Source organism: Cygnus atratus, chromosome 1 (assembly GCF_013377495.2).
Source record: "Cygnus atratus isolate AKBS03 ecotype Queensland, Australia chromosome 1, CAtr_DNAZoo_HiC_assembly, whole genome shotgun sequence".
NCBI classification, from domain to species: Eukaryota; Metazoa; Chordata; class Aves; order Anseriformes; family Anatidae; genus Cygnus; species Cygnus atratus.
The window spans coordinates 100,948,823-101,020,911 of NC_066362.1; the positions used below are offsets into that span (position 1 = coordinate 100,948,823).

At 42.3% G+C, this 72,089-nt stretch overlaps 1 protein-coding gene across 1 annotated transcript; it reads right to left on the bottom strand.

Annotated features, from left to right (window-relative positions):
• Window positions 1-3,042: 3,042 nt before the first annotated feature.
• On the bottom strand, window positions 3,043-44,458 carry CLCN1 (chloride voltage-gated channel 1). Its single transcript, XM_035546114.1, has 23 exons — window positions 44,252-44,458; window positions 35,244-35,397; window positions 34,610-34,741; window positions 32,986-33,114; window positions 32,748-32,881; window positions 32,335-32,412; window positions 27,832-27,910; window positions 25,638-25,763; window positions 22,118-22,202; window positions 17,907-18,008; window positions 16,686-16,770; window positions 16,123-16,272; window positions 13,692-13,761; window positions 11,975-12,085; window positions 11,628-11,841; window positions 10,800-10,933; window positions 10,065-10,291; window positions 9,843-9,948; window positions 8,061-8,143; window positions 7,295-7,333; window positions 6,545-6,649; window positions 4,276-4,362; window positions 3,043-3,441 (listed from the first exon to the last, which is right to left on the bottom strand). The coding sequence occupies exons 1-23, from the start codon at window positions 44,456-44,458 to the stop codon at window positions 3,043-3,045; spliced, it is 3,036 nt and encodes a 1,011-aa protein (XP_035402007.1).
• Between the last annotated feature and the right edge of the window lie 27,631 nt (window positions 44,459-72,089).

Consider the following 72,089-nt stretch of genomic DNA (forward strand, 5'->3'; position numbering starts at 1 on the left):
CAAAAGTCAGCTAACTGCACATTTCACACTTACTAAAGTACTTGGCATCAATTCAGTGAAGATTTTATTAGTAAAAATGGAGGTGGAAACATCTCCAGACATCACAAGCTATTTTTGCAGTACTTTTTAAATTTTTTTTATTTTTGTTTCCTTCTGGTTCCCTGTACACATCCATGTATGCATACTTTTTCTCTGGTGAGAAAGTGGCACAGATGAATACTGCTTCTGCTCGAAGGGTGGGGATGGGGCATACCTGTAATGGATCTTGAATGATGTCTTTAAAGAGCAGCACTAACAACATCCGTCTTTCTGCTTCCCCACAAAAGAAGTCCAATTCATCATATTTCCTCTGGGACAGCTAAGGGCAGTAGGAGTGGAGGAGATATGTGTGTGTGCATGTGCAGGCATGCATGTTTGTGTCCTTATACCCTCAGGTGACAAAATATGAAATTTTCCAGGTTAGCTTGTGGCTTCCTGTGAGCTTCCCAAGCCCTTCCATGTGAATCATTTTTGTTTGAGCTTCATTTCTCCCAGCCCACAATCTGTCTGTCGTGAGTCACACACTCTCTGGCTTTGATTTAGACTCCATCTGCTTTCTCATCCAGTCAAATCTCTGTTCTTCTGTAACACACCATAAGAGAAGTGAGGAACTTGAGCAGAACATATATCTTTATTCAGGCTAGAGTTGGGGGAGGTGTATTGACTCTAGACTCTAAATTTCTTCCCATCTTATCTGTTTCATTGCAATTGTTTGGCTAAGCTGCAAAATGTGGCAGAACCAAGTCTGTACTTGCTGGTAATAAGGTAGGGGCAGACTTGGAGAAACTTGTCCTTCCTGAGGCTGTGTGGACCCTCAGGTCAGATTTGGTCTTGGAGTGTTGTCACTCACTGTGCATTTATGGATATATAAAAGAAATGTTGTTTCTCCTCTGCTTATACATAGGAATATCACAGTTACCTGGGAAAAATAGCAGTTGTGTTGTCTCTTCTTTGCAGGCAGGGGAAGGTGACACAAAGGTAGCAGGAAGGCTGTGTTCTAATGCCTGGCAATCAGATATGTGCCCCAAACCTCTGGTGGAGGCAGGCAGCTGCTGTGAATGAGAGACTTGCCCTCATATTGCCACTGTCTTCTCACAAGGACAGGGTGACCTTCAGAGAAGTGAAGATCACTTCGGCATGGAAAGGCTGTCCCTAGATAGCTTAAACACAAGAACCATGTGTAAAAGAATACACAGTAGGCTGGTGGGCTCTGAATTTCAGAGAACAAAAGTAAATCTCTCCCTCTCCAAGAGACCAGCTATGTAGATTTCCCTCTACCATCACTTGGTTACAGATTTCCCCATCCATGACTACCATAAAAGTGAATTTGGTAAAAGGTCAGTCCTTGGAATTAAAGCCAAAAGAGAATTTTCCTAGGGAGGCTGGGCTAGATGTAACTATTTTTGACTTTCTTCTGAGACAGCCTTGGGAAAACCATCTGTCAGGTGAAACCGGTCACTCTGAATAAGATAAACTATTTTAAATATCAGGGAAGAGGATGTGGCTCACTATCCAAGGCAATACTCCCAAGAACATAGTCTCAGAGCCTAAATTTCTCCCCTGTTCCTGATAAATGAAAAAATATCCAAGGGACTGCTTGGGACTGCATCTAAGTGTCTAGACCAAAAAACATAATTGAAAGAAAAGTAGAATGTTAGAGGAAAGCTGCAGAATAGACAAAATCAAATTCTGTATACTTACTGAGGAAACCCCACAAGGACATTGAGTTAAAGCAGCATCTTATCTTTGAATGCAAAGGTTTTTGCATCTATGAAATGAAGTGACGAGACATCTCTTTGCAGGAAACAGATCAAAATCTCCTCCAAATCTAAATATGGAATAGAGAGAGATGCTGCAGACAAGGGTTGAAGTCTCTGCTTTTAGTCCTGGTGGAGACACTGACAAAAGCGAGAGCTGGAATTCTCAGATCTGAGCTATGCAGAAATATGTGGAAAGTAGGTAGGGTTGAATTACCAGGAAAAAGAGCATACTTGAGAGATAACTTGTTTTCAAAGTGTAGAAAATGTGGCTCGCCTCTGCTGTATTTCTTGTCAGCCTGCTAACACTCCATAGTTCTTTAGTTTTAAATTTATTTTAAGTTCTTGTATTTTAAGACTATAACTCTGTAAAAATTTTGAACAGTGCTTTAGAGAGACAAACACAGATATTGAAATACAGGCACATACATGCTGTTTTACTCCTCTTCTTCCAACACAGAGGATGCTCCCACGTACAATTTAAAAATTACAGAGATAGGAAAGCAAAGAGTCTTTCCTCCCTTTCAGTGCTTTTCTTAAAGCTGTGGCTGAATTCAAGACATGAGATGTAGACCAAATATATTTCCTCCCACCTGTTTTTAGGGCTTGGTTCAGCTAAAGGACAGAGGAGAAGCTCCTAACTGCACTTCCACCCAGAAGAATCCCAGAGTAAAAATTAAGAAAGAGGAAGAATGTTCTTGATGGGAATGTTTTGGGAGTGCAAGGTAAGAGCTAGCCAAAAGGATCTGTGGCAACATGGACAGGATTGCAGACAGAAGCAGCAATATGCTTTTTGGCTGGAGGTCTGGTTGGCACTGGTGTATGCAGGTCAGGTGTGACTGGAAGGATAACACCAATGGAGAATGAGAAGAGCTGCTACTCCTCCACTTTTTACATAGCAGATTGACCCAGAGCATGCTGATTGTGTCCAGCAATATTCATGTCCTCTTATGATCCTTTGTGATGTAGTGTAGACACCTCACCTCAACTGAAAGCAGAGGCCTTAAACATTATGAGCCTGCCCCTTAGCCACCTTGCAGTTCACATCTGACTCGTGTACACACCCATACAGTCCAATAACCCAACTGGTATTTGCACATAAAACAGCAAAAAATGGGCCAGTCCTGTGTTTCTTCCCCCAGCTGAATCAATCCTCTGTGGTTACCAAGAGCATCCAAAAGCTTCTGTTTGAGGAGCACGCACGAGAAGACTGGCTCAACGGAAGATCATGATGGGCTCACAGCAGTTATAAATGGACATCTTCATCCTCATCTTCATCCTCATACAGATCAGTGGAGCGTAGGCTTATGTCCTTGAGGATGTCTGAGATGTCTTCAGCAACTGGTCCTGTCAGCTCCATCTCTTCCAAATCAGTATCAGTGGCATAATTGGAGTACAGGCCTTCCCCTTCATCATGCAAGTGAGAGGGTTGTGGGGAGTGTGAGTAGGGAGGTAGTGGGCTTTCTGTCCCCAAGTCTGCTGCATTCTGTGCAGCCACCATGCAGCTGTCTTGCTGGTTCCACGCCTGAGTGGCCTGGCTGATCTTCTCACTGCTGATTGAAGTCCGGTTTGTGTCACGGAAACTGGCAAGGGGAGGGCGGAGGCGAACTCCAGAGCGTGTAGAGCCCTCTATTGCCTTCTGAAGCTATTAGAAGAGAAAAAGTTCAGAGAAAAATGGATGAGAGGGAGACTGACTCAGCCCTACACTGCACAAGTTCATCAGCTCTCAGGAATAAAGGGCTTTAAAAATAGAGTCACATCTCCACCTGTGAGGCCTGAGGAGATCATCTTTTACACAGGTATTGTAATTTTTGTTCTGTGGTAAATAACAAATTCTGCACCACTGAGAGAGTAATAGCCACTCAGTTAAAAGCTCTAGTTTCAGGAAAAGGACAAACCATCTAACATGCCTGTAAACCCCTACTCCCTTCTCTGAAAGTCATCCATTCCACTACATGGCTTCCAAAGTGTTGGGGTTGTTTAGCTTGGAGAAAACGAGGCTCAGGGGAGACCTTACCATGCTCTACAATTACCTTGAAGGAGGTCGTAGCAAGGTAGGGATTGGGCTCTTCTCCCAAGCACTAAGTGATAAGACAAGAGGAAAAGCCCTTAAGTTGCTCCAGAGGAGGTTTAAGTTGGATATTAGGAAAAATTTCTTCACTGAAAGGGTTGTAAAGTATTAGAACAGGCTGCCCAGGGAAGTGATTGAGTCACCATCCCTGGAGGTCTTCAAAAAACATGTAGAGCTTAGTGACATGGTTTAACAGCAGACTTGGCAGTGCTGGGTTAACGGTTGGACTAGTGATCTCTGAAGTTTTTTCCAACCTAAATGATTCTATGACTCAGAACTCAACTCTCAATTGAAAACATAGCGATCACAGTTATATATATTCCTAGCTGGATCCCCAACCTGTAAGTGTTTCACAGTGATTCACAGGATGACTGCAGTTGATTAGGAGATGAGAGAATCTGTACTTACCTCTTCCAAAGCCAACACTCCCCTCAGCTTCCCCATACTGGTTATGTAGGCATGGCTGAGTCCCAGTAATGAAAACAATGTATGTGTCTAAGGAAAAACACACACACAAAAACATTTTAGAGACCTTGGAAACTGGTAATGTGATATCTGGTGCTAGACCTGTGATTTAGAAATGGGAATCCCAAAGGTATACAATGCTGAAGTTACCCCAGTGAGAACTACTACTTCTATTCCCCTTTTGTAGCTAGCAAATACTACCCTTTGGTCCTTCTGCTGAGCTGTGAGTTGGGAGTGTGTTCATGATGTAGAACACATTCTCTTCCTATCCTCCATCTCCCTGTACATTTAAGGACTTGTGAAGATCCTTTTTCATTTTGGTGCTGGAAGGTGACTATCACATAGTAATATGCATTATCAGAACCTACTTAGGTTATTTATTCCAGTACTTTCCTTACCACCAGAAGCATTTTTTTAAATTTTTTTTCTTTTTTTTTCCGGAATACTTCCCGTCAAAACTTCAGCTTGTTGCTTTTACCCAGTGCAGTGGGAACACTGGAAATAAGTTACTCCCTTTCTCTTACAAAGACTTCTGAAAAAGACAGGTATCACACTACTATCAGTCTTCTGTTCTTCAGCCTAAATATACTCCATGCTTTCTGAAACTTTCAGCATTCTCAGTGCTCATCTGTGGAATATTTTTAACCTCCAATTTCTTTAAACTGAGCTGGACTCTACCTGTGGCCTTACATGAAGTGATTCTTTCAGAGCTGTTATTTGCCTTTTTCTTTAGCATCACATGAGATGCTGAATGTCATGTTCAAGTGTAAATTAAGGAAAATGTCAGTCTTCAGGCAGAAGACATTTTACCCTAGCATGAAAGAAAATCAGGCTGGTTAAATACAATTTGATCACGATAAGCTGTGCTATTCTTTCAATTTTCAGTATCGTTACACTTAGCTCTAACTATGCATACCTCAAGTAGCTTATTTATTTATTTATTATTTATTTATTCCTGCTTTTTTTGTGCATCCAGGTCAACTTATGTCTGTTATTTCAGAGTTTCTCTGAAAAAGAGCAAATTGCTCTTTTTAAAAACAGGTATGGAACCTTCTTCATTTGCACTCTTCAGGCATCCTTTCCTGTAATCCCTAAACTCTCAAATGCGAGTATTTTTCAGATTGCTTCAGTCAGTCCTTTAGAAAACACCAAACTCATCTTAAGTATATGCTAGCCTGTTCTTATTTTGCTAAAGACTGGGATAATAGTAATTAATTTAATGCAAGGCACCTGGTGACAGTTCACATTAAATAAATATTGATTAAAAACTTGTAGTGTGCGCTTTTGCTTCAGTAGACCAGTTTCCCTTTCCATTTAGTGAAACCCCAATCCTCTCTTACTCCTGATATACCAATGTAATGATTGTTTTTCCTCCAGTCATTCTGCACTGACTCTAGAAGTCTTATCACAGAATACCTCAAGTTGGAAGCGGCCAGCAAGGATCAGAGTCCAACTGCTGGCTCCACACAGGAATACTTAGGAGTTAAGTCATTTGTCTGAGAGTGTTGTCCAAATACTTCTTGAACTCCAGCAAGCTTGGTGCCATGATCACTTCCCTGGGGAGCCTGTTCCAGTGCTCAGCCACCCTCTTGGTGAAAACCCTTTTCCTAATATCCAGGTTGAACCTCCCCTGTTGCAGCTTCATGTTGTTCCCTTGGGTCCTATCATTGGACATCAGTATGACCTAGCTTCCTCTTTTCTTGTGCTTCAGGTCGATGAAGAGCCTATAATATAGGCTGGTTTGAAGAAACTTTTCTCACATGCTGAGGCAGACTCTACACCCTGAGAGAAACACTGAGAAATGCAGGAGTGTTCATTCCAGTCTTGTGCACCAACAAACCAGGGTGTATTTCTCCAGCTAATGTTCCTAGCATTATAGTAGCATATACTGCTTCTGTTAGTGTAATGTCTGGAAAATCCTAAGTTGTGTCCAAAAGCTATTTTAATAAATGTACTCAAACGTCGTAACCTCTAACCTTTCATTTTCCAGGAGACTAGTATCACACAGATACTGTATCACACAGAAAGGTACGGGAACAAAATTACGCCTGTATCTGGATGTGGAAGTAGCTGGTGATAATTATAATTGGATGAGGAGAAAGTGAGTCAATTGGAGGTGAAGAAAAGGAGAAGAAATGTCATAGACTAGTCTTGTAATGATAGATGGGGTGGAGAAAAACAGACTATGCCTCAGAGAGAGTTCTGCACCCACCTTGTGCAGGGAAGTTCTCTCCACCAGTTGGAAAGGGGAAGGGTCTATGCAGCAGCAGTCAAAGCATACATCCTTGTTCAGCTCCTCCTGTTCCCAAGCATCTATCTGACACAGGAAAGAAGGAGAATCACTCTTACAGTAATTAGCAGTGTTGCTGGTTATGTACCCAAATCAGGTCCATTTGCCTGTTAATCATTCTTCCACTCCATGTAGATTGTTCACCTGCTTTGCCCATTATATTACCCCTTTCATGTTTCCCACCCCTTCCTTGGCAGGTATCAAGTCCCTTTGTGAACAGACCAATTCCAGTACCTCTGAGGTTTTCTTGGAAGGTGAAGTATTGCTCTTTCCTGCTTAGAGAGAATGAACATCTTAGCTTTCCTTTCTGAGTTGACATTTCCATTGTCATTACAACATAATACTTCCTTTGCGCAAAGAATAAAGGAACAACATAGACCCATAGATTTAGGTGAGAAGGGAAATGCGGAGGTCTCTAGTCTAACACCCTGCTCACAACAGAGTTGACTTCAAAGCTAGATCAGATTACTCAGAGCCTTACTCAGTACATCTAGCAGAACAATCTCTTATTGTGTGAGACTTGCCCATTGTACAAGTCTCAGAAGAAGAAAATGGCTTTATCTTTGGCTTTATGTGGTAATTGCTGATGTTGTAAGAAAGAATTGCAAATGATAGGGAATGGGCAAAAGAAGCACTCACTTGACATTAATCCCATTCAGCATCCAGTCTTACCTCTTCTGGTGTCATTGTATCAATGAGTTCCACTGGCTCCTGTAGGAGAAAACACTGGTCAGGATAGATGAAGTACACAGTTTCACAGAGTACAGAAAGAAAAGATGTACACAGCCTCCTTACCCATTGTGGTCCCCTTTTTATTCCAAATAATGATTTACTAAGTTATTAGGTTTTCTTCATACTAGTATATTAAAAGGTGCACTCTATACTTCTTCCCTTGCCAAAGAACATTGGTGGAGCAATTCAGGTGCCTAAACACGGTCATGTAATACTGCTTTAGATGCTCTCAGACATCCCACATGGGGTCCAACTACTGCCCTAGAGAGGATGGGTCTCCCATAGGCTCTATATGATATCCACCAACCCTGTACAGACATTTCAAATACATAAGGGCATCTAACAAGGCACAAGACAAAAGCATCTTTTCATTTTTAACTACCTAAAACTGTTTGCCAAATGGACTACAATTGCACTTTGTTCCAGGTTAGACAGAATTATGTTTACTTGGAAAAAGATGCCCAGTCTCAGTCATGATGGTAGCCTTGACACCTGAGCACAAATAGCTCATTAGCAAGATGCACACTCTTTTACAGTAATCACACGCTTTCTTCTTGGAGGGAGCTCCCCACTGACACTGTCAGAATTCAGGACCGTAAGTATGTACACACTTTGGCCAGACTCTGAATGGCTCTGTGTAGAAGGTTCTATTTCTATCACATCCCTTCTCTCTTCAGGGTATTGCTAGGCTTTCTGTATCCCTAACCTGGACATCACTCTCTCTTTCAAGTGGATGGTTGAAAGGGCACAAGAGCTGCTGGATCAGTTGCCTCAAATTCCGGAAATTGCCTGAAGGATAAAAACAAACGTGCATAAGAGACAAGAATGAATGAGAGACAAAAATACAAAGCACCATGCCCATCTCCTTGCCCAAGGCAGGCTGGGAAATAGCACGAGGGACGTGTTAACTGTGAATGACAGGGTTCAGCCAGCCACAGTCTAGCATTCAGTTTGTAAAATAGTGGCTAGGACTTGCCAGAATAAACATTTCCATGCAATATCTTTTCCTCAAGGAGAGGACAGAAACCATTTACAAAATAGCCCTTGTGGATGATAGTCATAGATCAGTGACCCTGAGGAAAAAACAGAAGCAAGACTACCAGGACAGTAAACAATCTGATACAAGGGAGAAACTGCTGTGAGTAGAGGTTTCTGCAATCTATAAGGAAAATGTGATTTAGAGGATGAGTATGAAAAGGAAATTTGAAAATTACTTCAAAGACTAAACATGTCAAAAGGACAGAATGTGACAGGTACAAAAGGGTGAGAAGTGTACGCTGGGCTAACAGTGTAATGGTTGAAATGAAAATGACTGCAGAGCTATTCTCCTAGGAAGGGCAGTCAGGAATTAGAAAAGGGGAGAAGATAGGGTTTGGTGCTATTGTGAAGTGAACAAGGCTGTGGAGGAAAATCAGTTGGAAAAAACAACAGTTCTGAGCCAAACTAAAAATGATGGTAGGGAAAGCCTTTTGAAGTCACCCCTGCTATGTTTCCTCTCGTCACTCCTTGATCACTCAGCACTAGCTTCACTTAAAGGGTCTCACACAATGTCCTTGTTTTGATATGATTATTTTTATGATTTGGTAAGGAAGGTGAATGGCTGTTCCACCACTCTACTGCCATGGTAGCATAATACAGATTTTCCTATGCCTTAAAGGTTTGGTCATACATGAGTGGTGTTAAGAATCCAGAATGTGCTATATGCTATATTATATGTTAACCTTTGGGTGTCTAAAAGCATGAGCCAGAGCCCTATTCTCTGTATTTGTTCTCAAGATTTGGCTACACCACTGTGCTTACTCACTGTCTGCATATTTCAAGACACATAAAGGAAAACAAACAAACAGCAAACAAACAAACACAAATAAAAAAGCCACCATCCTGTATCAAATGTACGTGATATAGGAATCATAAATGAGATATGAACACAGTCTTGGAAACATAGGTCATAAAGGTAGAGCAGCACAAAAAGAACACAATGCATCGGTATTTGTCCATCAAATTAATGTAGCTGAAACAAAGAGATGTGCATCCAAGGGAGGAGTTGTTCAGTTTTGGAGATGGTTGAGCAACTCCAAAAATAAATACAGCTGTTTAGCTCTCAGGCTTCTTTTCCCAGGAAGATTAATTCACAGGGTGAAGAGATCGGACCCTTCCATGCAGAACCTTCAGAAAAAGTCAAAGGAGATGTTATTGCAAATGATGGAGTTGGGAATACTGACAGAGAGAGAGCAGCCTGAGTGGACCTACTTTTGCCATGCTCTCTGGGGGATCACAAACAGAAGATAATTTCAGGTATGTTACACCGACGGTGAGGTGCATTTACAAAGTGCCTTTAATATAGGAAAAACAGAGAAAGCTGACAGACCAATTCCTTCTCTCAGTGTCTGGGAAGCCAGCACGTTGCACAGACACATACACACAGCAAGCTTTAAGGTTTCCATAATGTAGCTAAGATATGGCTGGGGCATGCCAGAAGTTACCATACCTGGGCGTTGCTGTGGCTCCAAAATTTCGTGTGTTTGTTTAACAGGACTTGTTGGGCCGTTGGGCTCCTCTGGGTAACTAGAAGTGGGAGTTGGTGGCAGGGGCAGCTGTTATTGAAAGGAGAGAAAATTAGATCCACCCTGTGTCATTTCTTTCTCAGCCTCTCCAAATGTCTTGCTGCTGCTTAAGCAGTCTTTATGAAGTCTCTTCTCTTCCCCCTCACCTCTGCCTTCTCATCTGTATCCTCATCCTCATCAACATAAGCAAAAGACTCATGCTTCAGCTTTGGCGGGGTTGCCCCTGATCCCTTACTGTGTCCATTGTAAGGTGCCTCAGCTAGCTTCTGCTGCATTTCTCTGTTGAGGCACCGTCGCCGTTCTGGGCTGATATGTCTCTGGAGGAGTGCCTGCAGTTCAGAGCGCTCCACAGACCCCAGTAGGATCATGGTCTCTGCATAACAGAATAGAGAAACAGTTAAACCCCCTCAAGGTTTTGAATGTCTCATGCTACATGCTGCCCCTTCCTCCTTCCAGTCTCTTCAAAATGCTCTGACTAGCCCTATCATGAGCTATAAAGGAGGCACTGACCAGCCCTGTTAATTGCTGCTAATATGCTGTGAGGCTCTGGGAAGCTAACCATCAAGCTGTGCCACCTCTCAGCACCACATCAGGCTCTTTACTTATACATGATCCCTCCCCGTTGTCAAAGTCCCCCCACACCTCTTTTACCTGCTATATCTTCTTCTCTCCCCACACTCCAGCCTCCCTTGCTGACAAAGCTGAAACAACCTTCTGTCATACATGATACATAGTGGAAGATATTTAGGATTATTATTATTTTTTTTTTTTTATGTAGTAGGTCACACTATCTTCTTCAAAGTGTATAATTTGAGAGCTAGTTTCTTTGATTCTGAGTTGAGACAGTGTTCAGGAAGGACTAGTTTCTCCACTTTGCTGACCTGGTGAGTCCACCAAAGGCAAAGTCTTAACAGTGGTGCTTTGGAGCAGAGTTTGCAAGTCTCGATATTTACAGTTGGAGGAGACGAACTTCACATCTTGAACCATAATATCTTCAACAAAGACATTGTATTTGCTGTGAATTTATGGACAACAAAGTTTAGAGTTAGCATATTAAAAATGTCTAGCAGATAAATTCCTCAAAGAAACACATAAAATGATCACTTCTTTAAAAAGTGTTCTCTATACAGTTGCTAAATAATCTTCTGTAAGAGTAACCAAGGAGGTCTTTGCAACAGGATCAACACAGATTAACTAGATTTTCATTACAGTTGTATTTCACTCCATTACTCCCCATGAAAAAATTACATGCCTTTCTATGCACATACATATATATGTTTTATATATACATACCTATGTATATTATATATGCTATATAGAGAAACATGTATATGAATAACTGAACTTTGTTTTAAGCAAACTATCTAAATAAAATACTTCAAAAATTTTCGGAGAAAAAAATCCCAAACACCAAAACTTCCAAACTGAAGCAATTTGGTAATATTTACAGAAATTCAGTAATATTGCAGATGATTCAAACCTGTGCTTTCTGTGAAAAAAGAACTTTTTCTCCATTTTTGTGTATGAACCTTACTTTTACTACACCTCTTTTTTTTTTTTTCCTCACCCCAGGCCTATTCTGCTTTTTTATTTTCTTTGTAGCTCAGTCTCTCTGCCTCCTTTTCATGACCTTTTCTTCTGCCATGATCTCACTGTTATGTTTTACTTCTTCACCACTCCCTACACCCACTTCAGTTTTTCTACTATACCTTATATGATTCCAGCCCAGGTCTGGCAGGTAAGGCAACTTCTTCACCTGGATGATGCTGTCATAGAGGCTGGGTTGCAGACTCTGGGCCACCATGTTGGCAAGAATGACAGCTACCATCATGGGCAGGATGTGAGAAATTTGACCTGTCAGCTCAAAGCAGATCACAGCAGTGGAGACAGTGTGGCTGACTGCTCCTGTCAGAGCTGCTGCACCTTTCCCAGGTAGGGTAGACAAGGAATTGGGAGAGAAGAGGAAAGACTGTCATATAGAAACAGAATATCAAGTCAGCCAGAAAAGATATGGAGATGGGACCAGGTGAAGAAAGAGAAAGACATAAAGACTCACCAATGACAGCATACCCTCCAGGTAAGATTTTGTAAACAATGCCATCAAAGAGGATCCCATCAGGAAAGAGTGATGCCATGATTTCCCCAATAAGACGTCCAAATGCAGCACCTGGAAAATATCACCAGCAATTATGGAATTAACATATAAGGAGCACCCAGTCTGTGCTGTGCAGATATGCTGGGCAAGCACTGGAGTACTTTCTAACAGAAACAAAATCAAAACTTACATTAAAATAACACTAGGGATTAAAGAGTAGCTCTCCGTTACAAAATATGGAAGTTAAACTCCAAGGGGAAAAAAAAGTGCTAAGATAAGTAAATACAGTTGAACCCTCATTCTTCCTTAGACACACCAAGTGTGAAGGTATTTGTGATTCCCAGCCAGGAGGAAAATTTTTTTAAAAGGCAGAGTACTTTGTGTCATGTCAGTTAAGATCACAGTTGGGGACCTTCATGTACTCATTCTATAAATGTCTAAACACTAAAATAATAGGCTTACAGAAAGGTTTAGGTGGGAAGGGACCTCTGGAGGTCTTTGATCTGACCCCTGCTCAAAACAGGGCTAATTTAAAAGTGAGAACAGGTCACCCAGGACCTTGGCCAGACCAGCTTTAAAAGTCTCTAGGGATGGTGATTCCCCAACCTCTTTCTGGAAACCTTAACCAGGGAAACATTTTTTTTCCCCTAAGTCTCTTAGAATTTCCCTTGTTACTTGTGCCTTTTACCTCCTGTTTACTATGTGCCTCTGAGAAGAGTCTTTCTATCCTCTGTATACGTTGCTGCATTAGATGGTGAATTAGATGGTGAAGCCTAGAGTCAGATTTCATCTTGGCCTTCTCTTCTACAAGTTGAATAATCACAATTTCTTCACGCTGGCCTTCATTTTGTGCTCCAGCTCCTCAGCAATCTCAGTGGCCCTACACTAGACTCACTGCACTTTGTCAAAATTTCCTGCATAAGTGGACACAAAATAACGTAGTATTCCAGAATTGTCCCAAAAATACTGATTGCTGGGAAATAACCATTTTCTTTGTCTTGCTCTCTGGACTTTTCCTACTAAAGTCTTGCTTGTTGTTAGCCTTCATTACTGCAAGGGCATGCTACTGACAGGTTCAGTTGTTGCCTTCAAGAACCCAGAGGCTGTTAACATAGTTCATTTCATTTAATAGCTGTGAATATTAATGCTGAATGTCATGAGTTTGTGTTTCTTAGTCTTTTTTTTTTTTTGTCTTGGAATTAAAAACAGTTAAAAAACAATAAACCCCCATACGTCACCATGTCACCATACTCCAGTCAGAAGAAAGAGAAAAAGGATTAAGTGGTATTGCAGGTACTAATTTTGAGATTGTTTCTTCTCACTGGGCTTCAGGAGCAAAAGGAACAGCTATTACTAATTGTAGTATGAAAGTTTCTTTGTAGGTAGAAAGGCAGAGAAATGAGAAGGCCATGACATAGCATGCCTTCCCACAGCTTGGTTTCCCTTATGTAAAAGGACAAGAAAGTCCTCCTCAGCATTTGCATTTGAGGGCATGGGAAAGGACCCCCCTCAGCAGAGGCTCGGAGACTGGTATATGAACTACTAACTGAGCTTGTCATAGGCAGTGATAAGCAGACTCCTCATCCTCTAGAAGAAGCCTGCCAGGTACCTATGCACTATCTCTCTCATCCTTTCCACCTGTCAGACCTATACACTACAACACAAAATTCAAACTCACCCAGAACAAAAACAGGCATGAAGCCTCCACAGGGGATTGGCATTGTAGTAGCAATGACAGACATCCAGAACTAGAACAGAGGTAGAGGATGCAGTTGTTAGTGAGCAGCGATAGCATTTCCAGCAACCCCACTCTACTGCCAAGCTGGTGAATCCATAGTGAGATGAATTCTGGGGGATGTGGCAGTTCAGCCAGGAAGTGAGGGGTAAAGGGTCTGTGGGGTGTGAAGGGGAGCTGGAAGAACTCTGGCAACACACCAAAACTGATGTAAAAGACCTCTGGGTGACTGCTATGGTGACAGGGAAGCCAAATCACCAAGAGAATGAACATGAGAATTCCTTTGCCATGGACCTCTGAAGGTGAGATTTCCTACTGCTTGTTTTTGTTTGTTTTTTTTTGTTTGTTTTGACGTTTTATAATAAATAAATACATTTTATTTTTATTTTATAGAACAAGGTTTTCAAAATTTCATAGACTCAGAAAATTTTCACCGTGAGGGAACTCTAGAGGTCTCTCATTCAACTCCCTGCTTCCAGAAGGGCTAATTCCTAAGTTAGATCAGTTTTCTCAGGACCTTGTCCAATTGAATTCTGAACATTTTGAAGGATGGAGATTCCCCAGCTTTTCTGAGCAGTTGTGTCACTCCTGACTCACACTAAAGGGAGATTTTTTTCCTGAAGTCCACCTGCCATGTTTCACTTTTTATAGCTTGTGCTGTTGCCTCTTGTCCTCTCACTATGTTGGGCAAAACAATGAAAATCTGTCTTGATAGAATAGAATAATTTATTTGGAAGGGCCCTATAAAATCAAGTCCAACTGCCTGAATAGTCTCAGGACTAACCAAAATTTAAAACACGTTAAAAGCATTATCCAGATGCCTCTTAAACTCTGACAGGCATGGGGTATCAAATACCTCACTAGGAAGCCTGTTCCAGTGTTTGAACACCCTAATGGTAAGGTAATTTTTCCTAATATCCAGTCCAAACCTCCCCGGCGCAGCTTTGTGTGGTTTCCTTACATTCTATCATCTGTTGAGAAGAGACCAACACCTTCCCCCTCTATTTCCCCTCCTCAGGAAGTTGCACAGAGCAATGAGGTCACCTCTTATCCTCCTTTTCTCCAAACTAGACAAACAAAGTGTCCTCAGCATAGGACATGACATCCAGCCCTTTTACCAGTTGGTTGCCCTCCTCTGCATGTATTCAAGTATCTTAATATCATTTTTACATTGTGGAGCCCAGTACTGTACACAATATTCAAGGTGAGGCCACACCAATGCTAAATATCGATCACTTCTTTTGACTGGCCAGCCATGCTGTGTCAAATGCACCCTAAAATGTGGTTTGCCTTCTTGGCTGACAGTTAGTGCTGAGGCTGATCCAAATGCTGACTTAGACCAGCACATATAGTCTTCTTCTGGATGCAACAGCCTGAATGGGACTCAGGATAGATATACCATGTAGTCCATCCTCCTTTTATTCAAGTAAATGAGACCTTATCTGTTTGGTACACCATAATCAGAATTACGACAGAAGCAGAACCCTCAGCTGCCTGTCAGAAATTTGATAAAGTGTTTTACTTTAGATGGAATCAGCTTTGTCAAACATTAATGCCCATTTCTGATCTATTGAAATATTCAACTGATATTTCAAGGTGGCCTCAGCTCTTTTTGTTCTTAAGAAAAATCAGCATTTCTATGATATTTTTTATACACACACACACACACTGGCCTGGAAAACCTCTTTCTTGGCACTTGGATTTTGGAATATAATGACTACTTCTTTCAAATCTCTTCTCTTGCTCTGTGATGTATCAGTTACACAGTTAATCCTTTCAGAGGCTGAACGGATGCAATTTCTATGGGCAATGTTAGGTCAGAACATTGAATCTGCTGCTGCTTTCCTGGAATTGAGCAAAGCTGGTCTCAGCTACATTCCTCCACTATGCTAGAGTACTACTAACAAATCCTTGAGCCTCATGCACATATAGATAATTTTTGTCTCCTGTCTGTAGTCAGGAGTATCAAATAGACAGTATCACACTTTATTTAGGCCAAATATAAATTATCTGAGAGTTTTTTTACTCCATTACTTGTTTTACCAGATCTTGTGAGACTTGTCTCGATGTAGTCTTTTATTGCCAGCCACTACACAGTGGCTCCTGAAACTCATTCAGCAGGATACTTGAGGACGATAAACTGGGGAGTAGTCCAGGAGGTAAGTGAATTAAGGCCAGGAAATTATTCCCTAATAACATTGTTAATTTTGCACTCATGGTGGGCAAACATCACATCAAAAATGTAAGACTCCATTTCAGTCATAGTGTTTCATTCAATGCCAAGCAGCTCCCCATTGTCAGATAACATCATTTTACAAAGTACCAGGAACATTCACTCTGACTGGAAAAGGCTTAATGAGCTAGATTTCCTTACCTTCATGAGAAAGAATAGCAGGATGATGATGAAGACACTGACTTTGGGGTGGATCCAGGCAGCAGATTTACCTAGGATCTGGGGGTCTCCTGTGTGTTTTGCCCAGGTATAGTTATCAAAGAGAGAGCTGATGGCTTCCCGTGGCATCAACTACAGAGCAAAAAAAACAGGGATAAACTGTGAGATTATACAGAATAAATATTCTACCTCTGTTCCAAGAAAATTGAGATGTTTACTTCAGTAATTCATGATTATGAGACTTAATTCACATTTTTAATCTTCAGGAAGAGAAGAGTGACTTTACTGGAACTGGTGAAAGGATAACTAATTCTGCACGTGGGGTAACATCTTTTTAACTGCTTGCTTAGAAGAGTGGACCTTTTCCAAGTTTTATATGAAGGGGACAGCAGAGATCACAAGTCTCAGAGTACAGTCCCTCTTCAGTCCAAAGTTCTCCTAAGTTTTTCTTCCCCTTTCCAGGATGTAAGGCTATTGGGGCATAGGGGAAGGGAAGGCTGCTCTACAGAAGTACACAGAATTGAAAATATACTTCCCACTCTCACCTCTCCTGCCATGAACTGTCCAAACCCTGGAGGAAAGGTCACGGTTGCTATAAGGAAGGATATAACCCCAGGGTATATGAGGCGGCTGGGAAGAAAGAAAAGTCTGTTAAAATATAACCTCACTTTTTTTTCTTGTAGCAGTATCACTTCAGGATTATAAATGCTATTCCCATGAAAACTCTCTGTCACATCTGTATCCATTACTTTGGAATTGTGTAACTGACAATTTAATGCCCTGCTCCACTGATCATCATCATTCATAGAGAGTTCAACTGACAGCAAAGCCATTTTTCCCATCAGGATTATTGTTAAGGGGAACAAGGGCGGGATGTACAAAATGCATAGTGTTGAATGTACAGTGGTGATGTGTTTTTACAACTGTGTGGTGACCCATTATCAAAAGCCAGCCTTTTCTCCAGTTGCGTCCTGATTCAGTTTTGCCTTTTCATCCCTCATGCAATATATCCTGTCCTAGTGTGTTTCCCCTTCCCCCCATACATTTTGGCATGCATCCTTTGTTGTATTAATTCTTATGGGAAAATACTGCTTTACTTTCCTTTGAATTCCTGACCAACACACTTTTTGGGAAGTCTCTGTAAGGCCTTTGCTGCTAAGTGCTTTATTTCATTTTGCATTTATCTTCCATACTGCAATTCACACCTTTCAGTTGCTATCAGTTTCTCCTTCCGTTTATTAAGTATGCAGTGATTGCAATACTGTAGTACATTCTTTACTTATTTGTCTACATTTTGATTTTAAAAGTATTTCAGATTTTAAAGATGCAGTTATATTTCAGTTGTTTTAAGTTTCTTAAAATATAAACGTTAATTCTTTCTTTTTAAAAAAAGAAAAAGATTAAAAAAAAAAACAACACAAAAACCAGTGCCTCTTAAGAAACACGACCATTGATTTTCTGATTGATTGGACATTTCCCGTCCAATCAGTAGTTTCCTTTGTCATCTTAATAAATATTACAGAATCCCTTTTCAATCAAGATGCTCTTTGAAATTATTGGGGCTGATCTAGAAGAAAATCCAGATCAGAATATCTTCTTTTGATATTTGCAGATATCTTACTGTGATATAAATTCAGTTTCTCTTAGTTTTACTATCTTACATTTGAAATAGTCCTACTAGCTTCCAGAAAGTATTTATTACTATCCTACATCAGTAGGGTATCCAAATCTGGTCTCTAAAAGAGAGCATCTTCAAAGGCACTCACTATTTGGTGAGAAACTGGCTTAGAGCTGTATGACGCCGGATGCATAGGACCACTTGACGATTAAGATAAACAAAAAATGCTCCAAGGAATCCAGAACATATCCTAAAGTGGAAGAAATGAAACAAAATCATACCAAACAACAGAAAACACGTAAACAACCAACCAAAAACTGAGTTTAAATATTTTTCATCTTCATCTATTATGACATCTTTTAACTTCATAACCTGCAGTAACTCACTTGAAGACTGACTCCCTGATGAAAGGGGAAAGGTGGTTTTGGATTTCTTTGTCACATGCTGAGATTTTTCTCTTCAATTTTCTCTTAGATGGAGAAATCTCATGTCAGGATATGATGTCCAATTCCAAGACATGGCAAGGTTGCTACTTATTTCTAGCTGTTCCCTTCCTTTTCTATGCCCTGGCCTAGAAAGGCTTCCAAAGATGCCTTGTACAGATGCACATGTACTTAGATGCACATGAATACATACACACAGCTGTATCAGTGAAGAACAATGAATGAACCATGACTCTGTAGGCAATATAGTGTGATAATGTTTTTACCTCAGCTACAATTTGTTGAATACAGGGTTTGTTAGTAGTTCAGGTGAGAATGAATGTACAAAGAACTAATTAGTACTTGTATTTTTGTGGCTGTCTCTAATTTTAACTGTTCAAATACTTGGATGACAGGAATGGTATTAGGATCTACAAAGAAAGACTGACAGATTTTAGTGGGGTCTGGAGAAGAGCAGCTCATCGAAGACATGTATTGTCAGAACTTAAACATCAGGTTGGAACAGGAAATAGTAAAAAAGAAAGGGAGTTTGACTGATTCAGCAAATTATACATCTACATCAAATATACGAAGTTGCACACTGGGGGTGGGGGTGGGGATGGGGGTGAGGTGGTGTCCAAAGCCATGACATGCATATTTAGAAGCAACAGGGCAGATGAGTGCCACTACGAATATTGAGCACACCAATTCTCTCCATAGGCAAGAAACTTAAGCTCAGCCACCTCAAGAGCACATATACCAATGCATGTATTTTGGGCAACAAACAGGAGGAACTGGAGTTCTATGTTGAGTCTGAGATTTATGATATAGGAATCACATAAACTTGGTGGGAAAACTCACTTGACTGGAAGACCACTATGCATGGCCACTGTCCTTTGGAAAGACAGGATGGGAAGAAGAGGCGAAGTTGCACTTTATGTAAAAGATGTTTGAGTGGATGGAGATAAGCTATGGAGACCATGAAAAGTTCTATTGAGTTCTTTGGATTAGGATTAGAGGGACTGTTACTAAGGCTGATCTTACTTTAGGTATATTGGCTGTAGATGTGCTCTACCTAGACTTCAGTAAGGCTTTTGACACCATTTCACACAGCATTCTCCTGAAGAAGCTGGCTGCTCAAGGCTTGGACATGTATTTGATTCATTGGATTAAAAACTGGCAGAGTGACTGGGCCCAGAGAGTCTTGGTGAATGGACATAAATACAGGTGGATGATGGTCACTAGTGGTGACCTCAGGGCTCAGTACTGGGGCCAGTTCTCTTCAATATCTTTATCAATGATCGGGATGAGTAATGCACTCTGCACTTTTCCTCATTGAACTTCATGAAATTATTACCAGTCCACCTCTCCACCCTGTTGAGATCCCTCTGGGTGGCTGCGTGGCCCTTGGGTGAATCATCCACTCCCCCCAGTTTTTGTGTCATCCATGAATTTACTGCGGGTCCACTCTACCCCATCATCGAGATCATTAATGAAGGCGATCAAAGGGCTAGAGAGCCTGCCTTATGAGAAAAGACTCAAGGAGTTAGGTCTTTACATCCTGGAGAAGAGAAGGCTGTGGTGGAATCTCATCACTGTATTTCAGTATTTAAGGTTTGGTTACAAAGAGGACAGAGGTTCTCTCTTCACCAGGAGACCCATGGAGAAGACAAGGGACAATGAGTACAAGCTGCAGTGAGATAGACTTCATCTTGATATATGAAAGATTTTTTTTACAGTGAGATCAGTCACTGGAACAGGCTCCCCAGGGACATGGTAGAATCTCTGTCAGTGAAGGTTTTCAAGGTGCAAGTGGACAGGGTGTTAAATAATCCCACCTAGGCTCCCTTTTCACACAGAAGGTTGGACCAGATGATCCCTTCGAGGGCTCCCTTCCAAGCTGGGCTGTTCTATGATTCAGTGATCATATGATTCTTGTGCCTATGATCCTAATTCCTTAGGCCTACGTTCCTGATCCTAATAGAGCCAAAAACATATAGCATTCTATGATTCCTATACTCTACCTTAATTAGGCCTGGGTAAATAGGGCATAATACTCAAAGGTGAAGTTAAAAAAAAAAAAAAAGAGTGCATTTAAATTTGGTAAGAGAAAGTGTTATTTTATGTGGCAAATAATTAAGCCACAGAATACTGTGGATAAACAAGTAACATATTCATTCTATTCATTTTTATAATGAATGGAATTTTTCATTGTTATATGTCCTACAGTTTTTTACTAAATCTCATTCAAAGATGATTTTAGCTTATATAAATTTTTTTTTGAAAAATTCCTGCTTGATTACTTGAAATTGCATAGGAACAAGCTAAAACTAAATATAAAACTGCTCACAGGAAAACATATGTTCAATGAGCTTCTCAAATATTTCAAGCCTGCACTTATCTAGCACTACTGTTAAAATATGCCTTCTGCAACTGCAGAGTGAATTGAGTTTCTTTGTAATACTTTATTTTAAAAAGTACATTACTCCATTCCTGGCTATCAATTTGTCAATAAAATAGAGGTGCTCCTTCTGCATGCATTTTGCAACTTATCAACATTTGCTGACACAGAAGAACAAGATCTACCTTTTTATAGTGCTTAGTCTGGCTCATTTTTTGTGCTACTTGAAAGTGAAGAAGTATGTTGAACAGAAAGAGAGCTCAACTTTGAGAATGGATGTTAAGAGAATTTGGAACATTCCAAGTTGGCATCAGGACTTCATCCAAGACTGTACAAGTCTCTCTCTCTCTCTTTTTGTTTTTTAATAGCACATTGGACAACCAGACATTTGAAAGCATTTCACAACCATCTCATACACCTTTCATAGCCTGTGTGCAGTACTGCAAAAAACAAACAAACAAACAAACCACCACCAAAAACAAACAAACAAATAAATAAACAAACACACCAAACCAAACCAAACCAAACCAAACCAAACCAAACCAAACCAAACCAAACCAAACCACCATCACCACCACCACCACCAAAAACTGAATGACTGATCTTAACAATTTATCTGTTATCACTGGATCCAATTACAGTTAAGCTATCTTTGTCAGCATATCAAGTGTACCAACTTCTCTTGGAAAGGATAACCTTTCTGATCTTGTAGATAGGAAACTCCCTGGTTAAATGTTTTGTCCCATTCCCCCCTAGATTCTCTGAGTTTTTTTTCTCTTTTTTCCCTGTATGCTTTTGGAGCATTCCATTGGCATGTACTCACTGAGCAGGTCTTAACAAACTAAATATAACTTTCTAGATATCAAAACTAAAGAAGTCTAGACCTTGGTTTCAAAACTAAGTAAGTCTTGACCTTGGCAGAGCTGTTCCCAAAAGGTAGAAAATAGAGATGCAAATTATTCTTGACATTTCAAGCAATTCCTCTTAATCTCCAACACAGGCTCTCATAGCATTTCTGCTTGGAGATTGCAGAAACCTAAGTTGCTGTTTCGTTTCTTCACAAATAGACTTCATCTCATCAAGATCTGGACCCGTAAGCTCAAGATGAAAAAGATAACAGCTGACAAGTGAAAAGGCGATACTTGGATCAGGTCATTTGGCCATGCCCTCAAAATGGCTAGAGGGCCATTCAGTAAATTTATACCCGTAATATATATACCCATCATTATACACATTTATACCTTAGACCAAATTAGACTTCCTCTTTTATTTTATTTTTATTTTTAATTTTATTTCCTGTGGAACTTAATTTTTGATAAAGATACATGGGGAAGAAATGACATGTGGGTAATACCCATTACCCACATGTTCTTTACCTATTGTGCTACATGGGCACCACTGCTGAAGGAAGAATCCCAGCAAGAAGAGGTCTTTTCAGTGAAAATCAAAATGTCGGAAAGGGCAGTTATTCTGTTATGCAAAAGAATTCCTATCAGAGCTTACTTGAAATCCTTTGTAGAGTTCCTGGGAACTTACCCTATTACAGCAAATGCTGGCAGCTCTTGCAGATCGAAGGGGAAATCCATGCGAAAGTTAGTTCTGAACAGGGCTGTGATGGTAACTGTGTGAGAAGAAAGAGGTAGAACAGGAAAGGGAATAATGAGGTGAGAAGTTAAATACCATGAAAGCTGGGAGTAGAGATGGGAACTAGTTGTATACATGCCCTTGTATGGTTTCATGACATTATATACAATATTACAGATATGCAGACTGCTCTGATTTTGTTAGTCTCTCTTTTTAAATACTTGCAACTGTAGCACTCTTGACAGTATAGATTTGTTTTCAGAGAACGTACATATATTTTTAGCTACAACCCCAGATTTGTAAAGGGCTTTCTATTTCTTCTTTTCTTCTACCAACCATTCTTTAGGCAGTAAAAGCTCTTCTCAGTGCACTCACTGATTTAAAAACTCTTTGCAGAGGCAGGCAGTGCTCACTTATCTGGAGAAGCTGTGTCACAGACAATTGTGATTGCCTTCTAGAAGCAAAACTCATACCATCTCCAAAGTCTTATATGCACAATTTTTGCCTGGTGCCAAAAGAATAAACGTCTTAGGAATCCCAGGGAAAAGATCAACTATGCTCCATTTTTTCCATCTCACTTCCACTGGTTGTGTTTCACTCCTAAAATGACTCAGATGTCGAAAGCTGTCCTGCTTTTACCTGGAGGTATGAGTGTGGAAGCAGTAAATAACTATATGCTAATAGGTGAAGTTCAAATGGCCATCCAGTGCAGAATGGAAATGAAGCTCAATGAGTATGGATATAAATAAAAACATGTCCAGAATCAAGGAATTATTTGCACAATGAGAAAAACAAACAAACAAACAAACAAACAGTGAAATTCTAGCATAATATGGTAATTAAGATATATATATATAATATATATATAGTGTAATATATATATATATATGTATTTTTTTCCCAAACAAGACCAGGCTTAGAGCAATGATTTAATCAGATCTCTGTAGGTTAGCAAGATTAACAGGAATGGTGTTTATTTACATTATTATTAAGATAAAGATTATTAATTTAGATTATTAAGAGGCTCTGGAGCCATATGATTGAATGGTGAAAGGGAAAATATTATCATGGATCAGAAACTAGCTCAGAGAGAGGAAAAAATAGGTTTATCTTGTTAGATGTGTAATGATACATGTCACAATAGACATGTAATGGGCTGCAAACTGTCCTGTTAGGGCTCTATGGTGTTGAATGGATTTCTTTAGAGATCAGTATTGGATGTGATTATGTTTAACATCTTCATGAGTCTCCTGGATGATAGGGTGGAACTCACTCACCAGTGAGTTTGCTGACCACGTCAAACTGGGGAGGGAGAGAAGGGAACGGTTGATAACCTGGAGGACTGGGCAGCTGTTCATTCAGAATGGCCTCAGCAAACTGGAGGAGCTTACCAGTTGGAAGATCACAAATGCAACAAAGACAAATATTTAGTCCTGCATCTGGAATGGCAGGTGCATCAGTACAGTCTGGGAACCTAGTCAACAAAAAGAGCTCTGCACAAAAAGACCAGTAGGTCCTGGTGGGAACTAGTGTTCAATGTGTGTCCTCGTGTCAATGAAGGCTAACAACATATTGCGTCACATCAGCAAAAGCACAACCAGAAAATTGAGGTATTCCCTTTTATATGGCACTGATGAGGCCACGTCTAGAAAACTTGGTACAAAAGAAATATTTCAAAACTGGAGACAGTCCAGTGGTGAGCCCCAAGATGGTCCAGAACATGGGGCACACAATGCACAGGAAGAGACTGCAGGAACTAGGTATATTCAGCTTGAAAACGAGAAGGCCAAAGGAGGCTCCAATAGCTATCTCTTGCTACCCCATGGGGAGGTTGTAAACACACAGTGAAAGGAAAAGAGGCATTGGTCACAGCTTATATTATATGTTATACATATATATATTATATGTGCCTACCTCACACAAAGGCATTCTGAGTCATAGTAGTATTCACACAGAAAACTAGTGCAAAGTCACCAGTTTACCTACCAAGTGCATAACTTTTGACAGCAGACAAGACTAGAGATTATGAAGACATGAGAGAGGGCCCTAATAAAAATTGTTGCATGAACAATGACTGAAAAGACTGGGCTTGTAACTTTCAGAAGAAAATGAGAAAGAGAAGACATGAAAGATAAGTCAGAGCACGCGTGATGAAAGACCATAAAAATAATAGATGTCTGGTCTAGACAAAAGTTTCTAATTCTCTAATATGAGGATGAAGACACTGACCATATAGACAATGAAAATTCAGAACTATGAAAAGGAATCATTTTCCATAGACAATTTGATCATGGAAATTTTTAACCCAGTCAGCCACTGAAGCACAATATAAGGAGCCATTCATATTGGTGTTAAAGCTGCTTGGATGATTTTGAAGAAGGGACAATAAGTAAGATGCTCCAGGATTAAGCTGGTTTCTAATGATTTAAGAGATCAGCAGGGGAGTTAGAGTAGATGAAGTGAAGGATAGGGCATTATCTCCTGTCATCTGTCTTCAAATTTCTTATATCTTTCTCTGGAAAGAACAGAGAGAGGTGTTCTTCTGACAGATCTGATAGTTGAATACACCTTAACACGAGGCAGTATTTCACAGACAAAGACATAGGCACTCTCTATATTCAAGACAGTAGAGTATTCAAGCCAAAAAATGTTTTAGCACAGAAAAAATCCAACTCTGTGAAGTCATTAAGTTTTAAGAAAGGGAAGTGACCACATGAAGCTAATACCAGAAAAACAGATAAAAGTGTAAGAATAAAAGAGATATATATGTTATTAAAATGAGAAGTTTACAAAGAGATAGCAGTCTTCTACATCAGCTGGAACTTCATTCCCACAGTATCTGCAATGGTTTTCTGAACAAGCTTATTCTATGCTATTTCTGTCTGCACAAATATTGCACTCATCCCTTTCAGTTGAGACACTTATTTTTTTCTACCAGAGCTACAGTTGAAGCAAGTACAATTTGACCTTTCAGTACTCAGGAACTTCAGTCAGACCCCAACAGTTTTGCAGCCTCCTAATCATTCTATCATCCCAATTTTTGAGACTACTTTTTGCTTTGTTTGCTTCTAGTCAAGAGGTGACTAAAGCAGACCATGGTGTTTCCAGTGGGGCACAGCAACATACTCTGCAATAGGTATTACCTCCTCTGTGATGAGATACCTCTATGTTTGCAGCCTTGATGTTATGCTGACCAGATGCAAAAAATCCCACCTCAGACACTCTCTTACTTGATGGGAAATCATATTCTGTCATTTTTTCAGTCATATACCCAGCACGCAGGAATAGGTTGGGTTATAATCTTAATGATATAACATGCTTCTTTTTCTCTTTCCTTCTATACTGCTAGACATTATATGTCATGGCAGAAGTTTCAAACATCCTAAAAGTTTATGGCTTTGAGAAAGATGGAAAATAATAAATTTATAGAACAACGTTTGTACAAAGAGAGTAGGAATGATTTTTAGCTTACCTGCATCCTTGTTCCAAACAGCAAGGACTCGGAAAATGAAGGCACTAAAGGTAGCTGCAAAGAAACCTCTCCAATAGTTGCGCACAGCAAAGTAAGTAGAAGTGACCTCAATGCTGAAAAGGACCCCTAGAAAGAGTTGGAAAGGGAGCAAAGTTAAAAAGTTAAATCAGAAGTGTAATGTCAGAAGCACAAGAGAGACTTCTAAATAGTCTTCTAAAGCTGTGGTATACAAACTTCTTTGATCACGTATCCTATCAGTAAAATATTTTTGAGTATGTACCTCAATATATGTATATTTATTTATAAATGATAAACATGTCCTACTGTACTAACATATTGGGTACATTATAAAGCATACACAAAAATAAAAATTAAAAAAGGATAAGATGATGAAATAGAGAATATTTTAAGAAAAATTTATTTCATTCATTAATGGTACAAAAAGCTTTTTGTTCTCACAAAAGCTTTTTTGTTCTCACAAAAGCTTTTTGTTCCCGGTTTAACTCTTTGTGATACAGTGATTCAAAGGTCTAGTTCTAAGTTCAGTTTATTTCAGTACTTGGTTTTAATGGTTGTCAGAGCTGAAAAAGATGCTGCAAGAAGATTGAAAGGGAAGAAGTACATCCTTCATTGCACTTACTAAATCATGATATTCATTTTTTCAATTCCATTTACCACTTAAGCACAGGTTTTTGCTGTATTTTTATTCCATAAAATATTGCTTTTATGAAAGAAGTCATTTACTGTTGAGAATATATCTTCTCTAGTAGATCTTTTCTTCATGTATTTCACTGTTGAAACAGAATCTAGCAAATACCGTAAACTGAGACACATTAGAAACATCTGTACTTTTATCAAGCTGCATAGCAAGCCTCCCACGCTCCATAATTTGTTCTGATACTTGTTGCTTCAAATCTTCAGCAATGTTTTCTGTGTCTTTCAACAGTATTTGCTGACAAAGGAATGCATTTTAGTTTCTTGTGATATTGCTTTCTGTGCATTATTCCAGCCATTTTTTACTCTGGCAGGAAGGGCATGTGTTTCCCCAGTGGGATGTGGCTTTTTGTCTTTCACTATGAAGTCAGAAACCTCAAAAAAGACTTCTAAAAATTATCATTAAGTTTAGTAAGATTTTGTGAAGTACTGGAGCAAGTAATGCATAGCTTGAAAAATCGCTGAAAAAACAGCAGAGGTTTGTCTTCACATTCTGGATGCTTAGTTTTTAAATGTCTTGCTAATTCTGATAGCTTCACGCTGTTGATAGCTAACATCTCAATGCACAATATACATCATTAACAATGGTAGAGTTAAATTCATATTTCAAATAGTTTTCTTGATAATTTTATTTCTTTATTATTTATTTATTTATTTATTTATTTATTTTGGTCAGCTTCTTGTCAGACCTGATGAGATTGTGACCATTTTTACCTCATAATGTGACAGATGAAGAGGCCACTCTGGGGGTGGAGGTGCCGGCTCTGCCATTTTCTTCTAATTTGCCTATGGTCACATTATAGGTATTGTCTTCAATCTGCAGTTTCTTTGCAGGAATCTTTTAAAGGCACTTGTTCATTTTGTGAGGGTTATTTTAGTTAACTTAAGACAATGTAATCCATACATCCATCAATCATGCGCACATAGACTGAAATACATTGCAATACACTGAATGCAAATGAACAAATGCGGGCATTACTGTCAGCCCTCTGCATTAAGCAACAACCATTCTTCACCCAGGACACCTCACATGCTGTATGTGATGTGGCCATCTGATATATGGATCAAGTGAGGCCACCAGTGTCAATATGTATATTGAATATTAGCAACGTTTTTTTTTTTTTTAATTTTAATTTTAATTTTAATTTTAATTCATTTATTTAGATAGAAAATAAATACAAATAGACATTCCAGTATTATCTCCCTATAACCTAGTGGACTGTCTAGCACACCCCCTGGGGTGTGCACATGTCAATTTGGAAACTACTGTTCTAGAGTATCTTTCCCTCTTGACCTTCAGAAGGCTGAAAATGTGGAGAAAAGACTGTGTCAGAGAAACTGGAGAGATTGGTGACATTAATGGCAAGCCGTTTTGCTCAAAGTATATGAAAGATCAAAAATAGGGTGCAGGAAAGGAGAAGAGGACTAGGCAGGAGAGGATTTAGGTACCTGAGAAAAAGGAAACAGAACAGCCACTTGCCTCCAAGTGGTGTCCCAAAGCAGCAGCCAACACCCACAGCACAACCCACAGTCAGGACATCCGTGTAATAATATGGCTGCTACTGGTGGAAGAGACAGAGAAACAGAAAAAAAAAAAAAAAAAAAAAAGGAAAGAAAGCAATGAGCAACAGAATTAGCAGGTATGGACACATGCTGTCACCCAACTCTGTCACCAATATTACATCTTAATTCTTCATTCTGAATGGCTTCAAAATATTCAAAGACTGATTCTATGTGGCACAAGACAGGCATATACATTGAGTCACATATTCAAGACACAAGGAGAAGGCAGCATCTCATCTTTCACTGAAACATGCACATTTCTTTCACTGTAGAATAAATGTCTCATGGAAAATTCTTCAGAGGGTGGACTACACATATGTATTTTATTCCATCTCTTTTACTTTGGAAGGGAATCTCAGGTTGCACATGTGCCAGAGAGTGCCTCAAAAAACCCCTGCCCTCTGAGTTTGTATGCACAAGGCACATGCATATCCACAGCAGAGTGTGGACAGCTGAAGGCTCTGTCATCCCGGATAGATGGATGGGTAGCAGCTCACATAGTAAAGGATTGTGCTTTCCTGGTGAAGACAACCACTAAAATTATAAATTTATGAGCCATCAGTGAAGTTATGAAATATAGAGTCTCTCCTGAGACAATTTTGGAGGACATGGGGAGGAGAAAATGTTCTACTCCCTTCAATATTTGGAAAAGCGGCTGAGGGCCCTAACATGCCTGAGAATGGTGAAGAGCCTTAGGGAGCACATAGGTTTTTTTTCAAGTTGTTGAAATCCTAGGTGGTGTCTAATATAAAGAACAGGAGGGTTAAACACCTGCATATTTGGTACTTTCTGTTATTACATGTCCCTAAAGCAGCCTGTTATATCTTCCATGAGAGTGGAGTTTTGAGAGAGGGCAGGCTTGTGTTACATTGGGATTCTGAGTGCCCAGGCAGAATTCTAAGGGCTAAAGGCCATGAATTCCTACTTACCTGAGCAGGTATTTGAGCCTCAACCAAGAAGTATGTCAAGGCTATGACTGTGCAGCCCAACAAAGAGGCATGGATCATTCTCTGAGCCTTAAGAATCTTTCCATACTCACAGCTTTGCCTCAGGTCACCTCTAGGTCCTCTGTGGCCTTAAGACATAATAATGTCCAGAATGGGGATGGGTTTCAGTTCAAAGTGTCTGAGATAGTATGAGGGTTGTATTATAGCCTACCAACATGGTGATTAACAGCTTGAAACATAGGGTACTTATTACATGGCCTGCATTATGGCAAGAGGTAAGTAGAGCTTAGAGCTGTTTGAAAGTGCAAAGCCTGATGAGAACAGTGTTGAAGAAACAGTATGAGATGGAGAGATCCTAGCACAGTATGGTATTACTCATACCGACTGCTGAGAAAAGTCCATAGCATACGGCATCCCCCAAAACCCAGCACCATGTCAGAGTGCCGATGCTGTGTGGCAGCATAGGAGTAACCGGAGAGACCAACATGAACAAACAAAGAGGACCAGAGTGCACTCAGAAAAAGCAGGGCTGAGCACCTTTTGCTCTTAAAGGGCCAAATTGGCTTTTCAAATGCATTTTGAGGGCTTCTCTTTAAATACACAGGGTGGTGTTCACCAGCGACAACATCAAGAAGTTATATTCCATTGGCAATATGATGTATAGTAGCAAATCATATCCTGGACTAAGGTCAGGTAAAGATTACATGACTCCCAGGTAATGGAAATCACATTCTGCAATTTGGTGTGATTCTATAAAAGGAACCCAACTATGGCTGCAAAAATTATGATTTCAGTTCATTCTCACACTGAATTGTCACAGACTCACAGCAACATTTAGCCTGGAAGGTATCTCTAGAAGATTCTCCAACTCCCTGCTCAGTGTTGTGCTAACTCCAAGAGTCAGTCAGCGTGCTCAGGTTCTTGTCCAGGTAAGTCCTGAACATCTCCAAAGGTGCAGATTCTCTAGACCATGTGGGCATCCATGCCATTGGTGAACCACCCTTGGGGGAGGGGAACATCTTCTTTATACACGGTCAGAATTTCCCTTGTTGCAAGTTGTACCCCTTTCCTCTTCCACTGTGCCCCTCTGAAAAGAGCCTGGCTTAATCTTATTTAAAATCCCCCTTTAGGTGGTTGATGATACCATTTAGACAATCCCCCTTTAGCCTTTTCTCCTTTACACTGAGCAAAAACAGCTTCCTTAGCTCTCCTCATCCATCGTTACTCCAGCCTCCCAACCATCTTCTTGGCCATCCAAGCCTCTTTTACATGGGGAGCCCCAAACTTTCCACACTGATATTTTTGTTCTCCAGTCCATTGTTGAAGGTAGTTTTCTGTTCATTTTATCACTCCCTGTCACAGTTGTCATCATCCCCTGCTGTTAGGTGATGCCACTTAAGGGAAGTTTTTTTAATTTCTGTTCTCTACAGCATCTTTATTATTTTCTGGACAGAGTGTGGGGCTCTCCAAGTTGAACAATGTCCATGGTAGAAACGACTGAACAAGATGGACAAGGGGATCAGGTGCACTCTTAGTAAGTTTGCAGACTACACCAAGTTGGGTGCAAGTGTTGATCTGCTCGAGGGTAGGAAGGATCTACAGAGGGATCTAGATAGGCTGGACTGATGGGCTGAGGCCAACTGTATGAAGCTCAACAAGGTTAAGTGCCAGGTCTTGCACTTGGGGCACAACAACCCCATGCAGCGCTACAGGCTGGGGGGAGAGTGGCTGGAAAGCTGCCTGGCTGAAAGGGGCCTGGAGTTACTGGTTGATAGGCAGCTGAATATGATCCAGCAGTGTGCTCAGGTGGCCAAGAAGGCCAACAGCATCCTGGCTTGTATCAGAAATAGCATGGCTAGCAGGACTAGGGAAGTGACTGTCCCTTTGTACTTGGCTCTGGTGAGGCCACACCTTGAATACAGCGTTCAGTTTTGGGCCTCTCACTACAAGGACATCAAGGTGCTAAAGCGTGTCCAAAGAAGGGAAATGAAGCTGGTGAAGGGTCTAGAGAACAAGTCTTATGAGGAGCAGTTGGGGTTATTTACCCCAGAGAAAAGGGTTATTTACCCTAGAGAAAAGAATACTCAGGGGAGACCTTATTGCACTCTACAACTACCTCAACGGAGGTTGTAGTGGGGTGGGTGTCAATCTCTTCTCCCAAGCACTAAGTGGTAAGACAAGGGGAAATGGCCTCAAGTTGCTCCAGGCAAGGTTTAGGTTGGATATTAGGGAAAAATTCTTCACTGAAAGGGTTGTGAAGCAATAGAACAGACTGCCCAGGGAAGTGGTTGAGTCACGATCCCTGGAGTTATTCAAAAGATGTGTTGATGTGTTGCTTATGGACATGGTTTAGTGGTAGACTTGGCAGTGCTAGGTTAACGGTTGGACTTAGTGATCTCTGAAGTCTTTTCCAACCTAAATGATTCTATGATTCTGTGATTCTAAGATGTGTTATTAGAAAAGTTAAAGTTGTCACTTTTTTGTGGCCTTTGCAAGATCATGATCTTCCTTTCTTTCACTGCCACCAGTTATGTGAGAAAAGAAAGAACTTGTGATGCTAGAGGAACGGAGAACCTGCTTGAAGCAGGAGATCTCACAGCAAGAGACTGAGTTTTACATTAAATGTCACATATAGGAAGTCAACTTGCCTCCAAGAGGAGCCCCGAAGCAACATCCAACTCCAACTGCGCAAGCCGCCACCAGGAGTTCGAGCTGCCTGTGCACATTCTGGAACAGAGAGTGCAGCCAGAGAAAGGCATGCTGGGATTAGAGGTAGCAAAGCCAAAGAGTTAGGATCCAAAACAACAAAACAAAGCAACAGCCAGCAGCAAATTCAGCCGTTACAAATAGCAGGCCCTGTACATTTTAGTCCAGTCTTTAGTGACTCAGTTGGTCTCCAACAGTGAGATTTGGTCCTTACGCATAGACAAGATCAAGTAAAACAGCACCTGCTATTGTATTACAAAGCCAGTTACTGCTAGGAGTTTGTATGTAAAGCAATTCCCAAATGTATTATTTTTTTTGCAACTAGTCAATACATCATTCAGCCTCCAGAGGCCGTTCTGTAATAGCAAAAGCCTACAGGCAGTGTCAGTGGCTATAATTAGTAATGCCTTACACATTCTGTCTTAAAGACAAATTGATCTTTGTCTATAGCTACTTAAGAAGGTTTTTTTTGTTGTTTTTTTTTTTTTACACAGACGGTCACAGTGGAAACATATCAGCATTGTGAGACTGAAAACTTGTCAAATGCGTATTCTTTACCAGCCTCTGTAATGTGGTAGGTAACACACCTGGTTGGTCCTGCACAGCTGTTTGACTGTATAATTGTCCTCCCACTACCACTTTTTTATACTGCTCTATAACAGCATGTTGCATTTCAATTCATATGTTCCCTCTGTGGTTTGTCGCCTACCAATGTGTCTTAGGAGTTTAGCCTGTGGAAGAGCTGCACGCAGAAACATGTGCCTTACCTCATACACACCACAGAAAATTGACATAAACTTGCTGAGTACTGCTGCACAGATACTAGCAATATGCACAAAAGGACCCTGCAAGAGAAGAGGAGGAGAAAATAAGAGAGGGTTACCCTCTGTCACTGGTAACCAGGTGCAGATCTCATAATTTCTCTTTGGCCACCTCAGACAGTTCTTCAGTATTTTTTTTTCCTCTTGGAAGCTACCTGACTTGAGTGCTTTGATTTTTTCTATATCAAGTCTTTCATAGTGGAAAGAAAATGGCCAGAGGAAAGTAAGTGTTGCTTGGAAGAGCAGAGCTTTGAGAAGAGGAAAGGTGCCAAAGAAAAGGAAAGACTCTTCTTGTACAGACAACTCCTCCCACTGCCTAGACCCTGGCCACTACTGCATATGAAGATAGCAATATTTACCTCTTTCCCCACAGGCAGGCCGCTTCCAAGTCCAGCTGTGAGGCCCACAACTTTGGCCACAAAAGCTTTGAGAGTGAGATATTCTTTGAGGACCACTCCCCTCATAATTGTCTTGAGCTCTGGGATCCCAGACCCTGAAAACAGCAACAGAGCAGAGGATATAGAAAACTCACAAGCAAATGGAATAAAAAAAAAAGAGACAGACATAAACCAATTATGCCATGCCTTCTGCCCTCACCAACAGCCTGTGGAGAGACGAGGTGGCAAAAAATGGCCGCAAACAGAATGAGAACAAGTGGGTATGTGACCCACGCCAGATACTGCATAGGAATATTCGGGTGTAGCTCTTTGTACATCCACTTGTAGGCTGTAGACAGACAAACAAAAAAATTGTCATTAACCACAGCTGCTCCAAGCAGGCTGATAAACATTAACAATCAAAAGCACACACCCGCTAAACCTGTCCAATCTAAATTTTCCTGAGAAATGCTATCTGTAAGTCCTAATTTTATAGGTTAAGCAGGGTAAAGCTTTGTTGCATTTTAAGTACAAGATCCCAAATAGTACATGCACTCTGCAGGAATGGATAGAAGTGGTTCTTTGCTCTTAGATACTATTAATAACTGTGCCATAATGTGGCATTAGAAGAGGTGCATTACTTTGCACTTTTGAGGGTGAATTTCCATGTAGGGTCTTCTCATTTTGCAGCTGGAGGACCATATATGGGCCCTGAAGGGCAGTGAAGTGGTCCACTAACAGCTAGTGTCCTCTCCTCCATCTCAGTCCCAGGAAAAATTGTTCCTTCTTAAAAACTATCTTAGAAGTCATGCTTATGCTTTGCCTTCTAGAGCAGCAGCATGAGGGGAGTGGTGCCAACTGTTACAACAGCAGCGGTACTGCTACTTAGTTGGGTCCAACAGCATGAACTGCCCAGGGAGAAGGCAAAGAATCCAAAGAACTCACTTGCAGAAAGTATAAAGGACAAGGGGCCTCTGAGATTAACAGGTTAAGCCATGTGGGGAAGACATAAAGGAAGGAACACCGGGCTGAGGAGATATTGGGAGCTTTGTCGAAGTACAGTGTCTGGTGGACATCAGCAGCAAAGAGCACTGAGAGGAAAGGATTTGGTGTGTGTGTGCAGGTTGGGACTGGGACACTAAGGGTAAGGACAAAGGAACAGTGGAATTAAAAGGATGAGGGCAATGTTGTATGTGTGTGCACAGAGATGGGGGGAAGGGACACTGAAAGATCTTGTTATAGCTGGCAAAGTGGACAGGAACAACAGGAAAGTTGCAGAGAAGGAACATAAGCCAGTGATTAGGAAATCTTTGTGAAAAAAAAAAGCCCAAGGAAAGAGCACTATGGGACCAGGTAGCAGAAAACTGCAGAGCACCATATAAATAAAAATTGGGAAGAACAATAATCAAGTTAAAAACAGGAAAACAAACAAACTCAAAAACACAGTATCAGGTGGGCATCTAAGGGCTCCTTTCCCTCCCCACCCACATGTGCTCAGCAGACCTGAGGAGGACGGGAGCCAGTATACCAGGAGTATAATTAACATCTCCCTGTGCCCCTACACATACAAGAGAGCAGGAGGGAAAGGGAGTAAGAATAATGGGTTGTCTTTTACTCACACACATATCTTTTGTTCCCTTCCCACTTACACTTCCAAATTTTTGCCTATGATCACTTTAAAGAAGCTTTTCCTAGTTAACCTTTTCTCTACTGTGTTGCAAGTAACTTCCTAGGCAGCTGGGGGGTGAAGATGGGACACTGATGTTAAAGGAGGAACATTGGTTACCAGGCTTTGTAAAACATTCATACTATTTATACTTTTGCAACACCTGAATGAGACCCACCCTGTAGGCTCTTTGCACTGGCATAGTCCATTCCCCAGCTCACCAACGCCATGACCAGTCCCAACAGAACCAAGAAAATCCAGTCCTCTCCAAGCTTCCTGGTGATGTATTTCTGGATGCGTCTAGCACAGGCTGTGTAGGGAAGAGTGAACCAGAAAAACTGAGGCAACAGATGAAGCCTGTATCTCCTATGCTGAGAACTCTTTTCTCCTATGCTGAAAACTGACTACAGTAATGATTTATTTGGGCTTGGTGTTGAAGGACTGTTACCCAGCCCTTTCTTACAGTCTTGCAAAATTCTTTGAACTTTCAAATATTAAAAAAAAAAGGGGGGGGGAGGGCTTAATTTAACATCTTGTGCACTAGCAGCTTAAGTTTTTTTCCTCCTCTTATAGAGATCTGTTGTGGGAGAAAAGATTAAATTTGGAACTGGTCTTCTTTCCAAAGAGAACTTGGTTAATCCTAGGGTGAAAGTTGACATGCAAATCTCTTTTAAATCCAATGTGATTCCTTTTCCTTTCTTCTCTACTTCTCCCCAAAGTTTCCTTGTCTTTTTGCCTTGCTTAAATTCCATCTCTCTGGCTGGTCCACCCAATATCTGTTCACAGAGTAATCAAGGATAAATTATTCCCACCTTGACATTTGGAATAGTGCTCTTCTTTTATATCTACTTGACTCTGTCGTTTCAGGGGTCTTTCCTTGTTCTTTTGGGTCTGCCTTGTATTCAGTAGTTTTGCTGCTTCCTTCTCTGCAAAGTCAGTTATCTGGTCTGTGTATTGGCCATAAAGCTAGAAGAGCAGAAAGCAAGAGAGATCAAAAGGAAGAGGTAAGGCAAATGCTCCTTCACAAGTATCATTAAAGATGAAAAGACATATCTACTACAGTCAGCGGTGCGGACTCAAATGTACCCAGGCAGGGAGACAGAGACCCAGAAAGTGTCAGACAGAGGCAGCTTATATATAGATATATATATAGATATATATATATTTCTTTATCTTTTTCCTTTTCTTGTTGCATTTTTTTTTTTAGGGGGGTGGAACAAGCTATGATCACAGAATACTAATTGCTTTCTAACATCATCAGAAAGAGCAGGCTTGGATCTGAAGGAAAAGAGATTGATCAGACTTTCTGGAAGCAAAAAAGAAGGTCAAAATAGTTCACACGAGACTGCCAGCCTTAGAGTTGTCTCATACACTTCAGCAGCACTGCAAAACAACTCTGAAGGTTTAGAGAGGTATCACACTACCAAATGGGTTGCAGGAATGGCCTGCATCTGTTCATCCTGCTGCCAAGGAATGCTTAACAGGGCATGCAGCCACTAATGATGCCTGCACTAGAAAAGCAGCAGCAGTAGCTCAGAAATATCAGATGGTACCACATACATCCCATTATTTACCCAAACCATCCTACCAAATCCCCAGGTATCTCCAACTCATGTGAATTTTATAACTACCTAATCTAGTCTTTGTCATAAAATACTAATCTTGAAATGCATTTGGTAATATGCAATTCACAAGTAGCTACATGAGCTTACCAATGACATTTCATACATGGATCTGTAGTAAACTTGGCAGTTGTGCCAGCTTGTCAAAAAGAAAACTCAGGGAAACTTGAAAGATACTGACAGTGCCCGCTTCTTTGTTTATCAGATTCACCCAGGAGCAGCTATTCTCCCTCATTCTTTCATGGTATAGATGGGAAAGATGTGTGTTTGAAAAGCTGAGAATACGTCTCCTCTTCACATGTCCTTCAATGAGCAAACTTTGTCTTTTCTGGAGCTCATGTTCCTACCTGATGCTGGGCCTGTGATCTAGGCACTTCCCACCTGCTAGAACATGACTCTCTGCCCAGCACAACATCTGCTTTTCAAAGATTTTTGATGGCAGGAGGAAAGTCAGCAAAATTAGACACTTCAGCTGGAGAATGACAGCACATATAAGAGATATGGAGCACTACCATGTGCTTACCATGTGCTTAGGAGGTACTTCTATTTGACAGCTTTGCTTCTCCTCCTTTCTAAGTAACATAGGAGATATTGCTCCTGTTTCTTTGGGATTTTCATGAACTGAAGCTTCATCTGTAGAATGGGGATAATGCAGCTGACTTATTTGTAAGAGAATTTGAGATCAGATAGAGACTCTCAGAAAGTTTAAAGCTGTAAGGCACCTCTGGGGGTTTCTCATCCAGTCCTCAACTCATAGCAAGCTAACTCCAAAGCCAGATCAGGCTGCTCATGACCTTGTCTGGGCAAGTCCTAAGCATCTCAAAGGATAGAAATTCCCCAGCTTCTCTGAGTTACTGTATTTCTAGATATCAAATATGACTGAAGATCCTGAGCAGTTTATTGCCTACAATCTGAAATAGTGCCAGAGTCCCAGAGAAACAAAGCATATGTATCAAGCATTCTTTAAGTGAGTTGAGACTAATTTGTTCTCCAGGACAAAATCTTCTTCTTTGTGTCTCAATAGACACTTGAATCATGTGCAATAACTACCTTTAAAATCCCTAGTGTTTTTTCACAGAACACACATCTAGGCTTTTTAAATTATCCTGTAACTGTAACTGGATTGGAAACTGACATATTTTACTGTAATTATTAACCCCATTATTATCAAAGCAGCCTAGCCAAATAAAGTGATACATACTCTTACCAGTGAAGTATGGCCATGCTCTGATCCCCATAATATACACAGGAAAGTGAAACATCAGTTTGAAGGACTTGCCAGCCTTCATATACAAGGTAAGCTATCACATATAGAATCCAGTCCTAAATAGCAGACTTCTTGTTTCTCTCACTGTGTCTATTTCAGCCAGCAATGCCAAGCACTGACAGATTTTAGATAAATGCATCTTTATATCACCTTAGCTAATGTTTCATTGCCTTTACATGCTCATGAGGGATGGGTTTATACCAAACAGAGCTTAATCCAAACTGTGAATTTAAACCAAACTATGAACTACCCTGCTAAGTATCATATTCAAATTAGAGTCTTCCACCTGCCCAGACGGAACACAGCATAACAGTATAGTAGTATGAATGGTAAAAGTCGTATCCTAGTTTACTGATCCTTTCTGGCTGGAAAATGATGGACTCAGGATGTGGAAGAAAAGGAACTAGTCTCAGGACACAAAGATGAAGATTTTGTCCTGGAGAACAAATTAGTCTCAACTCACTTAAAGAATGCTTGATACATATGCTTTGTTTCTCTGGGACTCTGGCACTATTCCAGATTGTAGGCAATTGTGGGACAGAGAAAGAATCAAACAATCAGAGGATGACCTTTTAGAAAAATGACGTTAGGCAAGAAATATTCTTTCTATTAGTAGACATATAAAACAAAAACTGCAACATGGTAGTGCTTACACTGTCCTCTTCTTCTGATGCTACCTCTCTGACATAAGGAGCACAGTGTTTCTGAGCACCACAATAACTGGAAAGAATTTTAAAAGATATCAATTATCACCTAGACAGTTGAGCCAGAAAAGGTACTATTATGTCTAGATTGGCTAAATTCTTAGTGAGAACATGATAATGGTGCAATAACAACAGAAGGTATAAATACTCTTGGGGGTGGGGGATTGGGTGGGGTGGTGGAGAGAGACAGAGAGAGAGAGAGAGGAACAACAAAAAACAATCCAGGGAGAAAGCACAACATAGGTATCATTCATTTTCAGGGACGAAGCTTTTACATAAAAACAGCAGGTTTGTCTTCCCCAAAAAGATGGAGAAGTTTCATTGCCTAAATAATTGAGGAAAAGATACACAGAATCTCAGAGGAAAAATATGTACAACACCACAATCTCAAAACTTTTCTGTGAGCTATTCTGATGCTCAGCACCCACTTAAAACTGCAGTCCCCTCTCAGTCCAAAGCCTAAGTTATTTCTCATGCCATTCAGACTCAACAATATATTCTCCACAGCATACTCCAGTCCTAGAATCCCTTCCCCAGTCACTACCAGTGCACGCTGTTTTTAATCTGCTGCTCCTGGCCATTGAGTCAGCTGTGGGCTCTACACACTGCTCATGCCCCTCACTTTTGCCTTGGAGACACCATTCTGTTCCTGAAAGGTTCTTACTTAGTCTTTCTGATGGATAACGTATGATCAGCCGTATTTCATCTCAAAGCCGAGACCTCCCAAAACTCATGTAATAAGTAAATTTTAATGTCAGTAAAAAGCCTAGGCTCTGCTTATTCATACAGCTACAGCTTATTTATACAGCTAACAAGACTCGTGATGGGCAGAGGGACAACAACAAAGTAATAGGTCCCCCTGAAGAAGAGAAGGCAAAGGCAAGATCTAGTAGCAGTACTCTTTACCTGAAGAGATGGAGGAGGCTGGAGAGAAAATAGAGTGAGACTTCTCAGAGGGGCACAGTGAAGGGCAAAAAGAAAAAGGCAAAAGTTGCAACACAGGGCTGTCTGAATGTGTAAAAGGAAAACATGTACCCATCCACCCCCTCCTAAGGGTGGTTCAGCACAGGAACAGGTGCCCAAGGGGGCTGGGGAATCTTCCTTCTTGGAGATTTTCAGAACTTGCTTGGACAACCTGATCTAGTGTTGGAGTGAGCCCTGCAGTGAGCAGGGCATTGTCCTAGAGACCTCCAGAAGTCCCTTCCCACCCACATCTTTCTGCAGGTCTGTGTCTGAGAAATTGGGTAGAGGTCTCAGTGGTACAAGGTTCAGTAAGATCTGTGTTTCGGAAAGGGAAACTGAAATTAGCAACCCACTAAGGACCACCTCCAGAGAGCCTTTCCCACCTACACCTTTATGTGAGTTTGTTACTCTGTAATACTGCATTGCCAAAATAATCAGTACACATCCCTCTTACTACACCCGTCTGTGTATTGCTGAGGGAGCTCTCTGCCATTTACACCCTTTCTACAGGCACAAATAAATTATCTTCTAAATACTTCACTGGTTTGAGCTGCTTGAGGAAAGGCTCTTATTTCTCATGCAGAAAGAAAACAAAATCCTACAATGTACAAGAATGTAATTTTTCATCACTGTATATTATATCATCTAATATATATCTACTGTTATCTTAATTGCCCCAAACTGTGTAAATAATTACCAATTATTATTTTATGTTATCTACTATATTATTTTAAACTATAATAAGAAGATCCCAGGCCGAAGACCAAGTTTCCACTGTTCTTTGCCCTGAGTAAGCCCAATCAAATCAAAAATCCTGTCTGAAACAGCTTCCATCCTACATATAAAACAGAAGGCAACAGCTAGCACAAGAAATTGACACAACAGAACCAAAATCTCCCTCTACCATTTTTTCACATCATAGTGGGGAAAAAAAGTCTTAGTGGGTATTCTACATGGAAACGGATGGAAGCATGTACAGCATGTTGCTTTTCATGTTAATAACTTGTGCATGTTTTTACAAGATGTATACAATAGTATGAAAGTTTATACTTTAGTTGCATGTGCATTAGCTAGCAAAATACACATATGCACAGCAAGTCTTGTTTTACAGCAATATACCTGCATACAAAGTTTCGTACATAAACCTACATGTGTAAATATGTGTTTGTTTATATAACAGGATTTTTAGGGCATATTTTCAGTAAAACGGTGAATATCTGTTTTCAAGATTGAAAATTCTGTTCACAAATGCATAATTGTTGGGGATGTTACTTCCTGAAGACATCTGTGGGAATGTAACTGATTCCTGCATGCAAGGTTTCATACATAAACCTACATGCGTAAATATGTGATTGTTTATATAACGGTATTTTAGAGTATATTTCAGTAAAACTATAAATATGGCATTCTGTTTTCAAGATTGAAAATTCTGTTCACAAATGCATAATTGTTGGGGATGTTACTTGTTGAAGACATGTATGGGAATGCATTTGATGGTCTGCTTGTTTATGCTGGAGATTGTCTACATGCATTGATTGGCATGTCTCTGGAGATGAATATAAAGAAACCCCAGTGCCAGGTAGCAAGAGCATGGAGGTAGGTTTTACTGCCTCACTGTCATCTGTGCCAGCTTGTGAGACTGGTATTAGGCATATGGGAATATTGTGTGGGGAGGATACATATACATCGGTATATTTTTGTGTATGCCAACTGAGGAATGAGATACATCTATGGGTCCTGAGGGAACTGGCAGATGTAGTTGCTAAGACACTGTCCATTGTAAGAATTAAAGTTGTGTTTTTGCAGCGGAAAATTCCACTAACGTTGCATATTCAAAAGTGACTGCGCAGGCATAACAGTGTGGGGTATGTTAAGCAGATAAGGGGACAGTGGAAGGTTCCACTGTCTCAAAATAAGGAGGATGGCTAAGAAAATCAAGACAAGCAGTTGTGGAATCAGCAAAATCAAGCAGCTAGAAAATCATGGACCCCTCCAATCATCCTCCCCCCCAGCCCAAGAAAGGAGAAATTAAAGGTTGGTCAAATAAAACTGTACATACAGGGCATAGTAACAAGCATCAGGTAGTTTGTGAACCTGTAGTACTCAGCCAATGAGGAAACAGGGGAGGAATCAAGCTTCAGGTAATAGGGGACCTAGGGCTATGATACACTTCTGCTGCATGCTCCTGCTTGCAGGATGCCCGCCATCGCAATCGCGAATAAAAATGCTACTTCACTGAGCCTGGATTATTGGCTGCAGATTGTTTCTCACACTATCATATTTGAGAAGTCATGGCAGTCTGGTGAAGCTCCCACTGACTGGAAGAGGGGAAACATAACCCCCATTTTTAAAAAGGGAAAGAAAGAAGACATGGGGAACTACAGGCCAGACAGTCTCACCTCTGTGCCTGGGAAGATCATGGAGCAGATCCTCATGGAAGCTATGCTAAGGCACATGGAAAATAAGGAGGTGACTGGTGACAGCCAACATGGGTTCACTAAGGGCAGATCATGCCTGACAAATCTGGTGGCCCTCTATGACAGGGTTACAGCATTGGTGGGTAGAGGAAGAGTAACTGACATCAATTACCTGGACTTGTGCAAAGCATTTGACTCTGCCCCCCATGATATCCTTGTCTCTAAATTGGAGAGACTTGGATTCGATGAATGGACCACTTGGTGGGTAAGGAATTGGCTGGATGGTTGCATTCAAAGAGTTGTTTGTGGTCAATGGCTTAATGTCCAGGTGGAGATCAGTAACTAGTAGTGTTCCTCAGGGGTCAGTACTGGGACTGGCACTATTTAACATCTTTGTTGCCGACATGGACAGTGAGATTGAGTGCACCCTCAGCAAGTTTGACAATGACACCAAGCTGTGTGGTGCAGACAGCATGCTGGAGGGAATGGATACCATCTAGAGGGACCTGGACAGGCTTGAGAGGTGGGCCTGTGCGAACCTCATGAAGTTCAACAAGGCCAAGTGCAAGGTCCTACATCTCGGTCAGGGCAATCCCAAGCACAAATACAGGCTGGGTGGGAAATGAATTGAGAGCAGACCTGAAGAGAAGAACGGGGGGGTGGGGGGGTGGATGTTGGTTGATGAGAATCTTGATATGAGCCGGTGATGTGCACTTGCAGCCCAGAAAGCCAACTGTATCCTAGGCTGCATCAAAAGAAGTGCAGACAACAGGTTGAGGGAGGTGATTCTCCCTCTCTACTTTGCTCCCATGAGACCCCACCTGGAGTACTGCATTCAGCTCTGGGGCCTCCAGCACAAGAATAACATGGGTCTATTAGAAAGAGACCAGAGGAGGGCCACAAAGGTGATCAAGGGGCAGGAGTGCCTATCCTATGAAGACAGGCTGAGAGAGTTGGGGTTGTTCAGCCTGGAGAAGGCTCCAAGGAGACCTTATAGGGGCCTTCCAATACCTAAAAGGGGCCTATAGGAAAGCTGGGGAGGGACTCTATCAGGCAGCGTAGTGATAGGAAAAGGGGTAATGGCTTTAAACTAAAAGGGGGTAAATTTATGTTAGATATAAGGAAGAAGTTCTTTACTATGAGGGTGGTGAGCCACTTGAACAGGCTGCCCAGAAAAGCTGTGGATGCCCCATCTGTGGAGGCTTTCACAGCCAGGTTGGATGGGGCTTTGAGCAACCCGGCCTAGTGGAAGGGAGCTGGAACTACATGATCTTTAAGGTCCCTTCCAATTCAAACCATTCTATGATTCTGATTCTGTAACGGTTCATGTAACAAAATGTGCAACTCCGTTTCCTTAAACCACCTCAGCCCTCCAGCCCACGCCACACAGGATCCGAGGGCCAGGCTGCACGGCTAGCTCTCACGACCAGGCGGCAATGCTAGCAACTGCCTATTGGCAGGGACTCTGCTGGGCATGTTTCTTAAACTCGCTGTCCCGGTATAACCCACTCGCCAGCGGGAGCTCAGCTCTAGTGGGGAGCACGCACCCCTCCATCACATCATATCCCCATTCTCACCCTGCTAGGGTAATTACTGCAGCCAAACCATTGCCTTGTGTTAATGTAAATAAAGCATGAACTACTCAAGTCAGGCCTCTGTCCAGACACCTACCAGTTTGGGGTGTTGCTTCTGAATCAGATGAGGAACGGTTTTGGAACAGTTTGGTAGAGGAAGTGTTTGCAAACTTTCAGATGTTTTAGACAGTTTCAAAAGAGAAATTCCTGGGTATGGCCATGGGACTGATTTCCGTCTTTTGCAACATGTCATATGCAATCCTCATCAGGATGCTTATCTACTGGAAGAGATTTTCTTGGTGACAAATGTGTCTTTTTTCCTATCACTGGCTCACAAAATTATTAGGGATATTAATCATATTAATGATATTAATCATTTATCTCTACCATCCCCCAGTCACTGACCTAAGTATTAGTGTAGGGGGATTTGAGAAACTTCCACTCATATTTCCCCTGTATGAATTTCACATTCACACATTCTCTCTCCCTCTTGCCACTGGACTAAATCCTACATTGCTCCAAGACCTTTTATGTCAACTTAGTCTGAGCAGACTGGTAGGAAATATGACACCAGGACTCTGCTGTAAAACCTCCTCTTTGCAGAAGGCTGTCCCAAATGGAGAGGTAAAGGAGATACAGAGGGCAATGAAACAAGAAGTCTTAAGCAGAGTACATCTATGTTATAGATATTTTTCTGAGCCACTATCTGTATGAACCAGAGTGAGAGTCAGATCAAGTTTAAGGGTTAGAAAATCCCTCACAACTCGTAGAGGAGCTACTGAAACTACCATTATACATGCATGGTTCTGCAAGCTTGATTTACTCTCTGTTCAGAACAGAGCTCTGCATGACTGTCCCTACAGCTGTGCAAATGGATATCCATCTATATACATCATTGTTCTCTTTGTTTTTATTTCCTCTCCTGCTCTACTTAATATCACTATGCAGCTGAAAGCAGATGCAGTTTCTCTTTGCATTTACATGTACATTACTCATCTGGTTGATTTTCCCCATCCCAGCTTGCCCATTCTAACTTTGTGGTCATAGCAGATGGAAATAATCCCTGACTTGAAATGCTGATTTCATTCAAAATTCTAAGCAAGACCTTGAAAATCAATGCCTTATCTGGGAGTCAACAAGAAAAAGGGAGAGTTGGTAGGACTGGGAACAGAGAGGGACATGATCTCTACAGCACCATTCTAGGAGCCCCAAGAGCCTATGTGATCCCAGTGAGACCTGAGCTGCCACAAATATCCCAGATGTCCAGCCCTACCTGTGGGTGGCTGAGAGAGTTCTCCAGGCAGTGCAGGTCGTCCCCTGTCCCCCCGGCCTCGCGTCCTGCCTCCAAGGGTATCCCGTAATGGGTGCATTTCTCAAAGCAGACATAGTCGTATTGCGGTGTGCCCCCCCACAAAGCTGACTTCGATCTGGATTCCTGCTTCATACTGTCTGAGCTCTCCATATCTCTACTCTTCCTCATGCTCAGCTGCCTCTCTGGTCCTTACCTAGAATCACCTCATGGTCTGGCCAAAGAATAGCCTCTGTGCTTTCTTCTGTTCCTTTCTTCCTTTCTTTATCTCATCAGACCACTCTGACTTGTTCTGTTCCTGTACTCCCTTTATCTCTGGCCTCCTTCTCTTCCTCCTCCTCCTCCTTGTATCTCTCTCACTTTCTCCTCCTCCTGACCAAAGGCAGTGATCACAGGGTTTAACTATATTTATAGCAACCTTCCTCTGTCACATGATTCCCCAGTGCCAGGTCTGATCTCAGCAAAAGGCACTAACTCTACCAGGATTGAATATCAGGTGTGGGTAAGAGGGGAACTCCTGAAGGAGAAGGAAGGGGAAGGGGGAGGGGAAGAGGAGGAAAGAAGGCTGTAAGAAAGAGAGAGATAGAAATACAGATGCAGAAATAGATGGGAGGAAGCAGGAATGGTTATCCAGAGGATCTCTTCCTTCGTATCTGCCCATCCTGAGCAAGCCATATTTGTAATGAAAACAATATTCAGTGGGCTTCTCTTTCTCTCTCTGGATAATAGTTGTCCAAAAGACCAAGGAACAGTCATAAAGATGACAATGCCATTAACTATGATGAGATAAAAAAAGATGGGTGGACAGTCTGTGTCCCGAGACACTTTTGCTAAGTCAATAGTCCCCAAGAGAACCTGCAAGCCCTAAGGGACAACTCCAGAATCCATTTAAACTACTGAGCACTAGAGCTTAATCTCAGTCTTTCCATATGCCCTTATAGTGAACAATTTCACTTTTGGAGAACGTCACTAGAATGCTCTGTGAGTATTCAGTTACGAATTTATTCTTCTTGATGATCACTTTTCCACAAGCTAATGCATTCAACAGCTTCTCCTCTCCACTCTGCCATTCATTTCTCAGCCAGGCAAAAAACAAACAAACAAACAAAAACCAATGAGTTCAGAGACCACTAGTTAGTTACCAGTCAGTGATAGAAATGAGAGGCATGTTTCAGTACCATGGTCCTATAGACACCTCCCAGTACTGCCAGTGTCCTGCCCATAACCATATGCCTTTTGATGGCTATTTTTCAGCAAAACACAGAGTGTTCACAATACTAGAAAACGTATGAAAGGAAAGGAGAAAACACATGCCTCAAACACAGTCACTAACGAGCTGTTTTAGCAGCTAGACATCAGGAAGATTAGGCTAGACATCAGGCAGATTAGGCTAGACATCAGGAAGAGGTTCTTCACTGAGATGGTTGTCACACACTGGAACAGGCTCCCCAGGGAAGTAGTCACTGCACCAAGCCCGTCGGAGTTTAAGAAGCATTTGGACTGTGCACTTAGTCACTTGGTCTAAAATTTTGGGTAGACCTGTGTGGTGCCAGGAGTTGGACTCAATGATTCTTATGGGTCCCTTCCAACTCAGGATGTTCTATGATTCTATGATTCTAAGATTCTATGCTATTAATTCCTTCTTCCTTTTCTGGTACACAAGTTCACACTTTCTACAGGGTAATATACCTCATTTAGTGCACTGAACAGTAGACTGACAACTATACAGATGAAAATGAACAATCAATATGCACAGAGTGGTACATGTGTACATTCTAATATGGGCAGCTAAGAACCTAGCATTCACCTAATCTCCCATGGGAGAACACTTATAAAACAGTCTTCGCACCTCTCATCTCTGTATCCAGGTATTGCCTACCAAGGAAAAGACTGAGAAATAAAATTCACCATTCCAGTAAATGAAAAAATATATGCCATCTGCAGAGATACAGGATTTCTGCCACATTATTTCTTGTCTCCTGAACACTAATCTTATCATATTCCACAGATTATAAATCACCCCTCCCACCTTTCACCCAAGAGGTAAGCACTTTACCAGCTGTCTTGGCACCATTGTTGGATCAATGGGCAGAGGCCAATGGGATGAGGTTCAACATGGCTAAACACCGGATCCAGCACTTGGAGCACAACAACCACATGAAATGTTACAAGCGTGGGGCGGAGTGGCTGGAAAGCTGTGCAGAAGAAACAAATCGGAGGGGGGGGTGGGGGGGGGGTTGGTCAACACTCAGCTGAACATGAGCCAGCAGTGTGCTCAGGTGGCCAAGAAGGCCAACAGCATCCTGGCTTGTATCAGAAATAGTGTGGCCAGGGAGGTGATCGTCACCCTGTACTCTGCTCTGGTGAGGCCGCACCTCGAGTGCTGTGTTCAGTTTTGGGTCCCTCACTACAAGAAAGACATTGAGGCCCTGGATTGTGTCCAGAGAAGGGCTACGAAGCTGTTGAAGGGCCTGGAACACAAGTCCTATGAGGAGTGGCTGAGGGAACTGGGGTTGTTTAGTCTGGAGAAGAGGAGGCTCAGGGGAGATCTTGTTGCTCTCTCCAACAACCTGAAAGGAAGTTGTGGGGAGCTGGGGGTAGGCCTCTTCTCACAGATAGCTAGTGGTAAGACAAGAGAGAATGGCCTCAAGTTGTGCCAAGGGAAGTTCTGGTTGGAAATTAGGAGAAATTTCTACTCAGAAGGAGTGATCAGACATTGGAGTGGGTTGCCCAGGGAGGTGGTGGAGTCATCATCCCTGGGGATGTTTAAGGAAAGACTGGATATGGTACTTTAGAGTTATGGTTTAGTGGGTGATTTTGGTGGTAGGGAGATGGTTGGATCAGATGATCTTTTAGGTCTTTTCCAACATTATTGATTCTATGATTCTATGATTAACAGCCTCTCTATTCCACAAAGTACCAACAATATTCCATCACGGCCTCTTTGATACTAACCTAGTTAAATTCAAAGTGTAAGCACATGTAGAAGGAGAGTGTCTGCTCCTTTAAGGGTACCTGGTCAAGGACCATTTTCCAAAGCAACAAGGGATAATAAGAAAGGCAGGAAGTGATGGGAACCAAATCTGGTCAGTAACACTAATTTATGAGAGCAGGGGAGAGTGTAGAAATGTTTAGGCCAGTGGGGTTATCTAATGGAGGGCTTCTAAGCTGGGAGACAATCACAAAAACCAAGCTTCCCAGTCACACTAATTGGGGGCCTAACAAACTACAGGTGCCACTTCCAGGAAGGATGAACCTTGCAACTGATAAGACTGTGAACCAGGGGGCCCTGGACTGGGAGTGTACAGAAATTGCAGAGCTCTGCAAACCCTGTTGTGGTTTAGCCCGGCTGGCAGCCAAACACCACACAGCCGTTCGCTCACCCTCCCCCCTCCCTCTCCGGGATGGGGGAGAGAAACGGGAAAGTGAAGCCTGTGAGTTGAGATAAGGACAGTTTATTAAGACAGGGAAAATAATAACAATAATAATAATAATAATAATAATAATAATAGTAATAATGTGTACAAAGCGATGCACAATGCAATTGCTCACCACCCGTTGACCAATGCCCAGCCTATCCCCGAGCAGCCGGCCCCCCCACCCCGGCTAGCCACCCCTATATATTGTTCAGCATGACGTCAGATGGTATGGAATACCCCTTTGGCCAGTTTGGGTCAGCTGTCCTGGGTCTGTCCCCTCCCAGCTCCTGCTGCACCCCCAGCCTGCTCGCTAGCAGGACAGAGCGAGAAGCTGAAAAGTCCTTGGCTTGGTGTAAGCATTGCTCTACAACAATTAAAACATCAGCATGTTATCAGCGCTCTTCTCATCCTAATCCAAAACATAGCACCCTGCCAGCTACTAGGAGGAAAATTAACTCTGTCCTACCTGAAACCAGGACAACCCATGGATGGTGTGTAGGGATAAGGGGTAGTAGGAGGAACCAAGAGGTTGAAAAGAGGTACAAAAGGGCCGGTGAGTGTAAAAACACAGAATCACAGAATCATCTAGGTTGGAAGAGACCTCCAAGATCATCTAGTCCAACCTCTGACCTAACACTAACAAGTCCTCCACTAAACCATATCACTAAGCTCTACATCTAAACGTCTCTTAAAGACCTCTGGGGATGGTGACTCAACCACCTCCCTGGGCAGCCCATTCCAATACCTAACAACCCTTTCAGTAAAGAAGTTTTTCCTAATATCCAACCTAAACATCCACTGGAGCAACTTTAGCCTATTCCCCCTCGTCCTATCACCATCCAAGTGGGAGAACAGACCAATCCCCACCTCGCTACAGCCTCCTTTAAGGTAACTGTAGAGAGCGATAAGGTCACCCCCGAGCCTCCTCTTCTACAGGGTGAACAACCTCAGCTCCCTCAGCCGCTCCTCATAAGACTTGTTCTCCAGACCCCTCACCAGCTTCGTCGCCCTTCTCTGGACTCTCTTGAGCACCTCCATGTCCTTCTTGTACTGAGGGGCCCAAAACTGAACATAGTACTCGAGGTGCGGCCTCACCAGAGCCGAGTACAGGGGGACAATCACCTCCCTGGTCCTGCTGGCCACACTGTTTCTTATACAAGCCAGGATGCTGTTGGCCTTCTTGGCCACCTGAGCACACTGCTGGCTCATATTCAGCGGACTATCAACCAATACTCCCAGGTCTTTCTCTGCCAGGCAGCTTTCCAGCCACTCATCTCCCAGCCTGTAGCTCTGCTTGGGGTTGTTGCGCCCCAGGTGCAGGACCTTGCACTTGGCCTTGTTGAACTTCATACAGTTGGCCTGAGCCCATTGGTCCAGCCTATCCAGATCCTCCTGCAGAGCCTTCCTACCCCTGAGCAGATCAACACACGCACCTAACTTGGTGTGGTCTGCAAACTTACTGAGGGTGCACTCGATCCCCTCATCCAGATCATCGATAAAGATATTAAAGTGAACTGGCCCTAATACTGAGCCCTGGGGGACTCCACTAGTGACTGGCCTCCAACTGGATTTAACACCATGACTCTTTGGGCATGGCTACCCAGACAATTTTTAACCCAAAAAAGCGTATGCCAGTCTAAACCATGAGCAGCCAGTTTCTTCAGGAGAATGCTGTGGGAAACAGTGTCAAAAGCCTTACTGAAGTCAAGGTAGACCACATCCACAGCCTTTCCCTCATCCACTAAGCACGTCACTTTGTCATAGAAGGAGATCAGGTTCATCAAGCAGTACCTGCCTTTCATAAACCCATGCTGACTGGGCCTGATCACCTGGTTGCCCTGCAAGTGCCGCATGATGACACTCAAGATAATCTACTCCATGAGCTTCCCCAGCACCGAAGCCAGACTGACAGGCCTATAGTTTCCCAGGTCCACCCTCCAGCCCCTCTTGTAGAGGGCGTCACGTTTGCTAGCCGCCAGTCGACTGGGACCTCCCCTGATAGCCAGGACTGCTGATAAATGATGAAAAGCAGCTTGGTCAGCACTTCTGCCAGTTCTCTCAGTACCCTCAGGTGGATCCCATCCAGTCCCATCAACTTGCATACATCTAAGTGCTGTAGCAGGTTGCCAGCCATTTCCTCATGAATTATGAGGGCCACATTCTGCTCCCCATCCCCTTCCACCAGCTCAGGGGCTCAGGGTACTGGGTATCCAGAGAACAACTGGTTTTGCTGCTAAAGACTGAGGCAAAGAAGGCATTAAGCACCTCAGCCTTTTCCTCATCTCGTCACTAAGTTTCCCCCTGCATCCAGTAAAGGATGGAGATTCTCCTTAGTCCTCCTTTTCATATTTTTGTATTTATAAAAACATTTTTGTTATCTTTAACAGCAGTAGCCAGATTGAGCTCCAGATGAGTTTTGGCCTTTCTAATTTTGTCCCTGCACAGCCTCGCAACATCCTTATAGTCCTCCTGAGTGGCCCGCCCTCTTTTCCAAAGGTCATAAACCCTCTTTTTCTTCCTAAGCTCTAGCCACAGCTCTCTGTTCAGCCAGGCCAGTGTTCTTCCACGTCAGCTCGTCTTTGGGCACGTGGGGATGATCTGCTCCTGAGCCTTTAAGATTTCCTTCTTGAGGAGTGACCAGCCTTTCTGGACTCCTCTGCCCTTCAGGACTGCCTCCCGAGGGAGTCTGCCAACCAGTGTCCTGAACAGCTCAAAGTCTGCCCTCTGGAAGTCCAAGATAGCAGTTTTACTGATCTCCCTCCGGACTTCGCCAAGAATAGAGAACTCTACCATTTCATGGTCACTCTGCCCAAGACAGCTCCTGACCACCACATCTCCCACCAGTCCTTCTCTGTTTGTGAATAGGAGGTCTAGTGGGGCACCTCCCCTGGTAGGCTCACTAACCAGCTGCATCAGGAAGCTATCTTTCACACTCTCCTAGACTGCTTCCTCTGAGCTGTACTGTATTTCCAGCAGATATCTGGGAAGTTGAAGTCCCCCACAAGAACAAGTGCTGCTGAATGGGGCTGGTCACTACACTTCTCTGGCTGAGCCCTGCACCTGATCACCACAGTTTGTCCTATCATCTTATTTTTCTCATTAAGTCTTATTTTAACTGTGTATTTTATTTTGCTCTGTGTATTAACACTCTCCCGTGTGTGTGTGCACTACAAGGCAGGCCTAAGATCTGGGCAGGGCTGCTGGATGGACAGATGGGCTATGCCAGGTAGTCAGAGGATCTGTGAATGTGTGTGTTCTTGTGAACCTGGAGAGTGCTCTGTGTGTGTCTTAACTAACAAACTTGTATCTCTACCAGTCAGAGAGGAGGAAAGGGTCTTAGCTGTTTGTATCTGTTTTACTTGAGTCCTGTGCATAAGTGCTGTTGAAGGCAGCCCTTGACCAGGGCGGTATTTGTGGCTGATTGTGTCAGTGTCCTGTCTCTGGGATACATGCTCAGCTTTGCTACCAGCTGAACCTGCAAAGACAAAAGTGGCAGCTGCATCCCCAAGGTCCCTGGGCACCTGGCTGAGCCACAGTGTGTGGACAGGAATGGTCCTGGGCCAAAGCAGCTATTGGAGGCAACCACTCTCTTGTCACTCTTTACCTCTCTTAACACAGAGTAGCTACTCTCAACTTGTATTTAGTTATGAAATCTTCTGTTTCAGACTCAAAGAAGAACTTGTATGTCTAACAGCTTGTTTACTTTATCCAGATGGCACAGTTGACCTAATGTAACATACTGCTCCAGCTCTACCCATTGTCTTGCCCATGTTTTCAGATTACTGGAGTCCCAAAAGAACAGAGTACCGAGCATACCACCAAAACATCTGCCTTTGCGCTGCTGCTGCCTAGTAACTGCTGCCAAATCTCCTATCACATCACCTGTAATTTCCTGCCACATTTGCTCTTTATACGTTTTCTTTATTGCTCATCAGTCCTGGTTTCCACTGCCAAGGCCTAGCACTACCTTTCTAGCATGACACAGCAATGTAGTACTGTTATTGCTTGGGAGGTTACCAACAGATTCAGGAGACTTATCACAGAAATGTCAGAAGAGGTTAAAAAAAAAAAGAAAAAAAAAAAAGAAAAAAAAAAGAAAAAAAAAAAAGAGGAAGATATAATAAGCATCTTGTACTAGTCACAAATACAGCTGACCTGTAGATGCAGCTTCTCTCAGTTCCCTAGGTGCATCTAAGCATGTTGAAAGGACTAACAAAGGCTGCAAAGGCCTTAGTAGGACAGTTTCTAGATTGCCCCACAGCACACAAGAGGAAAAATTTTCAGCCTGCTCAAATACTAGTTTCTTCTTCATGTATAACAGGCCCTACAGGTACCCCAAAGTGCATTTCTGTGGTAATTCCTTCAAGCATGACACCTGCCTGATGGACAAAACTACAGCTACAGCCCAAAGGATGGTCTAGGTGAAGAAAAAGAAAAAAATATAAGTTAGAAGAACTCTCACCCCAGACAGGTCTCTTCTCCAGTCAGCCATCTATCTCCCTCCTCTTCCCAGTTTTCTCTCAGGTCCCCTTGTCTTTCTCTGCCTTTATTCCTTTCTCCTGCATGCTTTTCATGATGTAGAAATATAGTCCTCAGCCTTTATAGCTAATGCTCTGACAGTATGGGGGAAGGGATGATTGAAGAGCCACACTTCTCTAATGGTCCTGTCTCAGGGAGATTTGTCACCTGAAATCCCAGTGCTATTAATCAACAGTGACAAGGTTAACATTTTCCCCTGTGCCCTGCCCAGAGATATTATAATAACTTCTAAGACTTCTCCTTACACTAGAGCTTTTTTTGTTTCTCTGGCAGATCTACCCAGATCACGGCCTCACTGTATACAAACCTCATGGCCCACCAACAGACTGCACCTTTCTCTGGAATGAAAGATCACACCTCTTGTTCGGTTACCATCAATACTATGTATACAGAAATTATAGGAGATGGTGATGTAGAGCGCTCTAGCACCCCAGACTGAGAGAAGATGACTGTGTGGAAGCAGAGTTATTGTTTCTCAGAACTGTGCATGCAGAATAGAAAAGCTGTCATTTATGAGTAAAAGAAAAATAATATTCTGTGCTTCAGTCAACTTAGTCCATGAGGTCCATAAGGCTGTGAAACAGAGAATATAAAAGATAGGTTATAAGACAAAATAAATTGTAAAGGTGAAAGGAAAAAAGGTAGTTTTAAAAGAGGAAGAAGAGGAAGGTGACAAAAGGAGGACTACTTAACAGTAATAAAAGCTACAAGAGATAAACCTGGAGGCAATAGGAGACAAAGAAAGCATGGAAAGACATGAAGGATGAGATGAGGGATAGGAAGTTAGCCACAGCAAATGTACATTGCCTTAAACAGTAGCAACAGATGAAGGAAAAAAAAAAAGAGTGAGAAGGTAGGAAAAAGACTACAGTGGACATAAGACTTGTATGTGAGAGCAAGGTGTTTAAATGGGACATTTTATTAGACAAGATACTTGTGGAGGCTTTAAAACACTATAGAACGCAGTTGGAACTCTGGGAGAGAAAGAATGCTTTGAGTTAGGAAGAGAGAGGGAGATGGAGAAAAGATGCTTTTATAGTGAAAGAAATAAATATACCATGGACTAGTGCTTGAACAGCAGAAGTGAGACATTTAAGCTGTGCAACAACACATTGTAAACAAGACTGAATATGGAGAGATGATGATAGGGGACTCTCAAAGATAATTGGAAAGACAGGTTCAGTTCACAGTGAAAAGTAAAAAGAAGTTGTCCAGAAAGTTTATGGGCTTTTATCACTGAGAGGTGACAAGCTAATATGAAGATATTTAAGAGGACATGTACTGACTAATACCAGACTGAACAGAACAGAATTGACAGAAACAGGGAAGATCTTGAGAATTATTATGTGATAACTTAAATAGGGAAATGATGGAGTTACCAGAAAAGAGGCAGAATTTAAAAAAAAGATCTCATGATTGTAACCAGATAAACACTTAAAGGAAAACAGGGACATGAAGGTCCCACTAAAGTAAAGGTTGAAATAGATGAACCTGGAAGGAAACGAACAGATCATGATATGCCATGACTTGGCAAAAATGAAGTGAGATGGGTAGATAACTTGTTAATTTGGGATTGTCTTATCTTACATTACAGTATGGTCACAGTTTGGACCTGAGTGTGAAAAGAACAAATAGAGAGAAATTTAACAAACCCAGCAGCAAGAGTGAGACACAGAAAACCAGAAGAAAGAGAAGACAGTAAAATTAGGTTTCATTAATTGATACCAACTCGTCCAGAACTTAAAGACAGATCTGTCTAGATGTCCGGGTGAGCTCTCCAGTTAGGATCAGCAGGGTTCAAAATTCAAAAAACACACTAGTCTTTACTAGAATAAAAACAAGATTATTTGATTTTTTCAAATAGAGAAAACTCTAAGCATATATGTCATGCAGTACAGCAATAATAGTTTATACAAAACACTTCCCCACCCACTGTGACTTTGCAGGGTACATTCTTGCTTCCAGGTCCAGCTTGGTCGCAATTAACATGGTGACTTTCTGAGCTGCTAAAATTTTGTGCTCCTACTCCGTTGCCTAGGAGATTGTTTCCACACTTCTAAGGCTGAGCTCCTTTCTAAGGCTCTTCCCCTACAGCTGCTCCTCTTAAATTGCAACCCTCAATTCTGTCTGAGACTCTTTACCCTACAGCACCATATAGCTTCTATTAAATCAAAATGGCTCTCCAAAACAAGAGGTACTTTGCTGATGGGGGAAGATCTGATCGCCTTGCCTTAGAATAAATTGAGAACAAATATGCATAGTATGTATGCAAATATCAAAGAGGTATATCAAAAAGAAGAGATAAAAATTAAAAATAGACTACATGTTGGTGAGAAGCACAAAACTTTTTACAGCTGTATTATGCATTCAAAAGCAGCTAGTCAGTAAGAACACTCAATGCACGGTTTGAAGTTGGTTCATTGGATCTCTGCTTATTTTCTAGAATAATGCTGCATTAACAAACATGATCCGAAGTATCAGCTTGAAGGCATTTTTATGAGAAGAGACTTAGGAATCTCTAGGAAATGCAGGTTCATCTGTAGTGATCAAAATTCATTAGGGATGCTTCCAAGCTTGTAAATTTATTGTTCTAGGATGGAGAGTCTACAAACTCTGGGCAATCGCTCTTTACATCTCTATCTAGATGACAAGCTCTGATTCCAAATAGTGAATATTCCCTAATAAGCCACCTGCATCATGTTCTGTATTTTATTGTCAGAAAAAAACATTCTTCAGAGGTGAGAGGCAGGCCGTGCTCCCATAGATGATTTATGCCTTTCTTCCCCTCTTCCCTGCAGATTTCTTGTTGCACAGGTAAAATTAATAAACACACATTTAATCTGTCAGTCATGCAGTTATACTGGTTGAAAGCAGCATGCCTGACATCATAAGGGTGGGAAGAAAATGCAGTGATTAGCTGTATAGAAATGGGCTGGCACAGGCTGTGCTAGGGCTCTTGATTCTGTGTACGACTTGGCTAATTTCAAGAGAAGACTGCTGCCTCCTACATCAACCACAGACAACTAGGAAAAAGTGTGATCATAGCTGAAAAGTTTAGGAGGAAGATAGACTTATAAAATAATTTGGACTTTGTGAAAAGGTAAGGTTTAAAATACATGTTAGGAGAACATTGAGATGTGTTTGGGCAGGAAGAAGAGGCCTTAAGTATGGACAGACATCTCTGGGAGGCCATGGCTAGGATTAGAGGTATACAAGAAAAGCAAAAATAGATTTTATTTTACTGATTCGTGTTCAAATTTGAAATGCTTGAAAAGACATTTCCTAGAGCTCCAAGAATCTGTTAATGTCTCTGAGAATGTGATCACACTACTGGCATAGGGGACCTAAGGAATAGGGTGGTTGAAAAGGACAGTCTGACTTTGTTAGATACTGGAACTAATGATCAAGAAGCTTATGCAAGAAAAAAATAATAAAAAAATCATTTTCAGGCAGCTCAGCTCTTTGATCTAGCTGATGCATGGCCACAGGAATGCTAGGAAAGAAAGAGACAGGAATATATCTAGAAATGAGGAAAGGGGCTGTCTTAAGCAACTATGAACCTTTTCTTTGTAATACTAGTGTCTTGCGTACATTTCAGAATTTCACCACTTTAATTGTATTACTAGTGCAAGTGATATAAATTATTCATGAATTCCATGGATGTCAAGTACTATTTGCTTTGACTGTACTAGTGTGTCCTGTCCTGTCTCAGCTGAGATAAATGATATCAATATAGAAGTCATAGCTGAGATAAATGATATCAATATAGAAGTCATAGCACAGACATATTATCACTACCATTTAATATTTTTAAATACCGTTTACTACAAAAACTAGTCTTTTAAATCTTATACACTTTTGACTATGCTTCCCGTTTCCCTTGTCCTTCTTCTGTCCGAATGCAGCTACCCATAAAAGCACACATAAGCTTCCTGCACACAAGTAGTCTTGTAGCCTCAAAACAGCAAGTCTTCCCTGTTTCCCATACAACAATCCCTGATAATAATATGAGATAAGGATGAAGATAAACAGAAGGAAGAAGAGAGTAGTTCTTTTGATAGCCAAAAAAATAAATCAATCACAAACAAGGGCAAAGCAATTCCACAGTGGAAATAACCTTTCTTGTTATCACTGGCTGTTGTTACAGGGATGATAGTGAGAGCATGACAGTTACTGGACTCCCTCCCTCTTCTATCAGTCCTGTACTTTGATTTTTGAGAAAGTGTTGATGAAAAGGAAGAACTGCATGTAGCAAGTGCACCCAGGTTGAGGTGCTGAGTCACTCTTTGTCATGAAAGATGCAGAAATTTCTCTGTGGAACTCATTAAAACAAGGCTGCTGTATGCTTACCAGTAAGAAGCAATTTTGACTGTCACAAGGGGGAAGAAAGTGGAAAAAGGACTCCAGGGCCATGAGGGAGCAACAGTCTCCAGATACTGAAGAGACAGGAATAGGTAGTATTTCAAGGTAGCCTAGTATTTCAAGTCTAGGACAAAATAAGTCAGCAGAATAAGTGGAAGAATGTATACTGCAAATGGTGTTGGGTACCAGGGCTGACATTTAATGTCCACATCATCTGAAAATGTTAAATTTGGAACAGGAATCCAGGGAGTGACTGTGGATCAACATTATAAGCTATTGACCAGAGCCCGAGGATCATCGAGTCCAACTCCTGGGTCCCCAAAGGACCACCCCCCCAAAACAAAAAAGAAATAGATTACGTGTCTGAAACGTGTCTGCTTCTTGAACAACCACTAATACCCCAGCCTCTAACCCCACCCCCTGATTTTCCCTGCTGTCCCTGAAGTTATCTTCCCCCTACATTGAGCGACCTTCAGGAGGTGCTTGGTGTTCATGTGGCCTCTGAAAAGCTAGACCACTTGCTCTGCGGCTTGTCTTTGTGTGGGGAGGAGTCTGTGTTCTCTGTTAGGTGCACTGGCTGTGCTGTGCTGTGCTGTGCTGGAGATTTATTTATTTATTTATTTAGCAAGAGAGGGACAGGAATGTCTCAGTCCAGAAGCTTTTGGGCACTACAAGGACTGTGGGTTTACACAGGTCTGCAGACTCCTTAGACCCATCATGCTGAGGGACAAGCTGTGCTACCTACTGAAAACTCATTGCTCTGGAAAGAAGATACATCTGACCCTTGCCATGGCAGATTACCACATCATCTTCATCAGTGAGGGCCCTGTTCAAGGAGGGAAGGGGACCCAGGAGACAGAGTGCTTTCCAGCACCCTTGGGACTGTAGCTCTGTCTATACGACTTGCTGGTATACAGCTCTGTTGGTACCACTGGCAGCACCACTGCTGGGCACCAGGTTCCTCAGCCTCCTGGTGAAACAGATCAAAATCTCTTCATTAAACTCCAAGGGATAGAGGTAAGATCTTTGGAGGGGCTGGTTACCCTCCTTGATTTAGGCATTGTGTTCCTTCAGGAGACCTTCACCAATCTGACTGCCAAGCTAGTTGCTGCAGGGGTAGAGAATGGTCTACTTTAGCTGCCTCATAGATGTCTCTGATGAAGTAGTGATCCTATAAAGGTTTTTAATGGAAACACTACATTTACACATAGCAATAATGAGAGTGTATATAGGTAAAGGCACCGGAAGAAATGGCAGAGCAATGGTTTTAGAAGAAGGCTGCACGTGCGTGGAATCAAAACCGAGAACAGCCATGAAAACCAAGAGACACTACAGATAAGAGGAAGAACTTTGCAGGCATTGTATGGGTTCCTGACTGCACCAGTCCCATGCCACAGATAAGGTCAAAAGAAATATGTGGAATGAAAACCATGTGATACACCTCAACTGGTCCCTGCGTTTATATTGTTCAGAGACAATATGAAGGGTGCAGAGATCAGAAAGTGTTGTCGCTACTCACAAAGAACCCAGAAGACATGATGAACATATGTTGTCCTTTGTGGCAGGACCACTTGGACACTTAGGTTTCATATTGAATTTTGCCTCACTGATCATTACAGTCCTATCTCCTCTCTTGACCTATAGTCTTGAGTTTTGGGGAACATGATCATTCTACTAAATCAGCTACTGCACATTCAGAACTGGTTGGAAGTGCACTAAAGCCTTTAGCACCCGTGTTCTGATACCAGGTCTGCAATGTTATTTTTATGAAGAGGCCTTCCACAGCAGTATCAATACTAAGGAATGTCTGGCCCTGGCTGTGAATTTTACTTCTGTCCTATACCACAGAGTTGCATTGGAAATGCAAGGCTGATATCATGATGAAGGCAGGAGGTCAGCCCTCCCTAATAGATACCTGGTACCATCTCCAACCATTCAACAGTATTTCTTTCACCTTACATTCAGATGAAAGAGATCAGGCTGAGCAATTCCTGACAAGATAGCTTCTGTATGTTACACTGGAACTTCTCATGGACAGCCTCTGACACTGGACTGTTGTCCTTCCCATACAACCATCTACTCTCTGTGAGGGCTGCTGTCACTTCTTGTTGGCCTACTGTCCATTCTAACATGGACACTGTAGTTCCTGTGGGAAGACTAAAGAGAAACTTTACTCTCAAAAGTGTAAACAGTCAGCTGTTGTACTGTTATGGAATTGGCTGTGTCAATCCCATAGTCCTCAAGATTCAATACAAAAATGTCATCAGTTAATGTATTGTTGCCTATTCTCTTTAGATAATACCCATTCACTACAGACCCAAACACGCTGATCTGGGAAACTGAGAAGGAGATAGAAGACTACACTCACAGAAAGGGGTTGTGTTGGAAATAAAAACAACTAAAGGTTGTGAAAGAGTCAAAAATCCTTGGGAAATGATTTGGAAATGGTGTGCCAGAGTATCTAAGGGTGTTTTGTTATCACATTATACTAAATTGTACTACATACTTGGTATGATGATGCCACGTTTTGTAAGGTATCAGAAGTTAGATGGTTGAATAGAATATAAAACCAACAAGGCTGGAAGAAATAGCACATCAAGAAATAATAAGCAAGTTATATTTATTGAATATCTTTCTGCCAACTGAGGAAATATGATTTCCTTCCTTTTCTTTCCCAGGACTGGTTCTTCAGAATGAAACAGGTCAATCCAGTACCTGCCTCACCCCTGGCATTCTGTTCTTTAAGATATTGCTGAGATAAGAATAGAGCAGGGCTCACAGATGTTGACCCAGGGGGGTTACACTGGGCAGTTCTTGTTACTGCCTCACAAATTTAAACTGTTGTGATTGAGTGGCTCTTTAAGAGTGGTGTTTCTTTGACACAGTTACGCCTACAGGTAGCTTTATAGCCTATGTAGTATTGGAACAGTTTCCCACAGTGATAAAGCAGTTTGTAAAGAGTGAGGGTGACACGGAGTGGTTCAAGGCTAGTGACAGAGAGTGAAAGATGCCTAATTCTTGCAGATATTTTGACTCTTCCCGTGGGCCTGTATTAAAGGGCTACCAGTTGGGCTTGAATATCCCACACTACCTGAGCCCTAAGCAGTAAAAATGCTGCCTGTCACACTGTGCATCTGCCTAATCAAAAGTCAGTAATGTATAGGATCTTGGACCTAATATCCCTTAATCTTTCTCCCTTTCTCCTTTCCTGTTTGGAAAGGTCTTCCCTTTCCAGACAGTCTGAAGTCTGGTCATTTATCTTTTGGTATAAGGGCAGTATATATAAGGTGTATATATATAAGCTGAATGTATAACATAAGGTGTAAGTTGAAAGGAAAAAGGAACTCTTTAAGGGTCACAGGGGTAAGAGTAATCCAGACAGCTTTTGAAAGATAGAGAAGAGAGAGAACACACAGTAGTTCAAGATTTTTCAGAGTTGACCTGAACCTTCACAGCTGACTCACAACTGTGAGTGGCATAAAAGGGCAGTCACATTCTCTTCCTTGCACCAGCTCTGATATGTGTGGCCTTAGCATTCTGGAAGGTAAACTGATAGAAAAACATTCATGTCTTTATGTGGTTAACTTCTCAAGTGTCGTGCTTAGAATGTGTTCACAAGAGGTCAGGGAAGCAGCATTAAGAAGCTCCTACATGTGCTAGTCAATAGATCATCTCAGCTATAATATACTCTCAAATGAAGAATTAAAACACATGCTTAGGCAAGATAAGAACTTCACCTTTAATAAACCCTTGCTTTCTATTCCCAACAGAAAGATTTTCATGTAACTATGGACTAAACTTCCTTTACTACACTGGCTGTTTCTTTAGTCACTAGTACGTAGCAGAGCTGAGATCTGTTTAATATTGCATTTGACTTTACCATTCCTGCAAAGCCTAGGTGAATCTGCAGTTCTTTTACTCTATGGGCCTGTGGCATTTATGTATTTCTAGTTAATGGAAATGAGCTTTCCAACATGCCCTATTTCTGTATGGAATCAGAACTAAAAGCAGAGTACACAAAGTGTACTGTCCTCTACTGCTGATTGTAAACTTGATGGCAGCAAGTTCCCCTTTGGTCTTGAAAAGGAGTGACAGTTTACCAATAAGTCATTTAGAATTAGAATAGTTCAGTTGGAAGGGATCTGCAAAGAGTTGAACTGCCTGACCACCTAAGGGCTAACCAAAAGTTAAATCATATTATTAAGGGCATTATCCAAAAGCCTCTTGAACATCATCAGGCATGGGGCATCGACCACCTCACTGGGAAACCTGTTCCAGTCCTTGACCACCCTGACTGTAAAACTTTTTTACCTAATATCTAGTCTGAACCTTCCCTGGTGCACGTTTCTGCCATTCCTTCATGTCCTATCATTGTTTATCAGGGAGGAGAGATCAGCACCTCCCTTTCCTTTTCCCCTGCTCGGGAAGTTGCAGACAGCAATGAGGGCACCACTTAGACTCTGTTTTTCCAGATTAGACAACCTAAGTGTCCTCAGCCTAGGACATGCCTTCCAGCCCTTTCCAACCAAAGACTGTGAGTCTTTGCTGCCTTCCTCTGCATGCATTCAAGTATTTTACTATCCTTTTTATATTGTGGAGCCCAGAACTGCACACAATATTCAAGGAGAGGCCAAACCAATGTTAAATACAGTGGGAGAATCACCTCTTTTGACCAGCTGGCTATGTTGCGTTTAAGGCAACACAAAATGTTTGCTCTTGTTGCGGTTTAAACTGGCCAGCAGCTAAACACCACACAGCCATTCGCTCACCCTCCCCTCTCCCTCTTTGGGATGGGGGAGAGAAACAGGAAAGTGAAGCCTGTGAGTTGAGATAAAGACAGTTTATTAAGACAGGAAAATAATAACAACAACAACAACAACAACAACAATAATAATAATAATAATAGTACTACTAATAATAATGTGTATGAAACAAGTGATGCACAATGCAATTGCTCACCACCCACTGACCAATGCCCAGCCTATCCCTGAGCAGCCAGCCTCCCCACCCCGGCTAGCCACCCCTATATATTGTTTAGCATGACGTCAGATGGTATGGAATACCCCTTTGGCCAGTTTGGGTCAGCTGTCCTGGGTCTGTCCCCTCCCAGCTCCTGTTGCACCCCTAGCCTGCTCGCTAGCAGGACAGAGCGAGAAGCTGAAAAGTCCTTGGCTTGGTGTAAGCACTGCTCTGCAACAATTAAAACATCAGCATGTTATCAGCACTCTTCTCATCCTAATCCAAAACATAGCACCCTGCCAGCTGCTAGGAGGAAAATTAACTCTGTCCTAACTGAAACCAGGACAGCTCTCTTGGCTGCCTGGGCACACTGATGGCTCATGTTAAGCCTACTGTCAACTACCAGCCCCTTTCTGCTGAGCCAGCCACTTGTCTCCCAGCCTGTGCCTGGGTTTGGTATTACTCTGTCCCAGGTACAGAACCCATCACTTTCCTTTGCTGAACTTCTTGCTGCTGATGATTGCCCAATGCTCCAATTTATCTGTATTGGAGGCCTCTTTAAGGCCTCTTGCAAGCCCTCTGTAAGGCCTCTTGTTTCTCCACAGAGTCAACAGCATCTCCCAATTTAATACCATCAGTGAACTTGCTAAGGATGCGTTCAGCTCGCCAGGTGATCAGCTCCGAGGCAGTCCTGTCCTGCAGCAGAGTGGGGGATTGCAGTGGGCAGGCGCTTTTCTGGCATTGAGGCCACTTGAGGCAGCCGAGGGAGCCGCCAGGACCCAGCAGCCCTCGTGAGGGCAGCTGATGAGGCTCTGGTGGAGCCAGAAGCCCCCCTCATTGTACAAAGGTAGCACCTGGGGAGCATGGGCGACCAGGGCAGGCAAACAGGGCATGGTGTGGCAGTTTGTGCACAGAGGGTGCCACACCCCAAAAAGTGATGGACCTCCTGCCCTGTCGGGCAGAGGGAGGGAACTTGAGAGGTGCAGAAGAATGGAAACAGGTCCCTGCTTGGCGTCGCAGGTGACCCCCCCTCATTACACGCCTTGCCTCTCCAGCTGCCCTTACACAACAGGTTTGAGGCCCTGGAGCTCGAGGGACAGGGTGGTGAGGATGTGGGGGAAAGTCCACCCAGGAGGCTGTCTAGGGCAAGGAAGTCAACTCCACTCCTCAAGACTTCCTCCACCAAGGAAGAAGGAAGGGTAATGGTCATAGGTGACTCCCTTCTGAGGGGAACAGAGCACCCCATATGTCGGCCAGACCCTACCCATAGGGAAGTCTGCTGCTTCCCTGGGGCCCGGGTCAGGGACATTACTAGGAAACTTCCTGACCTTGTTCGCCCCTCTGATTATTACCCCTTAGTGATAATTCAGGCTGGAGTACTGAGCCTCCTGACCTGGAAGTCTGGGATGGGGAGCAGAAGATACCCCCCACAGTTCATCTGGAAACAGAGACCTGCTGCTCCACCTGGACTGTCACAAGCTCATGGGGCTAGATGGGATCCACCTGAGGGTGTTGAGGGAGCTGGCAGATGTGACTGCCAAGCTGCTTTCCATCATCTATCAGCAGTCATGGTCATCCGGGGAGGTCCCAGATGACTGGAGACTTGCTAATGTGACGTCCATTTGTAAGAAGGGTTGTAAGGAGGACCCAGGGAACTACAGGCCTGTCAGCCCGACCTCAGTGCCAGGAAAGGTAATGGAACAGGTCATCTTGAATGCAATCATGCAACGTATGTGGGACAATCAGGGGATCAGGCCCAATGAGCATGGGTTCATGAAAAGCAAGTCCTGCCTGACAAACCTCATCTCCTATGACCGGATGACCCGCCTGGTGGATGAGGGAAAGGCTCTTGGTGTAGTCTACCTAGATTTCAGCAAGGCCTTTGACATCGTCTCCCACAGTATTCTCCTGGAGAAGCTGGCAGCCCATGGTTTAGACAGGTACACTCTTTGCTGGGTTAAAGACTGGCTGGATGGCTGGGCCCAGAGAGTAGTGGGGAACGGAGTGAAATCCAGCTGGTGACCAGCCATGAGTGGTGTTCCTCATGGGTCGGTGTTGGGGCTCATCCTCTTTAATATCTTCAATGATGATTTGGATTAGGGAATTGAGTGCACCCTCAGTAAGTTTGCAGGTGGCAGCAAACTGGGGAGAAGTATCGATCTGCTGGAGGGTAGGAAGGCCCTGCAGATGGATCTGGACATGATGGGTCAATGGGCAGAGGCCAATGGGATGAGATTCAACATGGCTAAGTGCCGGGTCTTGCACTTTGGCCACAACAACCCTATGCAGTGCTACAGGCTTGGGGCTTTGTGGCTGGAAAGCTGTGCAGAGGAAAAAGATCTGGGGGTGCTGGTTGATGCTCACCTGAACATGAACTGGCAGTGTGCCCAGGTGGCCAAGAAGGCCAATGGCATCCTGGCCTGTATCAGAAATAGTGTAGCCGGCAGGACCAGGAAGGTGATCCCCTTGTACTCTGCTCTGGTGAGGCCGCACCTTGAGTACTGTGTTCAGCTTTGGGCCCCTCAGTACAAGAAGGATATCAAGGCCCTGGAGCATGTCCAGAGAAGCTGGTGAAGGGCCTGGAACACAAGTCCTATGAGGAGCGACTGAGGGAACTGGGGTTGTTTAGTCTGGAGAAGAGGAGGCTCAGGGAAGACCTTATTGCTCTCTACAGCTACCTGAAAGGCAGTTGTGGGGGACTGGGTGTCAGCCTCTTCTCGCAGATAACTAGTGATAGGACAAGAGAGAATGGCTTGAAGTTGCACCAGGGGAGGTTCAGGTTGGAAATTAGGAGACACTTCTTCTCAGAAAGAGTAGTTAGGCATTGGAATGGGTTGCCCAGGGAGGTGGTGTCACCATCCTTGTGGGTGTTTAAGGAAAGGTTGGACTTGGCGGGTAGGGTCATGATTTAGTGGGTGACCTTGTTAGTAGGGTGATGGTTGGACCAGATGATCTTGGAGGTCTTTTCCAACCTTAATGATTCTATGAAGTCCTGTATCCGGCTAGTAGATAAAAATGTTGAACAGAATCAGCCCTGGAATTGAGTCCAGTGTTGGTCACCACAGGTAGAAAGTCACTTCCCCCAGTCAGGGTGTCCCAACTCTGAGGACTGGGCAGCCCAAGTTCTGTCATTAAGATCAAAAACTGATGCAAAATAGGCATTAAATGGCTCTGCCTTCTCCTCATCCCTACTTGTCGGGTGACGAAATTCATCAAATATCAGTCTAAGGCTTTCCTTAAAACTCCTCCTGGTGTTGACATATTTGAAAAAGCCTTTTTTGTTTGTCTGACACCACAGTGGCCAATGTCAACTCAAGCTGAGATTTGGCTTCTCTTGTTTTCTCCCTGCAGATGCAAACTGCAGCTCTGTACTCTTTCTGTGAAGCCAGACCTTGCTTCCAAAGGTATTTTCTTTTTCTGTCCTGGTTCCAGAAGAAGTTTGCTATTCAGCCAGGTAGTCTTCTACTCCACTTAGTTGACTTGCAGCATGGTGGGATTGCCTGCTCCTGGGCTTTTAAAGGTGGTTCTTGAAAAGCGACCAGTTCTCATGAATCCCTAAATGCTCTAGAGTAGATTCCCAGGGGACACTGCTAACTATCTCCCAGAGTGATTTAAAGCTTGCTCTCTTAAAGTCCAGGGTGGCAACTCTGTGGACCTTATTTTCCTTGTGCCCGAAATTTTCAACTCAACTATTTCATTATCACTGTGGCCAAGACAGCCACCTACAATCACCTCTCACACAAGGCCTTCTCCCTATTCTCAAACAACAGATCTAGGAGGGCACCTTTCCTAGTTGGCTCACTAAGCATTTGTGACAGGAAGTCATCTTCAGCATGCTTTAGGAATTTCCCAATATGATGTTCCCAGTTTATACCTAAGCAGTTGCAATCTCCCAAAGGATGTGGGCAACCAATCCAGTAAAATAAAAGAAGTAAAACCAAAGGCTGAGTGAAGAATTGGATAAGGACCTTAACAGAATGACCAAATAATAGAATGGCAGATGAAACAGTCTCAATAAGTATAAAGTGATGACTCGGGGGAGGAACAGACGTTCTAGCACAAGAATAAGCTAACTGCTGCTATTTTAAGTTAACTCCTACTATGTAAGAGTGTGGTCTTGGACTTAAAGAGATTGTACATGATAATGGTTCCCTCAATATTCTGAACCATTGTTTCAGAAATAGGAAAAGAAGACTAGATGAAATGCAGGGTGCATTTACATTCTGAGTAATATTTGCATTTCTGTTTCCCCTGATTTCAAAAATAATGTGGTAGAATTGGATGAATTACAGAGGATGGTTAAAATTATGGAATAGCTTCTGTATGAGGAACAACTAAGCAGACTTGAACCTCCCAGGCTGGAAAGAGCAACAAGGGCTGAACATGAATAAAATCATGAGCGATAAGGAAAAAGTGAACTGAGAAGGTTTATCCACACTTCTGTTATATCTCAGGAGGTAGGTAGTGGCTTCAGAACTGTACTGGATCTGGCTGGGATGGAGTTAGCCTTCCGCACAGCAGCCCATATAGTGCTGTGCTTTGCACTTGTAGACTTGGTATCACACCACCTTTTTGGCTATTGCTGAGCAGCACTGGGACAGTGTAAAGGCACTCTCTACAACCCCCTCACCAAAAAAGGCTAGTAGGCTGGGGGTGGTCAAGAGGAGGGGAGGGGACATAGCCAGCACAGCTGACCTAAACTGACCAAAAGGATATTCCATACCCTATGATGTCATGATCACCAATAACAGCTGGGGGAAAATAAGGAGGGAGGGGCACACACTTGTTATGAAACTGTCTTCCAAGCAACTGCTAAACATATTGAGGCCCTGCTTCCCAAGAAGTTGGTGAACATCATTTGCTGATGGGAAGTAGAGAATATTTTTTTCTCCTTTTGCTTCCATGTGGCCTTTGCTTGTGTTTTTTTTTTTTTTTTTTTTTTTTCCATAATTAAACCTCCCCTTATCTCAAACCTGCAAGTTTTTTTTTCTTTCTTTTTATTTCCCCCCATGTCATTTCCCCCCCCTCCCCTCCCCTCCCCTCCTCTTCCCTTCCCTTCCCTCCCCTCCACTCCACTCCCCTCCCCCAGTCCTACTGAGGATGGGGAGCGAGAGAGCAGCTGTGTGGTACTTAGCTGCCTACCAGTTTTAAACCACAACAAGAACAAGAAATAAATTGTCGGTCAGACAAAATGCATCTTGTTATATTGAAGTCACAGCTTCTTGGAATTTAGATGCAAACAGTTTTAATTTGCTCTTCTGTAACAGAAGTAAATAATTTTTTTGTGAGTCCTTTAAAAATAACGGTAGATAAGACGGTCTGTTACAGGTGAGGAATGCAAAAAAATTCTGTGTCATATTTAGAAGACAGTAATGTTGTTCACCATTAGGTAATTTGCACTACTGTTCCTCTGAGCACTATAATTAATCACAGAATATTTGAGCTTGGAAGTCATCTGGTGTCTTGTCCAACACAAGGATGATGCCTGCAACCAGGTGATCAGGCCCAGTCAGCATGGGTTTATGAAAGGCAGGTACTGCTTGATGAACCTGATCTCCTTCTATGACAAAGTGACGTGCTTAGTGGATGAGGGAAAGGCTGTGGATGTGGTCTACCTTGACTTCAGTAAGGCTTTTGACACTGTTTCCCACAGCATTCTCCTGAAGAAACTGGCTGCTCATGGTTTAGACTGGCATACACTTCTTTGGGTTAAAAACAGGATGGGTAGCTGGGCCCAAAGAGTCATGGTGAATGGAGTTAAATCCAGTTGGAGGCCGGTCACTAGTGGAGTCCCCCAGGGCTCAGTATTAGGGCCAGTTCACTTTAATATCTTTATCGATGATCTGGATGAAGGGATCGAGTGCACCCTCAGTAAGTTTGCAGACCACACCAAGTTCGGTGCATGTGTTGATCTGCTCAGGGGTAGGAAGGCTCTGCAGGAGGATCTGGATAGGCTGGACCAATGGGCTCAGGCCAACTGTATGAAGTTCAACAAGGCCAAGTGCAAGGTCCTGCACCTGGGGCGCAACAACCCCAAGCAGAGCTACAGGCTGGGAGATGAGTGGCTGGAAAGCTGCCTGGCAGAGAAAGACCTGGGAGTATTGGTTGATAGTCAGCTGAATATGATCCAGCAGTGTGCTCAGGTGGCCAAGAAGGCCAACAGCATCCTGGCTTGTATAAGAAACAGTGTGGCCAGCAGGACCAGGGAAGTGATTGTCCCCCTGTACTCGGCTCTGGTGAGGCCGCACCTCGAGTACTGTGTTCAGTTTTGGGCCCCTCAGTACAAGAAGGACATGGAGGTGCTCAAGAGAGTCCAGAGAAGGGTGACGAAGCTGGTGAGGGGTCTGGAGAACAAGTCTTATGAGGAGCGGCTGAGGGAGCTGGGATTGTTCAGCCTGGAGAAGAGGAGACTCAAGGGAGACCTTATCGCTCTCTACAGGTACCTTAAAGGAGGCTGTAGCGAGGTGGGGATTAATCTATTCTCTCACATGCCCAGTGATAGGATGAGGGGGAATGGGCTAAAGTTGCACCAGGGGAGGTTTAGGTTGGATATTGGGAGGAACTTCTTTACTGAAAGGGTTGTTAGGCATTGGAATGGGCTGCCCAGGGAAGTGGTTGAGTCACCATCCCTAGAGGTCTTTAAAAGACGTTTAGATGTAGAGCTTAGTGATATGGTTTAGTGGAGGACTTGTTAGTGTTAGGTCAGAGGTTGCACTAGATGATCTTGGAGGTCTCTTCCAACCTAGATGATTCTGTGATTCTGTGACAATGCTCAAGCATTGTCAGCTGGAACAAGTTGCCCTGGACTACGTTCAGACAGCTTTTGAATATCTCCAAGGATATAGATTCCACAAACACCCTGGGCTACTTGTTCCGGTGCTCAGTCACCCTCACAGTAAAGAAATTCCTTTTGAAACAGAATTTCCCATGTTTCAGTTCGTTTCCACTCCCTCTTGTCATGTCACTGGCCACCACTGAGGAGAGTCTGCCTTGGTCTGTTTCAGCCTCCCATCAGACAATAAGAGTTCTCCAGGCTAAACAATGCCAGCTCTCAACATTTCGTTATATGAGAAATGCTCCAGTACCTTCATTATCTTTGTGGTCTTTTTTTGGACTTGCTCCAGTAAGTCTGTAATTTTTTGTACTGGAGAGGACACAGTACTCCAGGTGTGGCCTCACCAGTGCTGAACAGAGGGGAAGGACCACCTCCCTCGATTTGGTGGCATCCTGCCTCCTTAAGTAGCCCAGGATACCATCAGCTTTCTTTGCAGCAAGGGAATATCGATGGCTCATGTTCAACTGGATGACCAGTAGGACCCTTACGTCGTTTTCCGCTGGGCTGCTTTCCAGATGATCAGTCCCCAGCATGTACTAATGCATTGGGTCATTCCTACCCAGGTGCAGGAGTCTACGTTTCCTTTTTTCAAACATCATGAGGTTCTTCTCTGCCCATTCCTCAAGCCTATTGGGGTCTGAATGGCTGTTCAACCATCTGATGTATCAACTACTTTCTGCAAATTTATTGAGGATTTACTCATCCCCATCATCCAGATCATTAATGATGAGGCTGGCATAACTTCAGTCTGAACTTGAGGGTCCACAAAGTAATTGTCTTAAACACTGGTAATGTTTTTACACATAAGGTAATATTCTTAAACACCATGCTTCCTTGCATCATCAAATTAGGAAAAAACATACTACCTATAACTTATTGGAGTTTTCAGAGCCACAGGTGATCACTTTCTTTGAAAAGATCTAGGTGCCACACACACTTGCATTAGCACTGTGTAATAAATACAGTGAAGTTGCTGTGTATTCTTAACCACTTTTAGAATCTACTCTCATGCCCATGTCTGATAGTCAAACATGCCTGAACGTTTTATAAATATTCTCTCGAAATGAATCTCACCAATCATTTGGTTCATTTGTCAATCTCAACAGTCATTTGGTTCCTTTAAGGTCACATAAGAATCAATTACTTCACCAGGCAGCAGAAATTTGTTGTACAGATGTGTGTTTCAGTTGTAACAATGCAAGCAAATCCATTAGCTGAGTTATATCCTTAATAGTGTCCACAGACTGTATGTTGCTATAACAACTTGTCGAGGATCTCTTTGCTACTCATATGTTAAATGTGGAGATTTGTATCACTTGCATCATCATCAAATCCAAAAGCATAGTATGCCATCACATGCAGAGAACCCGCAATGAAATTTGGTTCCCCAGGTCACTTAAGAGTAAATCACTTAGTGATTAGTGGGTTACTCAGTGGTAAATTAAAACAGTGTGAGTAAGCAGATTCAGATAACTTAGTCTCCAACATTAACAGCCTGTGCCTGTCCTCCCTCTGCATTAACAAGACAAGAGAACAGTGTTATCATTGCATCATGGAGGTATCTGGGAGCTGTTCTGAGAATACTAACAGCAGCAACTTGAGTAGCAACTTCTTGCTGCTTCACTAAATCAAGTATTAACACAATAACTTATTTTTATTCAGTGTTTACCTCCAGAACAACCAAGTTGTTTGCTGATTTGTATAGATTCACAACAGTAGCCAAGCTTACCTGGAAAATTTTGTATTTGCTGTGCATTTCTGTATTGAGGCATTACTTCTCATGCACTGTACCTCTTATGCCACCTGCTGTACAGCTTGGGCAGTAGTATCTGTATTCCAATTTCACCACCTCTTACTATTGTTGACGGTTTTACTGGAAACTGGTCTAACTTTTTGAAATACCGGGAATGCTAATAAAAGTGGTCTTTCACTCGGCCCCATAAACTTGTCTGAAATACTTTAATCTGCTATACTGCTAAATTTTTATGCAAGTATCAGCTGTCAAAACGATGTATTTTCTTTGTCCATGTAAAAGAGCTTATAGCACGTAGCTACCATATAGAGATTTCAAACAAATGTGGGATGCCCTCTTATGTCATTTACACACAAGCAGGTTATTTTACTTTTGGTAACAAAAGATCAACGTCAAGGATTAGATTGATCAGCATCTTGCCAGCTTGTGACATTTATTTTCTTGGGCTGGAGGTCTGTACAGTTCTTGGAAAAGCTTAACTTTCATAGCATTATAAGCAAAGAACATGTAGCCTGTGAAGAGAAGATGAAAGAGCTGTTTTTTTTTTCACCTTGGAGGAGAATGAGGGGGCTCTCTTTGCTCTGACTCCACCTAGAGAGTGGGTATAGAGAAGATGGAACCAGACTCTTCTCAGAGGGGCACACGGAATGCCCAAGAGGTAACAGACATGGATTGCAACAAGGGAGATCTACGACAGAGCGGGGGTGTGGACTGTATACTGCAAAAGGCCCCTTCCCATCTAAATCTTTCTGTTACTTTTTTTTTTTTTCTTGTATGGAGATAAAAAATATACTGCCAGACAAGCTTAGATTATTACTAGAACTGTAAAGTCTAGGTCTGCTAGCAACATAAACTGGAAAAGAGAAATTCTTCAAGAAGCACCTGCTTGGTCTCACAGTGGAGCTTATAGCCACAGTGAAGTATATGAGAATTTCCTATCCCCATATTTTACACAGGTAGAGGCAGATCTAAATATCTCTTCCATGCTGTGATAGACAGAGCACTATTTTGTTGTTTGTGGAAGAGGTTCAAACTGTGTGGATAGGAGAGCTATAAACAGTGTCTCATGATATGTCTCTAGGGTCTGGCACTGTAAAGAAGTAAATCTGCACTCCAACCAAGCTTCAGCCTGCTACTAATCCAGGATCAGTGAATGCCATGTGTATTCTGCCTTATTAAAATCTTAAAAATAATGTCTGTGTTATTTTAAGAAAAAGCCAGTTGTTTCTGGGCCTGTTCTCATTTCCGTCTTCCTCAGCCTTCCTACTGGGATGTCAGTTCACACTGGAATCATTCCGTTACTTGCAGGGGTTCTGAAAATTAACCCATCCCTTGAATAGAAGATGTCCAGACAATCCTATAGCACAAAAAGAGGAGATTTTCCAGCAACTGACTGATGGTTAAGTGTAGAGGAACACTAGTATGTCTACATTGCAGGGGAATGTTTTTTAACTCCCCAGGCATTTGTACCACGCAGCCTGGAAAAGATCTTACCATGTATTTCTGTAGCGAAATTCTGATAAGGCAAGATTTGTGGTCCCATTAATGGGAAGTGGGGAGAGAAATGAATGCCAACCTTCAAACATACCTATAGAACTGATTCAGCAGATGCTGAAGCAAGTGGAAGTAGACGGCAAGGTGGATATTGTGGATAAGTGAATAGGAAGCTCTTAGCTTCAGTAGATATTAAATTCCAGTCTCACAGGAAGATGACAAATGGACCTCTTCTGTTCACCTCTATTAATTTCAGTAGAGGCTGCCCTGTGAGCCAACAAGTACTGCCAACATACAAGAGGTGAGAAGCTAAAAATTGTTTCCTTATAACAGTAGGTGATACTTCTTTAAATGCCTGCATTTTTAATCATACAGCAAGTAAGTGAAGACTTCCTTTTTTTTTTCTTTTTTTTTCTTTTTTTTTACTGTCATTCTCAGGAG

Bases quoted from the DNA above. Each gene is read 5' to 3' on its own strand.
- CLCN1 (XM_035546114.1), bottom strand. From the start codon at position 44,458: ATGAGGAAGAGTAGAGATATGGAGAGCTCAGACAGTATGAAGCAGGAA. The intron at 12,086-13,691 runs GTGAGTTTGAAT...GATATTTTCCAG, and splicing joins CATGCCTGTTTTTGTTCTGG to GTGCTGCATTTGGACGTCTT. The intron at 6,650-7,294 runs GTAAGACTGGAT...TTCCTGTGTCAG, and splicing joins ATACAATGACACCAGAAGAG to ATAGATGCTTGGGAACAGGA.